The sequence below is a fragment of the Eubalaena glacialis genome, chromosome 4, assembly GCF_028564815.1.
Source record: "Eubalaena glacialis isolate mEubGla1 chromosome 4, mEubGla1.1.hap2.+ XY, whole genome shotgun sequence".
Lineage (NCBI taxonomy): Eukaryota > Metazoa > Chordata > Mammalia > Artiodactyla > Balaenidae > Eubalaena > Eubalaena glacialis.
Genome location: NC_083719.1, coordinates 114076179 through 114147036, shown reverse-complemented (window position 1 = coordinate 114147036; position 70858 = coordinate 114076179). Strand labels below are relative to the sequence as shown.

The 70858-nt window shown below is 50.3% G+C and overlaps 1 protein-coding gene across 1 annotated transcript; it reads right to left on the bottom strand.

The window, feature by feature from the left end:
* Positions 1-13696: 13696 nt before the first annotated feature.
* On the bottom strand, positions 13697-45881 carry TGFBI (transforming growth factor beta induced). Its single transcript, XM_061188212.1, has 17 exons — positions 45672-45881; positions 40910-41008; positions 31380-31444; positions 29940-30100; positions 29459-29623; positions 29066-29212; positions 26871-27012; positions 24091-24303; positions 23111-23248; positions 22411-22556; positions 21429-21565; positions 20453-20583; positions 17933-18057; positions 16584-16686; positions 15925-16004; positions 14834-14858; positions 13697-14359 (listed from the first exon to the last, which is right to left on the bottom strand). Exons 1-17 carry the CDS (start codon positions 45803-45805, stop codon positions 14319-14321), a joined length of 2052 nt encoding a protein of 683 aa, XP_061044195.1. The 5' UTR covers positions 45806-45881; the 3' UTR covers positions 13697-14318.
* Between the last annotated feature and the right edge of the window lie 24977 nt (positions 45882-70858).

Below are 70858 nucleotides of genomic sequence, written 5' to 3'. Positions count from 1 at the left end.
AAGGGGTGGGGAACGGGGATGTGGAGAGTAGAGAGATGGCTCTTTAGACAGTGTGTATACAGAAGGGCCCTCTGAAGAGGTGGCATATGAGCTGAGTATTAGAGACGAGCTTGTAGGGTGGGGAGATCTCTGAGAAAGAATGAAGGAGGTAGAAAGGGTATGCTTGAGGAACTAGAGAAGGCAATGTGGTTTTGCAACAAAACAAGGGAAGAGGAGAGTGGCACGAGGTACTATGAGACAGGCACGAAGGCACCAGAGCAGCCAGCAAGATGAAGTCTGGGCGGGATTCTAAGAATGAGAGGAGGTCTATCAGAGTTCTGAGCGGGAATGATATCATCTGCTTTAGGGTTTACAAAGATGGGGGATTTCTTACTGTCCAGGGACATTTGCCCACCAGGGGGAGCACCTGGAACGCAGCCGCTGAGTCCTCCCCTTTCTGCTGGCCAGTTCTCATTCCTCAACCTGGCTCAAGGCACCACAGCCAGGGCTGGCTCAGATTAGGGGCTGGGAATGGATAGAAGTGAACGTTGGCAATTGCTTTGGTAAATGCTTACCGAACCTACCACGTGCCTGGCCTGAATGAAGCGCATTATTACAGTGTATCTTCCCAGGCCTCCATCCGGTAAATACTATTAGTAGGCCATTTTTGGATGGCAACACGGCAATTACAATTTTAAATGTGTATGTTAGCCCAGCAATTCCACTTCTGGGAATTTATCCTCAAGAAGTATTTGCCTCTGTTCGTGAAGAGGCTTGGGCAAACATGTTCACTGGAACAGTATTTGTAAACTGGTGAAGAAAATAGAAACAACTTCAATGTCCAGTCCTGCAAGGAGAATGGCAAAATAAATCATAGTTCATGTACTCTTGGGGAACTATTATAAATAATGAGAGATCTCCAGATGCTGTTGTGGGAACATCTCCCAGACACACAGTGAAGTTTCCCACAAAGCTGGTGCAGTACAGTCCTATCATAGAAAGCAAAACAGAGCCATAACCCAAACAAAGCTATGTGTTTTTATTTACTACTATATGTAAATTTACAGAAAGAGGACTAGAAGGAGGCACAACAAACTTTTTAAAAATAGCCGTCACCTCTGGGGAGGGGTGTGGATTGGTAGCCGGGAATATGTCAAGTATGGCTTTTATTGCCTGTAATGGTTTTAATTTTTCATGTGGTTTTTGTTTCATACAGCATGAATATAAAAAACAGTGCAGGGACTTCCCTGGTAGCACAGTGGTTAAGAATCCGCCTGCCAATGCAGGGGACATGGGTTCGAGCCCTGGTCCGGGAAGATCCCACATGCCGCGGAGCAACTAAGCCCGTGAGCCACAACTACTGAGCCTGTGCTCTAGAGGCCGCGAGCCACAACTACTGAGCCCACGTGCCACAACTACTGAAGCCCACGCGCCTAGACCCCATGCTCTGCCACAAGAGAAGCCACTGCAGTGAGAAGCCCGCACACCACAACAAAGACCCAATGCAGCCCAAAATAAATAAATTTATAAAAAAACTAAAACAAAAGCAAAAAAACAAAACAAAACAGAGCAAAGTGTGAGTTTGAAGTCACATAGCTAGGAAGTAGGGGGAGCTGGGGTTCAACTCAGGCTGGTGGCAGCACAGTTTCTTACATAATGGGTTTCTACTGTCCTCACTCACTCATTCACTCACCACATGTTTACTGAGTGTCTGCTGTGGACCTGGCACTGTGCTAGGTACAGGGAAACAGTAAAGAGCAAAATGATAGATCTGTCTAGTGGAGCTTACTAATTATTTGAAATATTTTAAAAGACAGATTCTACAGATAACTCTTCCCCTTTCCTGAGAGTCCAAACTTTGGTTCTGTTCTTGAATAATTCTGTCACTTTTTGTAATTTCTAATGTTTCAGTTATTTAACTCTGAGTCTCAGTTTATTCATGTGCAAAATGGGCCATCATTAACAACCTCACCGAGTTTTTCTGGCCATTAAATGAGGAAAATGCTTAAGCCAGAGCTTGGTACCTGGTGTGTGCTCAATAAACTGAGACATTGTTATCCTTGAGGTCTCAGCCCCTGTGTTAGCAATTTATGGTAAGGTCTCCATCTAGCTTCCGAATCCTCCAAAAGAAAAGAAGTGGAGACACAGGGGTGGGGTGGGGGAGAGGAGGAACGGGTCATGCTACTTTATCCTAGACATGGATTTTCTCCTGCGCTATGGGTCTTTAAACTCTTGGGCCTGTGGGCCCCATCTTGGCTTTCTCCTGGACTTCAAAACCCTGATTAATTCACTCACCTTCCATGCAAAAAGCACTTGCTGACCACAAATTCTGTGTCCCCAGGGCCCAGCTCAAGGCCTGACACGGAGCTAAAACAACCTGGCCTCAGCCCTTGGCAAGCTCAGAGACTGCTCATGGGTTATTTTATGGAAGGCCTTCAGCTCCCCCCATCTGCTCAGGGACACCCTGAGGGGCTTCTAGGAGGAAGGAGCTTCTCGGCAGCCTGCCCTGACCCAGGCCCACGATCTGCTCACCCACCCCCTCCGTTCTCCCGCCAGGGATTCCCGTCCCTTTGCGTGGTGGCAATAGCAGGGCGGGCGAGGGGGGCTGAGAGGTCTCGCGACACCTGGGACAAGCTCTCAGGCACGTAGCTGGGGGTAGGGAAGGACAGGGTGACGCAAACAACTCGCGGGTGTGGCGCAGATGCAGCCCGGCCCCTCCCCGTCACTCCTTAAGCCTTTAGAGGTTAGGATCACTACTAGCTATCCCGGTCGGCTTTAGCTGAAGTGGTTACTCCGTTCCATCGGACTTTCTGATTCCTATATTGGGGTTTGAGACCCGTGGATGCTTTCTCACCCTTTTGTCTACTGAATTAAAATACTGAATTAAAAATCCTTTGATGGCTGGATGGAGTGCATGGAACGGGTCACTCTTGGGTTCCGAGTCAGTCTGGTCCTAGATGACCGACTGACCAACATCTACTGCAAGGTCGGATAGGTGCCGGCAAAAAAAAAAAAAAAAAAAAAAAATGCACGCGACTAGAGATTTACAGTCAAGGTCAGAGCCCCCGGACCTTGAGGCTGTGGTGTGGATTATGGATATCCTACATATACAAGTACAAACAGAACGCCTCTGCAACTTTAATACAATCACTGCCATTTATCTTATCCTTGCCGACTTTTTTTCTGTGTGTGCTGCGGTCAGTGAACCACATAGTGAGACCTCCCGTTCCTTACACCTCAGCTGGCTCTCCCTTGCAACTAACGCGGTTGTACTCCCGTGGAGCGATGCCCGTGGAACGATCGGCTGCGCATCTCCCTCCCAATTAAAAGATCTCTGCCCTTATCTTTCCTCCACCTGGTTTCCGTCATGATCTCCAGACATTGTACGTGACTTGGTTTAATGTGGGGTTAAGCCGCACTCAGGTAGGACCTTCGACCTTCGTAGTATCTGCCCCATCTAGCACTTTGCAGGGCAGATTGAGCGCACAAACGCGCACGAATATTTTTGAGATGAAATGCCTGGAAGTGGAGTTGCTTTCTTCAGGGCTTTAGATGGGTGCTACCTTCCGGAAAGGCCGGTTGGTTCTTGGGGAAGGAAATCCCAGCGACCCCGGGGAGGAGGAGACGGCGCGCTGGGGGAAGGGGGCCAGGGGCGCGGAGAGGGTCTCCTGGAGGCACTCTCAGGCTACATTTCCGACTCTCCTCTCGGCTCTGAAGGATGGGGACCGCGCACCAGCCGACCCTGCCTTCCACCCGCCTTGGATCACGCCACCATGTACCCCGCTTTCAAGTCTTCGCAGGGGCCGTTGACCCCACCTCCTCGCCTCACACTGCTCAGCCCGCAGGCTCGGTTCAGGCCTGGGGCTCCGAGCACCTCCCTTCAGCCTGTGGGCGACCCAGGCAGAGAGAATCCCTGGAACCGCGCGCCCTCGGGTGATGGGTGACCAAGACTCGTGTGGTCCCCTGATGCGCCTCAAGCTGGTGGGTACGAAGAAAGCCGAGGCTCGTGCACCCCTTCTTCTCCCCACCCGATCGGCAGCAGGATCCTGAAAGAGGGCTGGGAGCAGCGGACAGCCCGAAAGCAAACACCCCTAATCTGGGGGAAAATAGTCGTGGCGCAGAAAGAGGAGCTTCCCTCCCTCCTCCCATTCACCCACCCACCAACCGCAGGGCCTTGAACCTTGCAAGGGAGAGAAACTGAGTGAGAGGGGAACTGTTGCGCTAGGTCCGGCTTGGAAGCTGAGCTATTAGCAGTGACGGGGGAGGGATTAAACTGGACCTTATTCAATCCTTATTTTCTAATTTTACCTGAAGAACACAAATTACTTAACTAAAACAAAACAAACCAGCAAACCCTTACTGCTATGCTTCAGAGGACTCACCCCCAACAGTCATCACGAGAGGATCTTGTTAAAACTTCACATTCCTGGGCTGCACCTCAGACAGCTGAATCAGGATCATTCAGTGGTGCTCTGGAGTCTGCATTTTTAAAGAACTCTAGGAGAATTATTTCATACCTCCTCCCCAACTGATGGCCCTGTCTTATATCTCATAAAATAAGTTCACGTACACCCAGGAGAATTTCCTCGCTTTCCTGCCACCAGAGCCATGTCTCCCTGTTTCCTAGCATAGTTCTTGGCATGCAACAGGCATCCGATATATATCTATTGAAAGAATGAATGTTCAGAGGGATAATCCCACCCCCTCCTCTCAGGGAGGTGTTAACTTTCCCTATTTCCTCAGGCCAGGGTAATCCCTTTGCTTTCCAGAAGTGGATGTTCAGGCTCCAAAAGACTGATGCATTAAATTGAGAAAACAAACAAACTCTGTATTGCCTCTCCCTGCCAGGTGTTGGTGAACCACTACATAGACATCTTGAGAGAGGGCTGAGCCAGATCTCATTAAAATCATAAAGTCAATGGCTTTCCTTTAAGAATGTTGTTTTCTGCATATTTGCATGATGATACCAACACGGCTGGAAACTGGGGTATTCATGCTGGGTTCCAGATGAGGCTGGCAGGACCTTAGTCTGCTTCCTGCTCTACCTGACCTGACCCGCTGGGGAAACAAAGCTTTGCCTTTGGAGCCCAAAGCAGAGAAGACTGAGACAACCAGACACCACTTCTCTGCCGGCCCTGAGCTGCTGTCCCAGCAGATGTGGCCATTTCTCTAACAGTGGTTCTCAAACTCTGTCCTGCATCAAAATCACCTGGGAGGCTTGTTCAAATTGCTGGCTGCATCCCCTGAGTTTCTAATCCAATAGGTCTGAGGTGGAGCCCCCCAGATTTTCATTTCTGACCAGTTCACAGGTGTTGCTGCTGTGACTACACTTCCCAGGACTACGATTTTAGAAACTTTCGTCTATGGCAGTTCTTCCAAATCTGATGGGACATTTGCCACTCAAAGTGTAACCCCCGGTTCAGTAGCATTAGTGTCACCTGGAAACTTATTTGAAATGCAGAATCTGAGCTTCCATCTCAGAACAATTAAGTCAGAGTCTTCATTTTAACAAGTCTGAGAAGAACTGACCTGGGGTGTGTGTTAAATATGCTAATTCCTGGTCTTCTCCAGGACCAGCTGAAACAGAATCTCACAGGGTAGGGTGTGGAAATCTGCATCTGTAACAAGGTCCCTAGGGGGTTCTTAGGCAGGGCAGTGGTAGAGAACCATTGCTCTGCACATTAAAATCACCAGGGGAGGTCTTGAAACTACTGAGGCCCCGATTCCCTTAAAACCAACTAAAATCAGAATCTCTGACAATGAGGTCTAGCCTTTGGGATTTTAAAAAGTCCCTCAGGATTCTAACAGGCAGCAGGATTGAGAACCACTGGTCTTGGGTCCCTGCTGGCTGTATGGGTTCCCCTTGGCTACCCAAAGCAGTCGTTAGAAGAGCTTGGAGTCAGAGTTGGGTCGGAATCCAAGGGAATGTGTCCTAGCATTCAGATTATTATGGTTGCCATGGGGGGGGGGGGCGTGTTGGAGGAGCTCCAGGGCCCTTTGTGATCCAACTTCCCTCTTACCAGCCAGCTCTGCAGCCACCCTTGGCTGCTGTAGGATAGAAACTTGCCGACCGTTAAGAGTGTTAAAATGCAAAGGTGGGCACTTGTTCCGAGAAGCCCCCGTGAACACGCACAGGCCCAGCTGATGGGAATCATCATTTGACAGTCAAGTGTAGTTCCACCGTGTGTGGGTGCCCTTGGGGTGACAGCTAGCCCAACAAGGGGTATGCCCAAGAACATGTGAGGAGGGGGTGTGGCCAACCCAAGGTAGTTCTATACCCCCAGCTCTCAGCAGGTCTCTTGTGGGTCTGGGACAGTTTTAGAGGCAGGGGATCACCCCACTTCCAGAGGAAGGGCCGTGACCTGCCCAGTGGGGCTTCACAGAGCCTGCTCCTGAAGCCCAGCCCCAGAGACCCCCATCTTGGTCCAGGACACAAGCTTTTCACGGAGCGAGGGCAATTCAGAGGCCCCCACAGATGCTGAGTAAAGAAAATGAAACTAAACTCAGGCTTATCACCAAACATGATTTTTCTAATGTTGAACATACTGTTAGAAAGTTGATCAAAGTTTTTCTTTTTAATCGTTCACGCGTTTAAATGCCTATGTTAGTTTCCATTGCCCTGTAACAAGTTACTGCAAACTTAGTGGCTTAAGACACCACCAACTATTTCGCGGTTCTATGAGAATTCCGGGTGGACTTGCCTGGATTCTCTGCTCAGGGTCCCATGGGCTGAAATGACAGTGTCGGTGGGCTCTTACCTGGAGGCTCTGGAGAAGAACTAGGTTCTATGCTCATTTAGGTGGCGGCTGCTGAAGGTCTGAGGGCCCCATTTCCCTGGTGGCTGTCAGTGGGGCTGCTCCCTGCTCCTAGGAGCCGCCTGTGTGCCTTCTCACTTGGTCCCCTCCATCCTCAAAGCAGTAACTCCGCACGGAGTACTCCTCACACTGCAAACCTCTGACTGCCTCTTCTGCCACCAGCTGGAGAAAGTCTGCTTTTAAATAAGGGGCATGTGATTACATTGGACCCACCTGATAATCTCCCTTTGGCCATCAAGGGAGTGAGGAGGTCACGTAGGCCGTCTTATAATTTGGCCTACCACAATGCCTGTTTTATTTTGAGACTTATTAGTAATTTATTTGGGCACAATAAAGGAGGATTACAATATGTGATGTATGCTCACATTTTCCTCAAAGACAAAATCTGGAAGAATCTGTGCCAATAAGTTGACAAAGACTATCACTGGTTGTTAGAGTTATAGGTCATCTTTACTTTTTCTTTCTGCTTCTCTATATTTTCTGAACCTTTTGCAAGGAGAAAGTGTTAATTTTACAAAAGGGAAAAATTTATCTTCAAAAGCAAAGAAATCTGACTCTATTAGATGTTAAAAGATACGAAATTAACACAAATTTAAGTGGTGTGATACAGGTACAAGCACAGATATGTGGATCAAAGGAACAGAAAAATGTGGTCGAGACATAAGCTGATACCAATAATCAAATGTATCTCCAAGAAGGCAAAACAAAATGTTGGGGAAGGAAGGAACTGTTGGCTTCCTGGGGATGAGATAAAAATTTGGAGGTGAAATTCCCATCTTAGAGTAAATCAAATTCAAATTGGATTGAAAAGTTAACAAGAAAATGATAGACACATTAGGAAATAAAACTAAACGTACAACTAAGATCTAAAGCTAAACATAAGGTTAGAAAGATGAAAAAGGGCTTTTGTTTCTAATCATCCACTGGTGTAAATTCCATAATCTCCAAAAAAGGTTGATAAATACCTTCAAAGATCTATTTTCTGTAGGGGGTATTCCTCCTAGTTGAATGTCTCAAGTATGTAAACTATAAACCACAAATAAAGGTGTTTCCACATTACTCAGGTACCCAGGGGTTCCCACCAGTGTGGATTCTCCCATGTTGCAAACTGTTTAGGTTCCCACACTCCTGACACTTGCAGGGTTTCTCACCAGTGTGCGTTTGCAGGTTTGCCCAGGTGGGCTGCTCTGTGAATGCTCTCTGAAGGCCTTTCCACATCACACTGGGTTACGACCTCTCTTCTCTCTTGCTGTCAAGCTGCCACTGTCCCATTGAGGGACAGCCACGATGCCCTGTTGTAGGCTTATAAACAGGTAGCGCTTTGATGGCCTACTCATTCTATATTTATTGACGACCTACTGTGTATCTAAGCTAGGTGCTGTGGGGCAGAAGACTTGCTTGCCGCACCAAGAAGCGTGCAGTGCTGTGGAATTCAGGCCCGTATGAAAGTGTTTAGAATAGGACTCAAGGGGGAGTGGTCATCAAAACTGTGTTGTAGGTCCCTGTGCATTCCTCTGAGGAAAGGGTCCCCAGTTTTTGTCGGGAGTCCCTGGTTTATGGAAGATTAGGAATCCCTGCTCTAGGCTGGAAGTTACTAGGATCTGAATGAAGGTGTTTCTTCTCCGAGTTGGGCTGGGATTGGAAGCTGCATCTTGGCACTTCAGCGACTGTTCTTCCTTCGTTCTCAGGCATGTTTGGAGGGGCTGCCCCTGCATGACTGAAGAACTGAGGTCACAGGGTGCTTACACATCGGCCCTGTGTTCACTCCCTTCCCCCACCACAGTGGGACTGACCTTCTCCTCCACTAGGGCACTTCCCTCATCCTCACGTCTGGGAGCCCGACTGAGAGCTGTCATCAGGGAAAGGGCCCTGCGTGCAGATGGCTTCCTTGAACTTGAATTATGTATGAGCTGTTGCCAAGAAGCCACAGGGACTCACTGGCCCCCCTGACAGTGGAGAGAGTAGTTTTCCATCTGTTCATTCAAAAACTCATTTCCACCCAAATAAGGATATTTAAAGGATATTTAATTCTCCTCTCTCTCTGCTGCTCCCAAATCTCAGACCTTCTTCCTTGTAACAGAACTGGAGGAAGAGGATCCTGGAAAGGAGGAGTAACTCTCTAAGCATGGAACTTCCTCCCCAAAGTTGTTAGAAGGTCAGGTCACCTGCTTGAGATGAAGTGACTGGTCCTGTGGTGTGATTTTTTTTTCTTTGGCTGCACCGTGCGGTGTGGGATCTCAGTTCCGTGACTAGGGATAGAACCCGTGCGCCCTGCATTGGGAGCGGGGAGTCTCCTGCGGTGGGATTAAGTAGCCATATGTCTGTTCTCTGGACCCAGATGTTCCCCCTGACCTGGGGCCTGGTGACCCGTGGGTGTGCTCTCTCAGGGAGTCTTCTCAGCCAAAGTGGACTGAAGCGGCCTCGGGGACAGGGATGCCCACAAGGCCACCGTCTGCTTTTCTGGAAGAGACCAGAGGAGGGTGCTGGATGCAGGCTTCCTCCAACCTACATCCATGAAAGCCCCCCAGAAGGATACCCCAACTGTCTAGGAAGCCTCCTCTTCCTTTTCAGAGAGCAACAGGGGCCTGAGCCCGCCATGTTGAATGAAGGGACCATTTGTGCTCTGGAAACCAGGCTCTGGGGTGACACCATTTGAATACTTACTGTGTGCCAGGCCCTGTGCTAGGCGCTGGGACCTGGGGGTGGGACAGAGCCCCTCTCTCACAGCAGATCACTCGCTAGCAGGGGAAGCCGAAAAGGAAGTTAAGGAATTACTCCAAATAAGTTATTAGGGCTGTGATAATGGATTCACAGGGAATGGAGGGAGGGGTTTCTGATCCAGGCATAAAGGATGAAGTTGAACAAATAGATTATTTCCAGTTTTTCATTTACCTACAGGCTTATCAGTCCTTGAAAATGGCACCCATTCAAGCGCTCAGACCAGAAAATGCATCCTTCTCACCCCTGTTTCCCTCTCACTCCAGATTCAAGTCCTCTTGCCGAGGTTACTGATGACATTCATGCGGCCAAATCCAATGGGCACACCAGTGATTTAACATGTTTGATGCTCCCTCCTTCTTGAAAGGCTCTCCTCTGGTGACTTCCAGGCCTTCTCACATACCTTCTCAATCCCTTCTGCTGCTTTCTCTCCCTCTGCCAAACCTCTAAATGCTGGAGCAGCCCCAGGCTCTGTCCGAGGCACTGTCCTTTCTCTGTATTCTCTCGCTAGGTGATCTCACCCAGTCAGTGTTTTTGAATAGCACCTACAGTATTTGATGACACCCCAACACCCCATCTCAGGCCTGACCTCTTTCCTGAGCTCTAAAAGCCTTCTTGACATCCCGCTTGTATGTTTAATGACTTCTCCAATGTAAAATATCCAAAGCAGAACCCTTACTTTTCTTCTACTGGCAGCGTCTCCCCCATTCATTTCTGGGTATATACCCAAAAGAATTGAAAGCAGGACTCAGATATTTGTACACCCACATTCATAGCAGCATTATTCACAACAGCCAGAAGGTAGAAGCAACCCAACTGTCCACTGATGAATGAATGAATAAACAAAATGTGGTATATACACAATGGAATATTATTCAGCCTTAAAAATGAAGGAAACTCTGACACATGCTACTATGAGGATAAAGCTTGAAGACATTATGCTAAGTGAAATAAGCTGGTCACAAAAGGAAAAAAGCTGTACGATTCTATTTATATGAAGTACCTAGGGTAGTCAAGTTCATAAAGACAAAAAGTCGAACAGTGGTTACCAGGGGCTGGGGGAAAGGGAGAATGAGGAATTAGTGTCAATGGATATAGTTTCAGTTTTGAAAGATGAAAAGAATCCTGGAGATGGGTTGCACAACAGTGTGAATGTATTTAATGCCATTGGACTGTCCACTTAAAAATGGTTAAAATGGTAAACTCCATGCTATGTATATTTTACCACAATAAAAAAATCTGATCATGGCACAGCTCTCCCACCTCTCTCTCCCAGCTAAAGCCCACTGTGACTCCTCACTGTCAGAAAGATAATGTCTAAAATCCTTACCACAGCCCACAAGGCCAGGCATGGTCTGATCCCAGATATCTATCTCAGCAGAGGAATTTTCTCTCCTCTCCTCACTCTGGCCGCACAAATCTCTCCAGCACGTGCCTTGGAGACTTTATGCACTTCATGTTCTTTCAGCCCACATTCTCTTCCCCAGCCCCTCACTCTTCAGGTCTCAGTGTCAACTCTACCGCCCCTGTCACGCAAGGAGCTCTGTGATGGCAGGGACCGTGCAGCTGCCTGGGGTACAGATGGTTCTGTGGAACCCGCCCGCAGCAGGCCAGAGCTGGAAGTTTCCTGTGGGGCAACCAGACCTCAGCTGCTGTCTTCCTCCCCACCCAGAGTCCTCCCTCAACCCAGGAGTAGGTGTGGAGTGCAAAGTATCTGTGCCTGAGGCTCTGTCTTGGGCCGCTCAGGCCATTGGAGGTGTGTGTGTGTGTGTGTGTGTGTGTGTGTGTGTGTGTGTGTGTGTGTGTGTGTGTGTGTGTGTGTGTGTGTGTAGGGGGTTGTCCCAGACTCCCACGGCCACTCTGCTTATTCTCTGAACTGGTTCAATCTGGGATTTGAACAAAGGATCCCGTGGAGCGGGTGTGTTCCCTTCCTCGCCAGGCAGGGACGGCCAGGGAGGTGGCCCCATTTGACTTTTCAGGACAGGGCACTGTGCCCAACCCTCATTCCGTGGCCTTCTTTCCTGGCTTTAGAAAGATTTCTGAGCACAATATTCCGGGCAGCTCCTCTCAGACCATGACATTGAATTATGGTTTCAAGCACAGAGGTATTTTCCTCTGCATGAGAAATCCCTCTCCTCTCCCTTCTTTGCTGACATTCATGTGTCTGGGGTGTCCATGGCTGGTGCTGACCCCACTCCTGGCTCCCCAGCAGCACGTAAACAAGTTACGGTCTAGGCTGTGCAAGCAGAGTTCAGGCCTGCCGGGGCTTCTCAGGAGACCACCCTGGCACCCATGTCCTGCTCGCCTGGGGCTGCCGGGGCTCCTCCTCAATGGACACTGGGGCGGGTGGGACACAAGGGGTGGTTAAGAGTGTAGGGTTTGTGTGCCAGCCTCTTCCTATTCTGAGACCTGGCAAACTACCTTACCTCTTTAACCTTCCACTTCCACAGCAGTAAAATAGAGATTCTATGAGTACTTACCCATTTCACAGGAGGACTGATGTAAGAGAGAGAAAAGATAACGCATTTAGGAGCACAGCCCAACACAGCGGCCCCGGCGCCATCTCTGAGCTGGCCTCTGCGTGGGAAACGCACGCCCCAGCCTGGAAGGCCCTGGGGCCCCAGTGCTGAGGGTCTCTGCGGTCCTCTTAGCCGAGGCCTGGGAGCCCAAGAGTGACAGCAGGGTGCGAAGGGAACCCAGCAGAGCCCCTTTCCCTTCTCCTTCGCCTTCCTTTACCTGGCTGGCGCTCCGCAGGCAGTGCTCAGAGAGGCCTGGGCAACCTCCTGGCTTGGGCCACTCTCTGGCCTTCTGATGCAACATAGGGCAGCACACACCTCCCTCCAGCGATCACCCCTCCCTGGAAACATCCAGGGGCCGACCCCTTGGCCCTGGGCGTCCATCCTCAGATGGCAGCACCTAACGCTTAGCCTGAGTCTCCAGGAAAAACAGAGGTGGGGATGTTTAGGACCCCAAAAGGGAACTCAATCCTCTTTGGCTGGGAGGGGGAGGCAGGGCCATGACTGTGCGTGGTTCTCAGTCACAAGGAGGACTCTCCAGCTGAAAGAATGGATGGAGACTCCCGTATTGGGGAGGCTGGGGCAGGGACAGGGCTGGGGTCACAGGGACAGATGGAGGGGCTTTGGCATTTTTAAGGAAATGTGTGGTGATTTTTGTTTTCAGTGAAAGGATCTTTAGAAGTTATACTGATCACCCCTTTGGGTTCTGACGGCATCCTGTAGCGTCCAGGCGTGTGCAATTTTGGGTGCTCGAAGACCAGCACCCCCAGCAGGAGCAGGGCATCACAGGCAGCCCGAGCCTGTACGAGCCCCTGGGGGCGGGTGAGCCGGGCAGAGTGGCGGGAAAGTGGCGGCAGCGTGCGGAAGGCTAAACCTCACCTCTTGGGATGTCTCCCGAGCCCCCCGCAGCCTGACCTCCACCCCTCCAGGTCAGCTCCTTCAACTCCTCTTACCTCCTCCCACGTCCAGGAGCTCCTGGGTGTCCCTTCCTCCGCCCCCCACTTGCTCAGATTCCTTCCTGTCTGTCACAGAACCACAGTGCCGTCCTTCAGAGTCCACGTGGCTGGGCAGGCGGCACTGCCGTTAGCTGACGAATGAGTCTCTTCCCCATGAGAACAGGGCCATGTGTGCTCCCCAAGGCCTAACACTCACATCTGAGGAATGGATGGATGAACGATTGTATTGGATGCCGTGTTAACGGCTGTCTTTCCCCAGACTGGAAGCCACACCAGGGAGGGGCCGTGTCTGGTGCGCCACTGCTCTATTCCCGGCAGCACCATCTTTGGATAGTTGGTCCCCTAAGTGAAATGAGTTCTCAGGCAGCCTTGGCAGTGATGTGGGGGAAGGCGGGGCGTCCCAGTCTCCAGGAAAGTGGGCTGCCTGTGGGAAAGACACTAAAAAAAGGCTCTCAGCTGCACTGATCCTGAGCAGCTCCAGACAGCGTGATAAGAAAAAGGATACTTAATGCTGTGCCGAGTGCTTTACAAGAATCATGTCCCTTCATCCTCGCGATGGACCTATGAAGCTGATGCTATGGTCATCCCTACAGACCATCCCTCAGGGCTTGTCGCCTAGCTGCTCCTGGTGGAATTTCCGTGGAAGGCACATCACAGCCCCAAGAAACAGAAACCCAACCCTGTAAATACCCAAGCCAGCACACAGTTCGCATCCAAAGCGGCACACATTTCTTTGGTTTTATTATTACAGACACACCATGTCTCTACCACAACCGGGGAATCCTGAGCTCTGCGTGCCCTACCTACCCTCTCTTTTCTACCTGGACAGGTCACACAGAAGGGTCCAAGCCACATGCAGGTGCAAGAAATGTTTGACAGAGCAGTTCAACTCATAGCTTATAAGGATGCCATTTCTATTTCTCCAAATGTGAAAGAGCTTTACGAAAACAGTGCCACGACACCCCCATGATGCTGGATTGCTTGATTCATGTTTTGTGAGCTTCAGAAACTTTGGCTCCCTTTTCCAGAGTAAGTAGCATAGGCAGGAAGTTCCACATTTGGGACAGGTCCTTCCTGGAAGTGAATGTCAGGCAGTGACATCCAGGTCTCTGCATGCAATGGGCTAACAGTCACGTTTAGGGGGAAAAAATTAAAAGTCTCTCTCTCTCCCTCCTCCCCCCACCCTCCCAAGGCGCAGATCTCATTACGGTGTACATTATGGCCCAGGTACATTGAAGTGTGATATTTGGTTTCAAAAACATTCAGTCTCTTTGGCAAACTGAGAGAAATTGGTGGGGAGCTGCTGAAACGCATTCCTCCTGCGGTCCTTCGCACTAATGCTTCATCCTCTCTAATAACCGCTGATAGACAGGGGCTGAAAGAGAGATATTTGAAAGGTGAAAAAGGTGCAGGCTTCCCATGTCTGTCTAGGATACTGTCAGAATCACGAGCACGAGGGCCAAGCAGCCTTCTTCTACCATCCTCTCCTGCACAGAGCAGATGCTTTTTGGTTTGTGAAACTTCATATCTCACTCAATGATGTTCTGAACTGGGATTTTCTACGTCTACCAGCTTGGGACCACGACCTCATCATGCGTTCCTGCCAAGCCCCTGTGCAATATTCCCAGATTCTCAAACCTAAAAACTCATATCAACCCTAAAAAGGTTGGCACTCTTATTATCTCCATCTTAGGGAGAAGGAAACTAGGTGTTCTGTGTCTGACCCCAAAGGCCATGTTTTATTGCACCATGACGTTCTTATCTATAGACAGCAGATGGCAGGTTTGGGCCTGCTTGGGGGTAAGACCCAAACAAGTCTACAAGGACTTCAAACCCAGACCAGACTTACCTAGTTTCACAGAGCTCTGGGTAGCCTGAAAGAAAACACAAGGTGTTAAGTTTTCTAGTGGATGTAATACCTACACCTGCTCATGGCAGTGGCTTTGCCCATTGCCATCCTTACTCAGAAAAAAATGGTGGGGATGAGGATGAGGAAGGGGAATGTGGAACTGCTGGGCCCCGGGGAGCCACTCAGTCAGTCGTGACAGCCCCAAGTGATGATGTGCTAGCCCCAACCAAGGAGACTCTGAGGCGGACATTCCTGGGATGCCCCAAAGTCAGGCTTCCCCCCAGACTATCACCTGGAGCTTGCGGAGCTGGGACCGCACAGGGGGTGGCTCAGGAATAGGAACTCTGGGCCAAGAACCCTCCTCAAGGGGCGCGAAGGAGAGCCCTATGTCCAAAAGTAAAGGGACGTATTCCAGCTCCATACCTCTGGGTTAAAGACTACCTCCTGCAGGCTTTTCTGTGGAAATGCAAACCTTCTGTAACATGACCCGTATTCCCAAGGGGCTCCACCTGACCTGAAGGGAGCCTGAGTGGGACCCCTGGGCCCTGGGCAAGCTGGGGAACAGGAGGAGAAGCACAGAAAGTCCGAGAGGTTCTGAGAGGGAGGTGGGGCTGAGGCAAGGAAGGGAGGTTCCCCACACACAGAGGGCCCTGGATCCAGCACCCACACCTCTGCCCAGCAGGGCCCCAGCACTGGCCACGGCAGGCTGCGTCACGGAAAACAGAAGAGTGACTCGGAGCCCAGGCTCAGGGCAGGCCAGTCTGCTGTAAGGAAAATTCAAGATGGGCCGCCCTTCTCGGTCAGCTGGATTCCAGAGCTGTGTCCGTTCTTACGGCCTCCCCACGCACTGAGGCTCAGAGGCCTCGCTTGGAAGGCCTCGGCTGTCGCCCACAAAGGAAGCAGGGCCTGCCTGGGTTCTTTTATCCAAACTCCACACAGGCCGGGGCTAAGGATGCCCCCATGGGAGTGGAGAGAAATTACGGGAGAGCCCTGGGAGGACAGCCAAGGAAGACAGGAGAGTCCCCTCCATGAGCCCAAGCACAGGACCCAAGGCTGTTCAGGGCAGGGGCCAGCGTAGGCAGGCGTCTTACCCTGGAGAACGCGGACGCCTGTTTGAAGATTTCAAGCGCAGAGTCTGCGAGTTCGTCCCCCCGTTCCTGAGGTCTGTTGGCTGCAGATAAAAGGAAAGGCAGCTTCAATGAGAGAGAAATGATTAGCGTGTCCTTCATAATCACCAGGACTGAGGGGGCACTGTTGGGTTTTCTGGCTCACATTCTCAGATGAAGTTTTCCGTTATCACTTTCCATAACTCGTGGTGGAATTCGGCCCGTGGGGAGAGAGCTCAAAGAAAGGTGAATGCACAGGTTGAGGAGAGAGGCTAGGCTCCAGCTTCGCTGGAGGTAAAGCGAGCTCACCCAGGGCGGGATGCTGCAGGAGGGGTGCTTTGACCTATGTTCCCAGCGTTCACATGTAACAAACAACTGGGCTCTGTTCGAACAGGGCTAGGATAGCCAGGCAATGCAGCAAAGAGAAATCTGTCCTTGAGTGGCTGGGTGTAGCGCATTTGAACCAAGAGTTCCTAAGTTACTTTTCAACCAGACCCAGCAATGCCGTCCAGAGATGCTCAGTCCACACGTCCCACATCATTCTCATCTTTGCTTACAGCAGGGTTTCTATCGAGCACCAACGGCTGTGTGTCGAGAAGGGCCAGCAGCAGGATGAGCGGGGGCGTGGTCCTTTAGGGCCTTACCCGGAGGCTGCAGGACACTGGAGATGACGTGGACCACGCCATTGGTGGCCATGATGTCAACTTCAGTAACAGGTTCCTTATTGACATTCACCACGTTGTTTTTCTGGGAGAAAAAGAGACAACAATTGTTGAACACCAAGCACGTTTACCTTATCTATTCTTAAACCTAGCAAATGTTTACTGAGCACTTCTGGATGCCAGATCCTGTGCTAAGTGCTGGGGATATTCTGGTGACTGGAACAAGACCCCTGTCAGCTACAGACCTTCGGTCTGGTAGACTCAATTTAATCCTTGCGTGGACCCAGCATGTTGCAATTTACAAAGTGCTCTTTTGTGTGATTCCCTTATCCTCACAGCAGTGCGTGGTGAGGAGGTTGATGTCATGGCCTCCTTTAAGCTGAGCAGGTGGGACAGCTGGGAACAGAAGCCAGGTGTCCGGCTCTGGGTGAAGGGCTCTTTCCACTTTTCCTCCATGCCTGGCTTCAGAGTTTCTCACAGGGTAAATCTGTCTCAGGCTTTCCTGAACGACCCAAGGGGTAAGGGGGAACTGGAGCCTGAGACCGACAGGACCCTGACACCCCAAACTAGGAGCTGGGAGATTCTCAGGTGACCTGCAGAAGTCAAAAAAGTCATGCCATCCCTGCCTGCCTTCCTGTGCTCCCGGGAGAAGCTGAAGAGCACAGGGATGGCTGGAGGCCAGGAGAGAGGCGCAGGGAGCAGAGCTGAGCCAGCCACGTGCTGCAAGGGTGGTCCCTCCACGGGGTGTCAGTGGCCTTGGCTGGTACAGCCAGGGAGCCCACAGGCAGCTTCGCAGAGCTGGGCTGCCTATCTGTTCCCTCTCTTCAAGGTAGGGACCCTCGGAGGCAGCTCCAAAGTGGAATGTGCAGAGTAAGGGAAGGTTCACAGAACAAGCGTCAGAAGAAAAAGCCTCCTGGGCTGGGCTGGTTCGTCGTACAGCTGAGTGAACCCCTGGACTTGGGGGGGATAGAGTGGGAAGGGGATTGGGAATTGATCTTTCAAGACTTGTAAGTAACTATCATTTCCTTAAGGAAACAGAGATTTAACAGCTTCTCCCAGATGCTAATCAGATGCTTTATTCCCCTGCAGATCTGGAAGTTCTTATTCCGGTCTAACCACAATCTCCCTTGATTTCCCTGAAGACTCTTTTTCTTTTCCTTTCCTTTTTTCTTTTCTTTCCTTTTTTCTTCTCTTTTCTTTCAAAATGCACTCAGAGATTCAAGATGCTTCTTAAACACGGAGTGTGTGTCTAATGCCATCCTAGGGACGAGATGTGCCCTAAACCCCATTGGTAGGGCACAGCCAGCCTTTTAATTGTTAAACATACTCACCGAGCTGACTTCCAACTTGTCGCCTTGGAGAGACTTCAGCCGCACCAGGGCCCCGATGCCTCCGCTAACCAGGATTTCATCGCCAACGTGGTATTTCAGGATGTTGGCAAGCTCCTTGGCGTTGCCTGCAGGTTTGTGGGAAAAGAAAGCAGAGTTAATCCTAAGGCTCGTAACTGGTGTGGTCAGGGAGGGCCCAAAGGAGAAGATGTAAGCAGTCACCCCCGAGATGGAGAACCCCCTGCCCAGGTAATAAGCACTTATTGAGCACCTACTGTGTGCTCAGCCCTCCGACCCACCATGTGCATAATGGTCAGGGGGACAAGGCATATGACCATGGCCATGACTCTACCTGTGCACTGGATGGGCTGCTGGGTTAAGTACACGCTTCCGTGATGCTGAGAAGGGAGTTAATCTATACTCCTCTGTGAGTATGACTCATGTTTCCATGACTAAATATTTGCTTGGAAAGCCAGGGGCCTTTCCAGCACTGGCATCTGAGACATTTCATCATCAGCATGGCTCCCAATAGTTATAACACAGTAGTGAAATATTTACACATTCTGCCCTCAAATGCATACTTTGAGACAGCTGTTTCCTAAGGGAGAACTTAAAAGAGCCGACAGCTGCGGTCTGGAGGAGCTATGGAGCCGATGAGGTCAGGGCCGAAGGGGGGATCCCTCCACAGCGTCCCTCCTCGTCACGTCTCAGCATTCCTTCCAGCCCACGTCAGCTCCTCCACCCACTGGGGAAAGCAGCCAATTGCTCATCAAGGTGCACAGGCAGTCCCCAAATTAAGTGTGGGAGGCAATCTTAAGGCTGCCAGCTGCCCTCTCCTCTGCATCGAGGCTGCCCCTGGTACTCATGTTACCAGCCAAATGGCTGGGTATCCCTAGGGCTTATGGACGGCTATTTCCAGCAACTTGAAACTGAGAACAGAGGAAGCTTTAAAGTATTTTGGGGAGTTCACTTGGTTATGGACGAATCCACATGAGTGCCACGGGATGGAGCCACCAGGTACAAAGGGATTTCCAAACATCCACAACTTGGAGCTGGCAAGAGTTTCCCTTCCACCAAAATACGGCCTGGAGGTGCTGAGCCAAGCCAGCCCCCAGGATGGGAGGGGTCTCCTTCTTCTGAGATCTCTAACATCTGGATCAACCTCTAACACGGGGGATGGGGACGGGCTCCATGCCCCAGGCGTGCTGGGGTCTAATCCTGCCCGCAGGCCTGAGGGAGGGCGTGTTGGGGGAGCTTTGCCCAAGCCCTCCCTCAGCTCCCGCACAGCTGAAAATGAAAGGCAAGCCAAGCAGGCTTGGGACACCTGGGGAATATTCCGTTCCTCCTGAACAGAGAGAGAATGGAAAGTTTATGTCCAGAATAAATGTCTCCCCTCTCCTCAGGAACATATGTCAGCACCACAGACACAGGCATTCATTTAGCAATAAAGAAAATTAAACAGGACACAAATACAGTTCACAGCTGCCCGAGCTTTTTGTTCTGTACTCCAGAGCGGGAAGGGAGGTGTAGACGATTTGGGTCCCGAGGCTTAGCCAAGATCCTTCCTCCTCCTCCTCCTCCTCAGACTCACCTTTCTGCACTGGGTGGATGTATCGTTCACAGGCATGCATCAGAGTAAACACCGCAGGCCCATCCTACCTCCGCACCGTCATCGCCATTATCCCATTATCGATGGCGGACGTGTGCCCAGCATTGTGGGCAATGCTCATTTAATCCTTATTAACACTCTGAGCAAGGTGCTCTTATCACCCCCATTTTACTAATGGGAAAACCGAGGCCCAGACAGGTTAAGCAACCTGCAAGAGGTCACTCAGCTGGTAAATGCCAGAGCCAGGGTTTGGTCTGCTTTCAGGTAATCTGGGAGCCCAAGCTCTTCACCACTAGATTGTCTCTCAAACATACTCAACCTAATTGCTCAGGGCCTTGATGAGCTTCTCAGTAAAGCTTTCATCCCGAGGTACATGTGACGCAGGTAAATGGCTTCATGAGCAGGTTCTCACAGGTCCTCAGGGGAAGGCATGCCTTGTTGACTGGGCTGGTTGTCATCTACCCTCAATTCCTTTCTACTTTCTCTGCCTTGTTCACTGCCCGGGGAAGCTGACCACCGTGAAGTACATCATCCGGGCTCCCTCACCCTCCTGCGATCAGCTGCCGGGAGGCCACTGAAGGAGGCCAAGGCACCTAGTGGCCTCCTTGCCATGGTTCTGACAGCAGCTGCATGTGGCTCTAGCCACTGTGCTATGCCCCTCCTCCTAGGGTCTCCCTGGACCGGCCCTCCCCCCACCATCCCCTGCCCCCAGCACCCCCAGGCCTGGAGTGGTAAACACTGGGTACCATCACCCTTTGCTGGTTCCTTAACCCTGCCCACACCTCTGCAAATAGTCTTGTCATTAAATTCCTTTCAGTCAAATCCTTCATAATGTGCCAACTGTTTCCTGCTGAAACCCTGACCGATACAGTTACTTTAGAGAAGTTGAAAAATGTACTTAGGTTGGTCTTTACCCAAGAGTTTGTTCAGTTCTCCTGGTGGCAAGGCTTGGAAGGCTTCATTGGTAGGGGCGAAGACCGTGTAGACCCCTTCCCGGTTGAGGGCCTCGGTCAGCCCCGCAGACTGGATGGCGGCTACCAGCATGCTGTGGATACATACACGGAAAAGGTCACCTCCCTCTGTGTGTGTGAGGGGGGGGTTGTCATTTGCCCAAATACCGCACCACTGTGGATAGGTGGAGCCCAGAGCACTGGCATTCATACCCCTTGCTGGTTTTCGTACAGACAGGGAACGATTCCGGTCTGCATCTTCTCTCCATAAATGCTAAGCTCAGTTAAAAGCCAGAAGTCAGTGGCCAGAGGTGGAAGGAGGAAGGGAGAGGTCAGTGCCATGGCTGACCCAGAGACTGACTGAGCCCCAGGGCCCGAGGGATGTGATTCCAGGGGGTGGGAGGTGGGGGCAGAGGGTGGGTGGTCTCCTAGGCTCTTGTGCAGACGGCTGAATTCAGTGACAGGAAATGCTCGATGTCACAGCACCCAGTGGTGAGTGAGCAAATCAGAAATGGAGAGAGCAAGGCAAGAAAACAAAGTGACATCAGTAGCCTGAGAAGGAAGGAAACTTCAGGGGCAATAAGCAGACACTACACAGAGTGAGACTCATCACGCGTGCAAAGCCAGGCGTTCTCAGCTTCCCTGGGACTTTAAAAGGAGAGCAGGATGTTTCCCTTGCCCTTCAGGAATACAAGTGCAGCCCCCTCCCTGTTCCCAAGGGTGTGAGGATTACACTCCCAGAAGCCACCCTTCTTCTCAACCTAAGTTTTCAAGGTGCCCCTCGTCCTTTCCGAATCCCCGGCTTGGGAGATCACACGGGCGCACGGCCAGTGTTCACTGGAGCCCCGAGGAAGTGGGGAGCTCGACAGACAGCTGAGGCCACCATCCTGCCCCAGCATGGCCACTTGCAGAAGCACCACCCCGGGATGAGGCCGGTTACCTGAAGCGACTGTCCCCCTTCAGCACGTCCATGACGGTGCCCACTGGGGGGGTCAGCACCCGGTCCATGGTGAACAGGGTCCCGTATCTGCCCCTCTTGTCGTGGGCGGCGATGCAGCTGTTCTCAATGCACAGGCTCTGCACAAAAGAGGGGCAGAGAGAGGCCACGTTACCCCCCAACCCAAAGCAGGGGTCTCCTGATTTGTTCAGGGCATGTGCTGATGGCTTCACCCGCAGAGATCAGTGAATATATACGGGGCTGCAGCATTAAGACTAGGATTAAAGGATGTGTTTCCTCCAGGAAAAAATAAATAAAAATGGCGTTCCTTAAGGAAAGAAGAGCTCTAGAGGCCCCATTATATGTACAGAGAGGGCCCATAATGAGATTATCACGTGATACGAGAGGGCCATTGACAATGATCAAATAAAGAGATCGAGTCTCTTCATTTATTTATTTAACAAATGACAACCGTCTTTAGCCAAATGGTGCTGGCTGGTCCCGAGCAAGGGCTATGTTGTGTTGTACTTCCTATTTGATATCCCAGGGTAACTGTTGGGTTTGAAGAGAGAGAAGAAACAGGAGAAGAGGGAAGAGAAGCTTCTGGACCGAGGAGGGCTGCGTGTCAGTTCAGGCAAGGCTTCTCTTCACGGAAGCTAAGAAGGATCCAAAACCTGCATCCCTCCTCCCTTCGTTCATCACTCTGGGTTCAGGGTGGATGGCTGCTTACCCAGCCAGGCCAGACAGGTGTTCAGTTTATTCCCAAAGGCCTCCAGAAAAGGAGGTTTGACTCTTTTGGCAAGACCCCCATTTCGATCCTTTGATATCAGATATTCTTTCTAAAACTCCTTCCTTCCTTATTAGAAACCAGTTCTCAGGCAAGCTCCTGCTTATTGAACACTTTTTTTTTTTTTTAACACTAATATAGCTTGCATTTCTTGGAGCTGAGACAAAGAAAGAGCATGATTTAGGACCCAGAACTTACATTACGGTAAACAAAAACTCTCAGTTTTTTGCCGCCCAGAGTTTCTAGGATCTGTCCGTGGTACAGATACTTGGAGGCCAGCTGATCTTTAATCATGTGGTTCAGAAGCAAATTCTTCGTCCGGGCATCAATTGGAGGGGTTCCATCTGCAAGAGAAGGCATGGTCAGGTCCAGACAATGCAGCAGAAAGCCCGTCCCTCCTTCCATTTGGAAATAGAAATTGAGAAATCAAGCAAGGCTGCCAATATTCCTTAACATCTGGCATCTTCTGAGAATTAAAAAAAAAAAAATGTCTAGATAATCAAGGGTGTTTGGAATTTTGCCCTAAGAGGGAGGGGACACAACTTGGCCCTTCTCTGCCTTCCCCATGGCCATGGCTCAGCTGTATCCTCACTCTGACCTCCTGACTATCACATTGGCAATTGACCCTGCAAATAAGACAAGGGAGTGCTTTGCTCTCCCAACAGATGCACACTCTTGAATTCTGAGGACAAGACTGCCATGTGCATCCTCTGCTCTACCAAACGAAATAGCAGAGCCTCTTCACTTTCTCGTGAAGTCACATCTGCTTTTGGCTGAGCTGGGTGGAAGCACGAATGGTCCATGGGGAGCTGTAAATTGGGGAGGGTGCTGTGGAGGTGACAGCGGTGGGGCAGCTGCCCCCAGAGACAAACGCACAGGGATGCCTTCCCCATGATACCTTTGAAGACAGAATTCATGGGGGCCAGGAGAGTCAATCGCTCAGTTCCAGAGAGATGAGTGCCGAGGCCAGCTTGTCTGAAAAGGTCAACAGCTGTGGAAACATCGGACTCTGCAGCCAACTCAAATAGCGTCTTGGCTATAAGAAAGGAGAAAGTGGGTTCAAAAGTTAAAAGTACTGTTTTCATGTATCATTCGTCCATCCCAGAGCATGACATACATCAGCAGGAATGTCATCTCCTGAGTCAACAACCCCTCTAAACACTGCTGGGGCACAGCGGGTTTGTGTCATCAGGGGAATGGTCACCCAGAAAACCACACCGGTTGGGGAAGTGAGGTGAGGCTCAGTTGGGCAGAGGGCCTCTGTCCCAGCCCTTGGTCAGGGTCCTGCCCAATGCTGGGGAGGAAGAAAGCATTTGTCTGTGTCATGGTTTCTGAAGAGTTGATAATGCCAGTGACCACACCCACAGGAAGTTTTCTTCTGGGTTTGTTTTTTCCTGTGAAATTCCATCACTCATTAGCAGTAGAACTCCCTGGCAATCCAGGATGGGGCAAGGATGCTGAATGGGACCCAAGCCGAAGTCCATTCAGTCATTTTTCCCTGGGTCAGTGACCCTGGGATCCTTGGGCATGATGGAGAAAGCAAATGCTCTGAAGTCAGCAAATGGCCCTCTGTGCCCAACCAGCGCAGGCAGATCTTCTGAAAGGCTTCCGTGATTGAGTCGCTCCCTCCCCAGACACCTCCAATGGCTCTCCCCTGCCCACAGGGTAATGCCCGGACTCTCAAGCCTGCAGCTCAAGACTCTTCATAATCTGGCTGCAACCTGCCAGGTGCCCAGGCTGTCTCTCCTGGGAGGCTGTGAGCTGGGTGCAGACAGGGAAGCGGCTCCCAAGATCCCCGAGTTCCCCCAGCCGCGCCACCATGGACGGCACAGGGGACAGCAGACCTGGCAGGCCCAAGGCCCCCGAGGCCTGGATCACCTGAGTCTGGAATGAGCAGCTCGTCGATGAAGTGGATCACACCGTTGGTGGCCAGGACGTCTTTGTTGGAGATGATGGGCTTCCCGTTGATGGTGAGCGTGTCCCCGCTGCAGCCCACCTCCAGCGTGGTACCCTCCAGGGTCTCCAAGGACAGCCCCGCCACGATGGCTTCGGCACACATGGCCGACTTCAGGATGTGGTTGTTTAGCAGGTCTGGGGGCCAAACAGGACACAGGTCAAGTCAGTGCCAGCCGGGCTGACCTGAGGCGCCAGTTCGCCGCCTGCCCCGGCTAGGAGGATTCCATTCTCTCCGAGGCTAACGATCAGACGAGCCCGGGGTACCACGTGGCCTGGATCCTCCTCCTCCTCTCCTCCTAGCCTCTAAAACTAGTTGGGCTCTGTGCAGTCTACCTGAGTTTGAATCCCAGCTCGGCCACTTAGCAGCTGTGGGACCCCGGGCGAGTCACTGAGCCTCTTTGAGTCTCAACTTCCTCACCGGTCAAGTGGAGATAAGCACAGCATTCATCTCCTAGGGCTGATGTAAGGATGACATGAAACTCTGAAGGTAAGCACCCAGCACAGCGGCTGACGACAGAGTAAATGCCCAACAAATGCTAGTGATTAGCTTCTTAGTACCTGAACTTCAGGGTGAATTCTCTTATTTGTATCTGAACTTCCCAGATAGGGGAAAAACTCAAATGAGTTTACCTTGGGATTTTTTTTATCTACTGACCTTTATGAAAATGTAAAGTGTGGTAGGAAAAGACGAAAACTGTAGCAAATGAAAGCTCTGAATTATTTCTACATTTTATTTGTTTTTGTTCACTTTACCCCAAGGGTCTCCTTAGTTGCCAGGGCCTGTTAGAGGCTGGGGACGGTGAGCAGTTAAGACACGGTCTCTGCAGCCCCATTCACCCCGCCCGTAAATCATAAACACGATCGTTCAATTACTTGCCCAAGTGCTGCTTTAGGGACAGGGCAGGGGCTGGGGGTGCTGAGGCTGCAGGAGCAGTGGAGGGGACGTGCCCCAGCCCCAGCCAGGCAGAGCCGTTCCATGACTGTCGCTCACCAAGGTCCCCGGGGCCCTTTGTCTTGCGTGCTCACCACAGAGGCGAGTTCCAATGTGTCCTGAGTGTGGGAACCAAAACCGCACTGTCACAGACAGGAGGAAGCTCTGAGGCCCCGCAGAAGTGCTGAGGGCCTTGAAGGCCAGTGCTGACCCGCTTCAGCCGGTGGGGAAGACAGAGGACGGCAAGACCGCTGTGGGAATGAGGCCTTGGGGATTTAGTTTCTCAGGGAAGGAAGCTGAAGGCCGGGGGTGGGGAGGTGGGCGACCTGCCCGGGCCGCTCGGAGGGTGAGCCAGGCCAGGGCTGGAAGCCAGTCTGCGAACGGGCACTTCTCGTCCATCTGCCGACCCGCTAGCAACCAGGAGACTGTCAGGTGGACCGTGGCCGCTCGCCCTCCAGCCTGCAGTAGCAGCCCCGCACAGAGGGCCCTCACTTTGAGCAAACAGCTTAAAGTGGGAAAAGGCAGATGTGCAAAAGGGATAAACTTGGGGTGCTTTTTTCACTTTATAATAAGGTGTTCTGATAGCTACAAAGATAAAAATGTGCTCCGTACAAAACATGTTTTAGGGGGAAAATAGCTCTAAATAAAAAGCTAAAATGCTGCGATGCACCCAAGTCTCATCTCCTCGGAAGCTTTCAGGATCCTCAGGCTGCGGATGCCCATCCCTGCCCTCATCCTTGTGACCTTGGGAGTATCTCTGAGTGCTACGCTCAGCACATCAGATCCCCAGTGACCTGTTTTTAAGCCTGTTACACCAACTAGGTTTAAACTTCCTTGACTGTACCATGTTCACTTTTGCGGCCTGGGTTCCTGGCACCACACTATCTGGACATAATAGATCCCCATCTGTGCTTTCAGAAATGTGCCCTTTCCCATCCCTGCATAGCTGCAAGGAGAACGTTTTACATTTATGGGGTGTCTGAAATGCATTAGGCATTTCAAAGGTGGGTTTAAATAGATTCAAAAGAAATGAAGTCATCACTGGATTATATTTGGGAGGAGTAAGTGTGATTGGAGGGTTGGAGTGCACAGGGGACCTGGGGCCGACTCCCCTTTGAAGGGGACCCAGGGACCCGCAGGCAGCATCTCAGTGGTCCTGGAGTTGGGGGGCTGGGGTGGCAGAGCCTGGCCTCCCCTCCTAATCTCCCTCACATGCCCTCACGTGGTCCTTCCCTCTCCTCCAGCAATAATTAATACTCCTCCTAACTTATCAGCTCACTGAGAAGGTGAGGAAGGACTCAGCAATGAAGAGTCAAGAGTTGACTGTTCCGGGTTTTTAACTGTAATTTTGGATTATCCCTGAGGCCCCTGGCCAGACACAGGAAAAGTTCAAGGGTCAACATGATGATTTCATTTCGAGGATGCCAGCACCTGCCACCCCCTCCCCACACCTCCAAGCTACTGCCCACTCCCGCAGCCTCACTCTAGCTTTGATCATTTGGGCCTTTAACTCTTCCAGACTCTGGCTACAGCTTGCTTTGGACCTCCAGCTCCACCTCCCTCCTCAGCCCAGCTGTGTCCCTAGAAAAAGGCTGCTGGATTCCTCACCCGCCCCTCTGACCAGGGTTCTGCTGTGGCCTCTGCAGAGACACAGCCAGCTGGGAGCAATGGGACAGGATGGCAGGCAGCGTGTCTGTCTTGGACGAGAGCAGGCCTTGGGCTTAGTCTGGCCACTCCAATGAGGCGGCAGCAGAAGTCCAGGGGTGCTCACCTCTCAGGGCCTCTGGGTCCCCCAGGATCCGGTTCAAGGTCTCAGCGGGGATTTTCTCGAAGGCCTCATTGGTTGGGGCCAAGAGCGTGTACTGGCCGTCCCCTTCGAGCAGGGTGTTGAGCCCCGATGCAGCCACGGCAGCCTGTGGGGAGGGGAGAAGACGGAGCGTTCCCTGAAGGCTCTGGGCACACATGGTCTCGCCAGTGCCCCTCTGGAGGGCTCCAGACTTCTGTAGAAGCCCTGGATGAAAAGATAGGCTGAACCAAGGCTCACTTCTTCCCACGGCCTCCAGGAGCCTTGCCAGCCTGAGCGCCGCCCACTCTGACCACCTCTTAGCTGCTGCCCTGCCTTCCTCCTTTCCACCCCTGGGCTGTTGTCCTGCTGTTCCCTCTGCCCTTCCCCCCTTCTTTGCTTCTCTGACTCCTATTCCTTCCTTGGGCCTTGACGAAAATGTCATTTCTCTAGGTAGTCAACTTGGCGTTGCCCCCCGTGCCCCGGCCCCCAGATGAAAATGAGTCTATTAGACACACTTGCACAGCTTGCTGTCCTTCTCACGTTGTGCAATTCAATCGTTACTGGTGATAACTATTTGTGTGGGCTCCGTGAGCGTAAGGATGACATGACCCCTTCTCTACAGAGCAGGAAAATGACCTTCTAAAAGCACCCTGCTGCTCCCAGGAGGAGACACACTCCTTGCCGGGTCTGCAAGGCCCCGCAGGATCTGGCCTCACCAGCCTGGCCACGCCCACCTCACCTGTTGGCTGCCTAGTGCTCTTCACTCAGCCCTGCAGGCCTCCTTCTTGCTCATCCTGCTTCTGAGCCTTACTCTCGATCTCCCTTCTGCCAGCTTAGCTCTTGTCCCTGTGTCTTGTAGAACTGGCCATTCCCGATATTCAGGCCTCAGCTGAAAGGTCACCTCTTCCAGACAGACCCTTCCCGGCCCAGCCAGTCCCCACGGGCTCCTCTGCTCACCACTTACTGCCCGACTTCACAGCACTTAGCGTGGTCTGTGACTGCCTTGTCTGTTTCTTGTCTGTGTCCCCCGGAAGAATACCAGTGCCAGCAGGGACAGAACTTTGTCTTGTTCTCCTCTATTCCTCGGGCACATAGAGCACACCTGGGAAGTAGCAGGTGCTTAACGAGTATGTGTTAGCAGCAGGACAGATGGGCGTTAGAAAGAGCCAAAGGGAAGAAGAAAGGAAGGAATATGTGCCAACCCTGAACAGTAAGAGGGGGTTACTCGGTGGGGATCAGCTGCCATTAATCAAAAGATGTGCCACCAACTTTGTGGGAACATCGTCCCCCTGCAGACCCCTGACCTTTGAGCGACCCAGAAGGAAAGCATGGGAAGAGCTTAGAGGGCAGGTTCCCTAGGGCCCTCCAGAGCCACTTCCTGAGGCCACCTGAGCGCCAGCCCAGCCCGGGGATGTTTGTCTCTCTGTGTTGGCGATCTCCAGGGGAACAACCATCCCACGCCCACTTGGTATCCTTTGTGGTCAGGAAGTTCTCCTTGAATCAGGGCAAAAACCCTGACAGGGCAGCCTGTGCTAACTTCCTCTGAGCAGCCGGTGCCAAGAGGAAGGCCCATTTGCCACCCCAGTAGTAAAATAAATGCCTGCAGGGCAGGGGGGCAGGAACAGCGTTCTGGGGCCCCAGAGCAGGCAGAAGCCAGGCCAGAAGTCAAATCCCAGACTCTGTGTCTGTGTCTATACTTGTGTCCTCTCTGACAGTCAGGGCTCCAAGGAAACAGGGGTATGGCTACATCAGGGGTTCCATGGTGGGGACGTGTGGTCCAGAAGATCATGCAGGCTGAAAGGCCATTTATCTAGTCCCACATGAGAGAACCAGCAACTGGGAGGAAGGGCCCTCCCACCTTTGGAACCCACAGTGCATGCCCAGGCAGCCGTCCTGCTGCAGCCACCACCTCTGAGCTTCCCAGGGGAGTCAAGGAAAGGAGAGTACATAGGAGAAGACCAGCAGGGGGAAGTTCCCAGCAGAGAATTATGATGTCTCCTTGGGGTCAAGCTGACAGCCTGATTAGTGGATTCGCCATGTTCATGGGCATTCCAAGGAACTTGCTCCATGTCACCTAAGCGCCCACGAACATGGAGACATCCTCCACCCCTCCCGCAGAAGAAGGCCCTCTTGGGAGGTGGTGTGTCCCCAGCTGGGCCTCCCCCGGGGCAGTCCCTCACCCGAAGGGTCTCAAAGGTGTCCTCGATCTCGATGATCTGCTGGATGTTGTTGGAGATGGTGGAGATGACCTTATCAATGAGGTGCACCACACCGTTGGTCGCATGGTGGTCGGCTTTCAGCAGCCGGGCACAGTTGACAGTCACAATCTGCCCGGAGAAGGAGCGAGCATGAGCAGCTAACACCTCGGAGGCACAGCCTCGAAGGCCCCGGCGGGGGAAACACAGCACAGCACGTGGCCTCCACGAGCGGGGGAGAAGCAGGTGCGGGGGGCAGAGGACTAGGCACAGCTGACCTCACGTGCGGGACACCACCCCAGGGGCCAGCCCCACACGTGGACCGGGCGTGGGCTCAGGGTGGGCACGGGGCGGAGCTGTGGAGGCGGGATTCCCTACCCCATTGGGATAGTGGTGGATTTGGATGTTGGAATTCTGGTACATGGAGGTGAGGGCCATGCCATGTTTCAGCTCGTCCGTCAGGACCCGTCTGTCCACCATGTGGTAGCGGAGGGCGTTGAGCAGCTCGATGTTAACGTTGCTCACCAGCGAGTCCAGCACTTCCTAGGAGGGGGGGTCAGTGCGGCAGTGAGGGGGCTGCAGGCCCCACGTTCGACAGAGGGGTCCCTGCCACCCTGGGAAAGGTGCCCTGGGGACCCCCATTCTGCCGAGGACCCCAACCCGTGAGCACCAAGGTCTGTCTGGCCACTTAAATGGATGGGGCATGGGAAGCCAGCTGGGGAGGCGTATTTTAGCTCAAGTGCCATGGCTTTATCTGAGGGCTTAAGGAAGACATTTCCTGAGACGGTGGGAAATCACTACAGAGTCTCAGTGAGAGCGTCCCCAGTATGGGTCCCTGGGCAGAAGGAGGTCATCTCACAGCTGGCAAGGAAGCCCAGGCCTCGTTGCTGGGGGCGAAGATGGTGAAGCTGCCGGGCCCTTCCATCTCGGGCCTCAGCTTCTCCGTGCGGTCCGTGTACAGCTGAGTGGTGGTAGCACCAACGACTCCCAGGGTCTCGTACAAGTTGGAGAGCGGCAGGGCTGCAGGGACAGAGGACAGAGAGGGGATGGCCTGTGGGATGCCCCCCCAACCAGACCACACCCTTGTCTGAGATGGGATGGCATACCCGCTGGAGAAGGCCAGAGACAGCCTGCTGTCGGGGAGCCCAAAAGGCTGGTCACGTGCTTCTTAGAAGAACTCCACAGGCCAAGTGCCTCCCTACTTGAACTCAACTGATTGGTCATTCTTAATCATTTTTAACTAAAGCAGAGCAAAGCTTTTGTTCATAGACATTTAGATAACACAGGTGGGAACATACACCAGAAACAGATATCCCAGTTACAAGCTAGCCTTACGGATTTATCTAGCTGTTTTTGAAACTGGTTCCCTAATGGCCTCCACCAGAATGAAACAGATCTTGGAAGTACTTTAAGTATTTATAAGTAATAAAATGTTATTTCCTGCAAGTAGCCGGAAGCTCAGGAGGCCCTTCTCCTCACACAGAGAGCTTCGTGTTCCTTTTAAAGGGCCTGAAACTAAGGCCCAGAGGCTGGGTCCCACCTTCCGGGTCATCTCCTTCCCCATCCCACGTTTCCCACCTGTCCTGCCACTTAAGTCAGGAAGGCCGTGGCTCCAGCCCATGCCGACCACACCCCCTTCGTGACCATGGCACCAACCAAATCACCCCCCCTTCCTTTCAAGTCTCAGTCTCACATTCTCAACTAATGAAATAGCGAAGATTTCAAAGTTAAAACAAAAAAAAATCCTCCTCTGTACAGTCCCCAGGGGTGTGTGGGACTAAAGGAAAGGATCTAGTAAATTCACAGGTACCACGTTGTCTGTGGACCCGCATGGCCATCGTGGGACCCTTGGCTGATTCTGGGGAAGCCGGCCTGGCCTGCCGCTCCCGTCCCTACGAGCTCCATTGGGCCGGCTTCCGACAGAGTGAGGGGGGGTTGGCCTGGTGTTCCCAGCCCAGCCGGAGACCAGGCCCACGCCATCCACTCTCCAGCAGGGCTGATGAGAAATGCTGGATGTGTTTAGAATCACTCCCAGCCAGAGACAGCAAGGCCAGGAGCCTGTGCCTGGTGCAGAGGGCACAGGCAGGTCAGGATCAGAGGCTGTTCCCGCAGCGTGTTAAGCAGTCAGCTTGTACAGGAAGGAGCAGCGCAGGAAACCTGCTGTTTCCAGCTTCCACCCTCTGGCCCTGTCATGGAGCCTCATCCCTCGGACCCCCATTCAGACTCTGCTGCCCTTCACGTGGGTGCTCCTCTCTCCCTCCTTCCCTTCCATCCGTGCCAACAGGCAAGGCTTACTCACCTGCTGGACAGCCCTTCTCTCCCGGGACCTTCTCATAGCCGGGACAGCACTCGTAGCTGATGACTCTGTAACGAGACACACACGTGTATTAGGCAGGACTTCCCTCCCCCTCCCGTGTCATCAGCCCTCGCTCCGGGAAGGGACACGATGGGGCATATAGCCTGCTCTCGGAGGAGACCACATGCTCAGTCATCTTTGTGCCTTTCATTGGCAAGAAGCTTGTCACGCCTCTTCAGCTTTGTACAAGGTGCCCAGCAGTTGCCATCACCTATAGCAATGCAACCGGGATACAGTCAGAGGATGGCGGCAGCATATCCGCGGTGGCATTAGAAAACATCCTCACCAAAAATTTATCTCCAACATAATTCATGGGGAACCCAGTGGGCAGCATTCCCGAGAGGCAGCAGGGAGGAGGAGAAGGAGCCCTGGACCTTTCTGGCTCTGAGTCTGCCACTAACTAAACCAGACCACGCTAGCCAGTCCCGTCTCCTCTCTGGGCCTCAGTTTCCTCATCTGTAAGATGTATGCATGTATTGTGCAATGGTCATTGGATTAAACAGCTCATGGTCTTCTGGTTCTCTGACTTAATAACCAGGAAGGGTAGTGTATTGTATATATGATCAAGTTTTTCTCAATCTTCACGATCACACTTTAAAATAAAAACAGAGCTCTCTTATCAAGACGCTTGTTCTTCTGTTTCTTTAAATTAAAAACAAATTTTTCATCAATGAAAACATTATATAGTTTCAAAATCTACAAAGGATTCTATAGTAAAATGCTCCCCATCCACCCTCATCCCTCAACCATCTCGTTGTCCTTCCAGGAGGCGACTGATATTGCCAGTTTGAGAGATTCTTTGTATTTGGATGAACAAGACTGGCAGTTTATGGTTTTAAACTTTGAAGTCATATGGCAGGAAAACTTAAAGCCTCCTCTTCTAACTCAGACTGGTCCACTGTGGAATACTCACCACCTTCTGGAGGTCTGAAACGCAAAGCTTCAGCTAACCCAGCATCTTGGTGAAACCCAGAAGACTGAGAATTTCCAAGAACATCACAAGGAAGGAAGTGTTCTAAGAAAGACTTGCTTCATATCAAATCCCCCTGTCCAGTCGAATGCCACCCCTGCACCAGCGGCGTGAGCACAGCCCCTCCTCGGAAGCCCTGGAACCAGAAGCCAACAGCCCTGTCCTGCCCCTTCCTTTCTTTCACATGGATGTGCCCTTCAGGACAGGAGAGAACTCAGCCTTGAATTGCAGCGGGTTTACCACAGAGCCGCTCACCGAGGCCACTCACAGGATGTTTAATGACATCACCAGGAGAGAAGCAGGCAGATCAGACAGAAGTCTGGGCTTTGGAAGGGGGGAGGGTGCTCTCAGTGAGCCCAGGACATTCTGCTCTTACTAATTCCACTGGAGTTGTCTCAGGGAAGCCCGGGTGAGTCATGCGAAGATGAAGCCTGGTTCATCTGTTTTCCAGGCTTCATCTTCCGTTAACTAATCTTTCAGAGACAGATTAGTTAGGATGCTCAGGCTGCTAGGGAGCTATGGGTGTCACTGTGCCAGAAATGAGCCCCCAGGACATTTCTGAGGAGTGACACCATGGACATTCTTCTCTGCCCTGCTCTCTCCATCCTCCTGACTTCCTCTTCCCCCTTTTCTCCCAGCCTTCCTCCCATCCCTTTCCTGTCTAACCTTTCAGCCCTATTTAAAAGGGTTAAACAGGCTGGTGGTCTCAGGACTGATCTTGACTAACCCATGGTTTTCTCTTTGGAAACTAGTCATCTTCTGCAGCAAACGTGAGATCTGACTGACCCACAACCTTTCAAAGGCAACATGATGTAACTCAACAGTATTAGAATCAGGAGACTAGGCTTGTCATCCATCAGTAACTAGCAGGGTGGCCTTGAAAGTCCATTTCTCTCTCTGGGTCTCAGCTTCCTGATCTTTTGTAAAATAAGGTGAAGTTAAACTAGATGATCTCTAAGGTTACTTCCAATTTCACACTCACAATTCCAGCCAATGGGATTATTTCTAGGGGGTAGAGAAGCAGTTTTTCAAAGTAGGATAGTGTCTGCCAGCTTCTCGTAGCTAAACCTAGGGAGGGCCGCAAGCCTTGAGCCCATAGGACCGGGAACACGCATGAGTGGAATCTCAGGCTTCCTCTGATAAATGCCAGGGCTCTGTGGCTGGGGTTGAGGAAGTGGGATTCGGTGAAGTCCCCCAAAGCTTAGCTTCTTTCTAAAAGTGCCTGGGTGACCTTCCCTGGAGTTGGAGCAGCACAGCTGGAGGAGGTGTCTTCTCCTCAAAGCCTTCATCATCTCTGGGGTCCCCCAGGCACATGGTGCTGACACGCCATGCCTTGGAGCCCCCAGCCAAAGACTTTTCTGGCCAAAGACCCTTCTCCCAGGGTGTCAGCGTCTGAGTTCCATCCTACAAAGCCACAAGAGAGCTCAATAGCTCAGGGGGCCTCACCAGGATTTCCTTGAGGACAACAGAAAGTCAGCCCCCCAAGTGTGAACTTACTGGTTCCTGTGGCCACGTGTGTGTGGAGGTGGGGAGAGATGGGGAGAATGACAGGAGAAATGGAGGCTGCCGGGCAGGGGAGCAGGGACAGACGTAAGCAGGGACGTCTCCGCGTGGAGAAGGAAATGCAGGATGGAATCAGAAAGCTGAAAGGGCTCTGGGGGCAAAGGGGTTTCTTAGGATCACAGCTGGGGAGGGGCAGATCTAGGACTCTCCCCACATTTCATCAAGTCCAGACCCTTTTCCATTGCTCTTGACAGTGCACATATTTGGGGGAAAGTGGACTGATTTGGAAAGTCTAACATCAAAAGGACGCAGGTGGTCTCTCCGATGTGATCAGAGCTAACCCCTGTCAGTACTCACTGCCCCTTCTCTCCAGGTGGGCTTTCTGTACCTGTGTCCCACAGAGGCTGGACGTGGGGGACACACCACCCCCTGCAGGGGCTCAGCCCCCTAGCTAAAGGCTTTTTCCTGGTTAGCTGAGTGTGGCTCCCTGCCAGGAAGCCTTCTCCTAATCCTCTCGCCCTGCTGGCCTCTCCCTCCTCTTCCCTCGTGCTACCCATATTCTGGCATCCCCGGCACTCTCTAGGTGCATGGGGTGACCCACGCCTCTCACCCTCAGCCTGGTAGCCTTATGGGTTGAAACGTTTCCACAGCTGGCTGTTACCCTGCTCAACTGTCCCAACAATACCAGGTCTTTTCAGAACCAGTCTGCCTGGCCCTGGAGAAGCAGAGGGCAGCTGTAAATTGCAGACCAAGAAGACAGCCCATTGAGGTGATCCTGACCAAACCCTTCAGGACTCACACGCCCTTTTCTCAGCCCCGTGTGCCACCTTCCTTGGGCTCTGGCCCTGGGGAGAACACACATGCTGTGGGGAGACGGGCCCCTGGGGCAATCACAGAGTCGTGGTTCTGATGGAGAGGTTCATCTCTCCAGGATGAACGCAGGAAAGGATGGAAACCACAGGGAGCCCCGATCCGTGCCTCCCTGGTTCCCTGGCTTCCCTGCACAGAGAGAACCAATCTGCTGGTCTCCAAATCGAATCTTATCAGCAAAAGCTGCTCTGATTAAAGGCTCCTGGTTTCTCCTTGGCCTGACACAGTCCAATAAGCAAAAACCTCAGAAAAAGTATATCCTCTAGGGTAATGAGACACTAATTTTCTTATTCCAACTTCCCAGGTCAGAAGAGCAATTTGAGGAAGAAAGTCAGAGAAGGTGCCTGACTTAGAAGGGCGTTTGAAAGAGGCAGGGGTGGGGTGCAAAAGGTAGTGTCAATCCAAGGCCTAAAGAATTGAAATAGAGTCTCAAAGCTCTCCTCCATTCCCCTCCAAAGTTTTACTCATGACTGGATAAAGAGAGAAGCATTGGTTTTTCTCTCCCCAAAATAATTTTTCAAGGAGGTAATATAATAAGTTAAAACAATCACTCTCTCCCAAGCACTCTTCATGATTTTGGCCGCTGTGACAGCTGTAAACACCTAGGGATTAACCTGACTCTGAAGTAGTGCGGTAAGGAATGGAGCCTGAGAGCCAGCTTCCTGTGACCGAAGGTAAACCATCCAGCGTGTCATGATTTCCAAGGGAATCACTGAACAAACACAGACTGATGTTGTCTAGACATGCGCCTGCCTGGATGGGTTCATTTTCTGCACTCAGCTGAGCTCTCTTAAGCTTCCCAGGAGAAAATGAAAATCTTGAGTCCCCTGGTAAAAAAGGGCTTGTTTTAACCTACTGTCTACCACTAAAGACTCCACCACTATCCCATTCACCAGGGTCCAGCTTGGCGAGTGATGAGACGGAACCTTGGGAAAATACACTTACATTTTTTGGTGACGTCTGTTTGCACATGGTTTGTGAGGATATTTGGGTGGGAGGGGGGGCTCCTGGATGCTGGCTGTGTCTCCTCAGTTCCCATGCTCTCCATCTGACTAGGGAGGGAGCCCCCTTGCAACAGGGGTTCTCAATGACCACCAGGCTGCGGGTAAGCAAAGGTTGGTGGCTCTGGGCCAAAGGGCCTCTGTTGACCCCGAGGAGGCCTTCTCCCTGGGACCTAGAGTCACAGGTTTTAGGGCTGAAGAGAAAGATCTGGGGCAGTTGACCCAGGCGCTCCAGGGCTGCTCACTTGGGCTCCCCCCCATGTCACCAAAACTAGCTGCTGGGCTTGGTTCTCCCCCGGGGGCAGCATGTAGAATAACTGGACCTCTCCCACTCACCAGCGGATGACTTTGAGCAGGTTGCTTAGGCTTTCTGAGCCTCAGTCTTCCCCTCTGTAAATGGGTTAATGATCACACTGATCTTAAGGGATGATTGTGAGAACTGAACAAGCTAACCTATGAAAAGCACTTACCAGCTACTTGATATTTACTAAGCACTCAGTTGTGGAGCTTCTTCCTAAAAAATTCCAGGTATAAACTTTAAATTGAAGTTAGGTTAATAACTTCATTGAAAGCCATGTCCTGCAGGAGACCACTGATCAAATCACATGTAATAAATAAATTCCCCATAACACAGCTATAAAAGTTAATAGATAGGGCCCATTGTGGTTAGAACAGATCATCACAAATTTAGTGACTTAAAACCACAAAATTTATTATCTTACAATTCTGGATGTTAGAGTCAGAAGTTGGCCTTACGAGGCTAAAACCAAAGGCTGTATTCCTTCCAGAGGTTCTAGGGGAGAACCTACTCCTTGTCTTCTCCAGCTTCTAGAGGCTGCCTGCATTTCTTGGCTTGTGGTCACATCACTCCAATTTCAGTTTTCATTGTCATATCTCCTTCTCTGACTCTGACCCTCCTGCTTTCCTCTTACAAGGACCCTTATGATTATATTAGACTCATCAGATAATTCAGGATAATCGTTCCCCCCCCACCCCTGCCAAGATCCTTAACTTAATCATATCCGCAAAGTCTCTTTCCCTTTGTAAGGTAACATATTCACAGGTTCAGGGGTGAGGATGTAGACAGTTTTAGGGGGTCATTATTCTGCCTACCATAGGGTCTTACCCCAAATGGTACATGGGTTCATGTAAATACTCAACAGAACAAGATTCCCTGTCAGCTAAGCTGCCTCCTAGGAGTCTACAGAATGGAATAGAACCTTCAGGAAGCACTGCACAACAGAGGTGTTTGGCATATGTCAAATCTGAGTTATTTCAGAGCAGGTTAGCCACGTGGTCCCAGGGGGCTGCACAGGGAATATGAAACAGGGAGGGAGGTGCTGGTGTGGGTCTGAGGATAGCTTGGCATCCCTAGATGGCTTCTCACCATCCTCTTCTTTTTCCTCTTGGGACCGAGGCTATGGGATACGGGAGAGGGAGGAAAGGAAGGCTCTTCCTCAGCTTCACTGCAGATGTCCCTGGGTGCCCTGCCCAAATGAGATCTACAGGAAATAGCTTTGCCAAATGATGGAAAATCTTGACCATACACCAGCTGGCTTCGGTAGAAGTGAAATGTCTAAACTTGAAGGCAGTGCTGAAGAAGTATTAATATTTCAGCCCTTGGGCAAAGCAATGCTTGCTACTAGAGAAGGGGGAATGTCCTGCCAGCTCATCTTGGCTACTGTGCTTGTGAAATGCGTTGCTTGTGAAACAACGTCAAGCCTTTTGGAATGGACAGCTGCCACCCCTACCTGCTAGCTCTTGCGCTGGCCCTCCCTGTGCCACACTGAGGATGCCTGAGCTCCTGCTGTGATTCATTACATCCCCATGATGTCAGCTCTGACTTGGCTGTTAAATGGGCCTCCCTCTTGCCGGGGCTTCTACAAAGAAGGCCTGTCAGAGGCAGCCAGGCTTCCTGAGCACAGTTTCCTGCACCATTGCTTCAGCTGCTGTATGTAAAAGTGTTATGGTTACTGATCAGACCGAGGACTGAAATGACCCTCTTTGCTTGATTAGCTGTTGTATCACACTGGTGTTCTTTGGGACCTGAAATTAAATGAATTTCTAAGTAATAAAATTCACTCAAGTCACTAAATAGGGGCCCACTGGTAACTACTTCCTGTAATAAAATCCATGCATCAGGCTTGACAAACAGCACCAAGACTCTTTTTGGAAATACAGAAAAGCTATCGTCTAAAGATGATGGATGCAGTGGCCTGATGGGAGTGCTGAGTGCTGAATGTGGCCATTCTCCTCCCTCCCTCCGTGGAGGTGGAGTTGGAGCCTCACTGCAGCAGACATTTGGCTCCAGGCTCCTGGGTCTCTGTGTGACCTGACCCGGCAAAGCCTTCATCCCTTGGTCCTGTACTTAGTGCCAATTATCTGTTTTCAAGTTCAAATTCTCCTGTGGGTCCTGGGCCCCCTGGTGACCTGTGCTACCCCCTTCCCCGTGACACTTTGCTCCCATGCACCCCAGTGCACATCTCTGCTCCAGCCTCTTCCCTGGAGTCATGCTGGGAGGATCCCCACTGCCCAGGCGGACCCCACGCTGAGAAGGCCCTCTTCGCTCCAACCACAACCATGCTTGCCGTTTCCCAGTCTGGTCATCTCCCAAATAAATGCACCAAGTGACCCATTGTCACCAGGATGACATCAACTCCAGCCAGCACAACCCTCTCCTCTCCTGACCAGCTATGGCACTGAATTCCTGGTGCCCAGATGGCAGCTCCTTCATGGGTCTTAATCCCGGGCAAAAGCAAACTACAAGGCTGCTCCTTCTCAGCTCTCTCGGGGACAATGGAGATGAATCCAACCACTTCCCCTTTCCTTGCCTGAGTTCTCTGGATTTCCCCCCGGTCAGCTTCACCTTCCTGACGCTGCACACAATGTTCCAGGAAGGGACCTTCTTATCCTGGATCGTGAAGTTTTTTTTTTATCAACTCATGATTTTCTGTCCCCATTTCCTCTTTTTTAAGCTGCCCAAAGCAACAGCACATCGCAGAGTTGTAGGTGCAGGTCATCCCCTCTGGCTTTGTAAGACCAGCTCAATGGCTGGGACTGGGCCCTGGGCTCTGCTTGGCCCTGCTCCACACCTCCATTTCCCCACCCACACCTACCTGTCTATTCCTTCCCCCAGTGCCTGGGCTCCCCCTGTGCTCACTGGTGCTGCACCATCACATCTTAATGACTCCTTATCAAGAACATTTGGCCAACATACAGCTGTGCCGCCTGCACCCGTCCTGGCACATCAGTGGAGAAGGGTGCAGGTACCAAGAGCCAATAAGCCAAGGCGACTCATCACCCACAGCAGCGTCAACCTGGGAACTGCTGGGGAATATTCCCAAGCTACTGTTAACTAGTCAGACAAATGCTTCAACATGGGCCACCCTGAAATACCATGGCCAATGCCACCCTGTTGCCAGCTTGACATCATAAGTGGGTCCCATTTTTAGGGAAACCAGAAAGAACAAAAAGGTGGCATCTTGAAACCCAGGGCTCTGAGATGCTTGAAACCCAGGGCTCTGAGATGCTTGATACCAAGGCTCTGGTCATCTTCCAAGAAGCAATTATGTGAGGCCTGGCTCTGTGTTTAATTAAGTAATTAATTGTTTATTTTAGTAGATAATATACACACATGGGAAAACTCAAAGAGTACTGAAGGTATTCTTTTTTTTTTTTTTTTTTAACTTGGGTTCCAGGTAAGGACATGTGTATATTATTTGCATAATCTCTTTTTGTCCACAGCAGCAAGAATTCTGGCTGGGGGTTTGTTTGCTCCCTAAACCTGGGAGGTGGGTCCTCTTAGCTCACTCAACTCTTTCCTTTGTGGCTGGGCTTGGTCAAGTGGGGAACCAATTGTCATGGCCCTGCCCTTGACAGGCTCCCAGGGAGCTACTGGTCTCTCCCCACCTCTGCCCTGATCTACAATTTCCCTGATCCATACTAGAGTTGATAACTGTGTTAGGACACAGTCAGGGTCACAAGCTGGGATATTTATTTCCATGTACATCTCAAGGAAAGAGCATTTTCCCTTCCTTCAGTTAGAGGAGACATCTGCTCAAAAGCAAGTCATGAGCAATACATTTAAAAATCCCTAACATGGGAAAGGCTTCAAGATCATGGCTTAGCATCTCTTAATCCTCTCATTACACAGATAAGAAGAAGGTCAGGCCCTCACAAGTGGCTCAAGGAGTTCTGCACGGCACATCTTCCTGTCCGTAGGAGAGAGCCAGCTTTGAGATCTTTTGATGGTTGGTGCCAAAATAGATTAGGTTTCCCCGGAATTCTGTTAGAACATGCAGGCCACACGGCAGTCGGAGTGAATGCCGCCTCCCTCCGTGCTGATTGTGTTGAGAGAGGCACCAACAAGCCCTCCTGTAACCACAGGGGTCCACACCCCCTGGTGTCTCACTTCTGTTTGTGGGGCTGAGATTTGCAAATAACAGCAGGTGGCATTTACTGAGCACTTACTATGTGCCAGGTACCTAACTTAGCCTCTCCTGTGCATTATTTCATTCAATCCTCATAACAATCACATAAGGTAGTCCTATCGTTATTCCCACTTTACAGATGAGGCAATTGAGGATTCCAAAGGTGAAGCCACCTGCCCAGGTAAGTGGCAGAGCCAGCCCTTGAATCAGGGAGTCTGAGCCTGCGTTCTTAATATGTTATGCTGTCTCATTATGTGCATATTTCTAGGCACTCTAAGTCTTTTGGGGGCATTTACCTTGGATTGCAGAGCAGGAACCGGGTATAAGTTCACCAATGGGCTTTCTTTCCCAGAGTCAGAGGCTGATGGCTTCTCCACTGAATATTTGTGTTTGTATCATTTAGTGAGGATTAGGAAGCACGCACACACACACACACCCACACCATGTTTCATGATTCTTGCAATCCCAAGTCAGCCCTGAAAAATGTATCCAAGTATTGTCAGGAGCCTTAAAAATGAAAAACAAAATTGGCCAGCCTACAAAAAACACCACTCCCAAGCACACAGTCCCCTGACATGTTTGCACACGCATCTTCATGGCTTCAGAAGGCTGGCCCATGCCCAGGGGCACCTGCAGCCTGTGCACATCGAGGGCAGCCTCCCCAGTGGCTGGAGGGCTCGGGTGGTTCCAGATACTCACGTGGATTTGCCGCAGATCTTTCTCTGGTACCACTGCTTGCAGTTGGTGAAGTACTTCTTGTTGGTGCCAATGAGCTTCTGCACAGCGCACACATTGGGGCTGAAAACAAAAGCTGCTGTGTTAGCAAGATGGTCAGCATGTCCACCCACCTCCACATCCTTCCCACCACGTGGGCCCTCCTGGGTCACCAGAACGTTCTAGATATGGAGAAGATACAGTCATTTCGGTCTTGGTTCCAGGGGCTAGCTTGGGGGTACATTCTGGCCCTCATGACCTAGATTTCCAGCATCCCCCTGAAAATATCCCCCCCCCGATTTAAAAATTGTCAAAGTATACCTCATACAGTGACGTAATTTCATTTAAGCATTCTTCTTTGACACAGACACTTGGTAAGTGTAAATACAAACATCTTAAAAATTTTAGACTCCATGTTATAGATGGAGAATATCAGCTAAGTAAAAGTGGTGTGCTTGCTAAGAACAGCAGCCTTGAGAGAGGCCCCCCTGCCTTTCTCTGCACCTCCACTCCACACTGAGCCCAAACACCCACAGGCATTAACCTGGCCTCCCTGTGGGCATTGCTGGTCCTGTGGTCATGAGGTCTGGGCCCCAGCACCTCCCAGGCAGCTCCACACACAGACATCCTCTGCGTCCCTAGGCAGTTGCCTGGCTCCCAAACACGGCCTATCTGAAGTGTCCACCCTGGAAACTAGGGGGCACGGCTGCCTGCTGTCAGGACCTTGGAAGGAGATGCTCGCTCACTGAACTCAGTCATTTATTACTTAGGCCCCGGCTTGCATCCCACTCCCCGCAGAAAGCCCTCTTCCAGTGCCCCAGGTGACACTCTTCTGTCCACCTCTGACCGGTGATACAGCCCTTGTTTGATGCTGGCTACCAAACAGAACCCAAAACTGATCGGGGCGTGTATGTCTTCTCTTCAACTACCCTCCAAAGAACCCTGAGGGCAGGTGTTCCGCCTTGTCCTTTCTTTCATGTTCTAGATGCGGCTGAGCAGCAGGTCAGGTGCAGAGGGGCTTGGAATGACCTGCTCCCAGGACCACCCAGCTCAGAAGCCTCCTGAGCAACCCTGTGCAAACACCCGGGTTCTGCTGAGAAGTCTGCTTTCCCAGAGACGCGCGGTTTTGTTTTTGTGTGCTTTACCCAGTGTACCAAGTTCTGACCCAAACCGTGCTCAGGCCATGTGACGGCAGGACATTTACTGGGAGCCCCCAGGGAAGGAGGCAGCTGTGGCTGTGCGGTGACAAGTGGGAGGCGGTCTTCCTGAGCCAGAGGCAGGCAGTTCACCTGGCTGAATCACAAGCCAGAGCAAAGCAAAGCGAAGAGACTAAGGGCTTTCACAAAACCTCTATGCCCAGAGAACCTCAGGTATCAATTCTAAATATCATTTCCTTTGATACTTTACAAATATAATCGATTGCCATCATTTGAGATGCATGGTATTTTTCCGGAAGACACTGATACTGCAGTGAGGGCAGCACCTGCCGTCCCCATCATATGGCTATGGGAACTTGGTCAATTCTCAAATACTCAGACTCAGGTTATTGGGTGGGAGGGCACACTGACCCTTTACCTCTCTGCCCTGCCTCTTCTACCACCTGGATGTCACCTCTTGTCCAGTTTGTGGTTCAGCAGGCAAAGGTGAGAGGGCCAAGGAAGCCCAGTAAATATTAGTGAGTTACTGTTAAGAACCTGAGGGTGAGAGAAACTGAGGCTAGAGAGGAAACCGCAGGCCAGCAGGGAGAACAGCCCTTATCCCCTTGCTCCTGGCTGGGTCTGACCAAATGCCCACAGCCTCCAGAGGATTTTTACAGAAGCCAACTTGTTTCTCAGTTTGCTGCTCGGCATTCATAGGTTACAGCAGTCCCCAGATAACCCTGAGAGAGTCCCCGCTGGCCACACTCCAGCCATAGGTGCTGTTTATTGCTGTACAATTTCAGAAGTTCTTCTATCTGACCAAGCAGGAAACAATTACTGTTGATGAATTCCCTGCAACTTTCCGTAGGCGTTTGGCAAAATCTTCAGAGTCTCTTGTGGATGTGGCTCCAACATTCCTCTGCGGAGTGAGTTTCCACTGCTGCTGCCCTTTGAGACAGGAGCGGAGGCTGGGGGCCTCTGTGACGCACTCCCTCTCACATCGGGGTGGGAGGGGTGGGCTGTGTACACAGGAAATTTATGCAGAATTTTAATGAAAATGAGTACCCCATTTCTGGGACTTCTGCCTCAAGCACAACAGCTCTGCTATTCAACTTGGATTTGAAAATCAAGTGCTTCAGAAAATTCAGTCCAGTTTTGGTTGTTGATATTTGGAAGTGTGACTGCATTTTTATTTCTCTTTCAGTACTGTTTTTTTCCTTCCCTATAGCAACACAGATAACAGCCTGGAGTCAAGAGACCACGTCATAGTCACTACTTTCCCAGCATCTTTCTGTGTTTGGACTAAGTCACTCCACCTCACTAAGCCACAGTTTCTCCATCTGTAAAATGGGAACGCACACTACAGAGCTCACTGTGTTGTGGTGAAGATGAAAGCAAAAGTGGTGACGGTGATAAAGGGTGAGCAGGGCCCGCTTATTATTTCTTCCTTCACGTCGTGTGAAGCACACATACAACATTTTCTTTAAAAAAGAGCTTACCTTTCCCTTCCCACCAGATCTCACTTTAAAAGATGGCCAGAGTTTGAACAAGGTTATCCATTTTGCACAGGGTGCCACCCCCAAGGGCAAAGTCAGGCAGCCCTGTGAGGTTTTCAGGGACAGTTGGATCAGAGTAAACGCGACTGTGTCTGCAACTGTTTGTCACAGTTCACCTGCCTGTGTGTCCACGCTTTATCGGGGGAGGGTGCACAGCAGGGACTTAGACCATCCTGTCCATCACAGCTCACTGTAGGCCTTTTCAACTGCACTGCAAGCGGCTACTCAAGAGGATTAGCCTGCAGGGGTGGGGGGAGGGAGGGAGGGAGGAAATTGATCTAATGTCTGAACTTTATAATAAAGAGCATTTGCATTAAAAAAAAGAAAAAAGAAAACCTATTTTCCAGCTGGTCTGTGGCTTTTCTGGGCTTTGAGAGGAAGGAGGCTTGCCGCAGAGGTGGCTCCTGCTGGAACCCTGTCAACACCATTGGGGAAGCTTCACTGTGGAGCACACAGAGCCACCATTCCGGGTAACAGTGCCGCAGGGCATGCTATTGGGGCTTTTTCTTGACTTAGTGCCTAAGAAGATACAGCGGGAACAGAAACCTCCCAGGAGGACTGCAGCACCCAAACAGGACATGCTCCATTGGTAAGAAAGGCAGAGGGACAATGGTGAGCTGGGCAGAGACAATGAAAATGCCAGGTGCTCACATTTTGACTTTATGCCTTGTCTCCCCCTCGTCTTTCTGCCCTGTCCCCTCACCCTACTGTACCCGGCCCAAGTCAAAGGTGCATCTTTCACTTCCCGAAAGACCCCGGGACATCCCCTGTGCTCTCTTCTCTCTTGCAGGGTGCTGAGGCTGCAGCATGGCCTGGATGGCTTTCACTCTGCAGAGGGGTCAGACTCACTCCCATCAGTCCCCTCCCCACAGCCCTGGGCACCTGAAAGGCCAAGGCAGGCCACAAGGCCACACACAGGCAGAGGCAACAAGGATGACTGCTCCCAAGGAGGGGGCGCTTCGAAGGGCAGGGAGCCAAGGCTTTGTAAAGCCCTATGAAGACAACTCTGATCACTTCCAACGGTGAGTTTTGATCTGAGTACAGATCTGCCCGGTCACATGGTGGTCTGGGCACCACCTGGGAGCAAATGCCAGACCCAATGGCATTTGGGCTGTGACACGACTATCCACATACAGTTCTACCTAGTTGTGAAAAAGGAGTCAGTGCACCCAGGTAGGCTGGAAGCTCCAGCAAAGCCTGGCTATGTGTGAAGCGGGAGGGCCTAGTTTGGGATGTAGAAACACTGCCCACCTCTGCCTGCGTCTGGGCCGGGGTCTTTACCAGGTCAGACCTTTTGCCTGGGTTTGCCCCCTAAAACCAACACATCTTCAGTGTCTCAAAGGAATATCTGCAATGATAACGTCCCAAATTTACAAACCCAGCCAGTGTTTTAAGAGCGATTCCTATCCCAGCTCCAGTACATACTGAAGGTCCGTGGGGAAGTGGTGTGTCCTCTCCAGACTGCTTCCCCATCTGTACAATGTGTGCGAGGCTCGGCACACTCTCCTGCTCTCCATCCGCCCAGGGAGCAGATGCCGCACTGCCCTCCCGGTGCCTGGAGAGCACTGTCTGCTGCCAGGTCGGGGGTGTAGGCCTGGACAGGTGAACAGGAGCCTGGGGGCCTTGGATGCTGCCAGCTTGTGTGGCCCCAGCAACACGTCTGAAGGTGCTGGACAAGGACCTGGCTGGACTGGACTCTGTGCCCTGCTGGGTGGGCTCCCTCTCTGCCCTGGCCACCTTCCCACAGTGATTCGGGGCAGAGAGCTGCCAAGCGCTCTCCGCTGGGAGAAGCTCAAAGCCCGGGATCCCTCTCACGCTCTTGGCCCGAGTTGGGGTGACGGGTCAGCTCTCCCATCCGCTTCCTCTACACAGTGCCTCCTGCTGACTTTCCTCCATCGTCCCCGCCTCCCTCCCTCCACCTCCTGCAGGGCTGGTCCCTCCGAGCGTCCCACACAGCCTGCTTTAGGCTCGGGCTTTGTCTCCGGCGCCCCCAGCCCGCTCCGACGGCCCCGACGCCCAGTCCCTCCGCCCTCCATGGGGGCGCCCGCTTACCCGTGCTGCCGACCCCGGAGGCGGCTGTGCTGCAGCACCAGCTGGTAGGGAGACTTGGCGGGGCTCGCCGGCGTGGCGCCGGGGCCCAGGGCCAGTGCCAGGGCGAGGGGCAGTAGCCGCCCGAGGAGCGCCATGGAGCGAGAGGCCGCGCGGAGCAGGCAGGCGAGCCGTGTGGGAGTGCGAGGGCCGTCGCCGCCGGCAGGTTAAGTAAGCGGAGCGCAGGGAGCCGCCCGAGGGGCGGGGAGCGGGCGGAGGGCGGGCTGCGGACGCCCCGCGCCCCGCCCACTCCCCCTCCGCGGCCCAAGATCGTTTACAACCAGCCCCTCTCTCCCGTGCTCCCCAGCGTCCACCAACGGGCCGACGGGGCCTCACTCCTTCACTCCCTCCTCGAGGTCTGCAGGGTCCTGAGCCCAAACATGCCTCACCGGCCTCAGGCCATGCTGATTCCCACAATATTCTACCCATCACACTTGCCTCCGCATTCCACGCGCACCCCTCTCCTCCCCCAGCTTGCTAACTGTAAGATGGATAGGGAGTAAATCTTATGATTGACAGAAGACAATACATATATATATATATATATATATATGTGTGTGTGTGTGTATAAATGTATATGTGTATATATATGTATATATATGTCAGGTTTTGTTAGACTCCAAGCTACTCTTGGAAACCGTGGAGAAGGGTGGGGTCCGCCACCTTGGTACACACTCATTGTCTCTTTTAATAAACATCTGTATAGCACTATGTGTGAGAAAGATGCTGCAAAAAGATAGCAAAGACAAGATTTTTGCCCTGGAGGAGCTCAGAGCAAGTAAACAACTAGTCACCTGGGAGGGAGATAAGTATTCACTCAAGCACCTATTAATCGCCCACCAATTACCTGGCACTGCTAGCCTGGGGAGACAAAGATGGATGAGTGAGTGAGATCCAGGCTCTTTCTGAAAAAGTTCACAGTCCAGAGACCCGCGGGCCAGAAAACAAGCTGCTATGGGGAGGGGCAGCTGGGGCCTTGGGAGCCTGGAGGAAGCACCGGCCTGACAGGAGGTGACACCTGCTCTAGGCTGGAAGGGTGAGAAGGAGTTAGCCAGGCAAAGTGAGGGCATTCTGGGCCCTCAGAGTGTCCGGTTGGCTGAAGCACGGGGAGGCAGGGTCAAGGAGAGAGAGAAGGGAAGGCATGTCACCCAGACCCAAGCTAAGAGTCCTGCAGGTGATGGAGAAGCAGGCCAGGGGCAGGAGCAGGCTAGGAGAGGACAACATAAAATAAGCAAGACTGGAGGCAGGAAGGTCAGGTGACCAGGAGGGGACCAAGAGCTTGCTCCGTGGAAGTGGAGGTGGGCGTGAAGAAGGGTGGCACACCAGGGGGTGTCTAAGAGGTAACAGACTCGGCAGAACTTGGAGGCTGTACCCAGAGAGTTGGGGGGGGGAGGAGGAGGAGCCAGGGATATCTAAGGTGCTATTGGCAGGGGCATCTTGTTGCATGGTAGCACCATTCTTAGAATGAGGGATATGGAGGGAGGTGCAGATTTGCCAGGAGAGGGTCAGTGGTTTTGGACATACTGACTTTAAGTGCTTGTGGTTCATCCAGCTGTCCTGTGGGCAGTTGTATGTAAAGATCTGGGGCTCCATCGAGGATTCTGGGACGGAGATCCCAACATGGGAGTCCTCCTTAGCTGTAGGCAGCTGAAGGCATGGGAGCGGATGGATTCTCTGGTTGGGCGTATGGAGCAAGAGGTGGGTGATGACAGATGACGGAGAGGAGGCATGGCAGAGAGCAGCCAGCAAGGAGGTGAAGGAGCGCTGGCAGAGAGCAGGAGGAAATGGAGAGCCCCAGAAGGAGGGGGCTGTGAGCAGCGAGTACCGCTGCACACAGATCTGAAGCTTATCTGCTTTGTGGGAAACAGACAGGCGCTGGGGACTTGGCTGTGGGAGCAGGAGGGCGAAGCCAGATGATGGTGGTTTGATGAAGTGATGGCGCAGAAGAGGGTGTGGACGATTCTTCCAAGAAGATTATCTGAGAAAGGAAGGGGAGAGTCAGTGTGGAAGACAGGGGACACAGTCTACAAAGGCTTGGACATGCTAGGACATTGCTGGAAAGGAGGGAGGAAGGAGGAGCCCAGTGTAATGGGAGAGGGGGAGGGGGATCATCCGAGTGAGGGGAAGGGAAGCAAGGAGAGGCTGAAGCAGAGCAGTTGGGGGCTGGAGGAGGGGCAGAGCGCAGAGGGAGTAAAAGCTATTGAGGGCCTGAGCTGGGAGTGTGGTGGAGGCAGAGGAGAGGGTGGGTCAGGTTTCAGGGAGATTTCAGAGGTAGCATTGACTAGACTGGGAAACCCGAGGGCATGGAGGGGAGGGGGGCGGGGAGTCAGGGACAACCTCAAGGTCTCTAGCTGGGATGGTCAGATGCAGGACGGGGCACACTGCGCTGGTGAAGGTGCACACTGGGTTGCCCGTGGGGAGCGAGGTGTGACTCCAGGCGCGTTCATATCATGCCTGACAAGACACCCACATTTCCGGGTGGAGATGAGCAGGAGGGAGCTGCCTTTGAAGGTCTGAAGTTCAGGGGAGGTGTGAGCACTGAAGATGCAGATTGGAATCATCACACTAGCAGGTGGTGGCTAAAGCCCTGGACTCGGGCAGTCTCCCTCGGGCGCACGTGTTGGAGAAGAAGAGGAGGAGATGGCAGGCCCTGGGGAGCACCCAGCTGGAGAGATTGAGGGGAAACAGAGCAGGAACCCTGACAGAACCGGGGCCCAGGGAGACCCTCAGAGGCCACAGGAGAGGAGGATTTCAGAGAGCCACCATCACTGCCGGGTGGGGCAGAGGATCCAAGCTGGACCCTATCACTGAGCGGTTCCTAGACTACGGTTGGCGCTCAGGAAACCAAAGACCACAAGACTATGGAATGTTTTCTGGAACATTCTAACCCCAGCTTGTATCTTCCTCATTGAAGACTAGGGGATGTTCTGGGGTGGTTTTGACCTTGGGGAGAGCCAGGTCCTTCCCTGATTCCCTTGCTCATTCCTCTCCTCCCATCTCCCCTGGAGGGAGGGTTGGGACAGTCCCTCCCCTGGCTACCTGTGGGGGGCTGCTCCCCGGGCTGGGACCTCTGCCACTTCGGGGGAGATGATCCCTTTGCCTGTCTCTGTTCAGATGGGGCTCATTCTGCCGGCTGGTGAGGACTGTCAAACACATACTTCAGTCTGGAATGAGTGGACTTTCCTGAAAACAACTTTCTGAGGGAGGAGGATGCCTCTCCAGTGGCTTTAAGTTCAGCATTCAGGCGCCTGGGATTTAGCTCCACTTTATCTATGAGTCTTTTTCCTCATTGTGGGGTTTATCATTTTCTTTTTTTTCTGGAGCCTCAAGAAGAAAAGCCAGGGGATAGGAAGAACTGTTTTGATGATTTCCACATCAAAAATCCTATCTGCTGACTGTGTTCTCAGACAGTGATCATGCAAAGAAAGAGGTGTCTTTGGCAATGACTACTCAGTGAGTCAAGGTGGACGGCTGCTAAGATCATGAGCTGGAAAGCTGGGCTGAGGTTTAAGAACACAGCAGCCTCCATGGATTGTCTAGCCTAAGCTGCTGTAAAATAACTCCTTTATAAAATTGAGGTGGTCCCGACCAGAAGGGTAGGGTAAGGAATGAAAGGAAGTTTCTGGGAAGGATACATGCTGAGAAGTGAGGAAGTAGCCTTTTGGCAACTTTGCTTGATGGTTTAGGTTTAAAGCTTGGGTGCCCAAGCCGGGATCCATCAGGTAGATTGCCAGCCTTGCCTGAGTGATGGCATTGGTAAAACAAAGCTGCTGAGTGCAGGCTCTGGAGGCAGGGAACCTAGGTTCAAATCCCAGTCCTACTACTTACAAGCTGTGTGGTCTTGGGCAAGTTGTTCAACCCCTCTGAGCCTCAGTTGCTACTTTTCCCATAGAGTTGATAACAAAACCTACCTCACAGGACTCTAGGGTAGATTACATGATATAATTCATGTAAACTGGCCAACAGATACGAGCCACTTACCTCTCCCAGTAATTGCACTATATAATAGAGATCACTGAAAAGATATGATAGGTTAGCACCTACAGAAGTGTAATCATCTGAAAATAATCATTTAATTGATTGAAAACAAAACATTTCTCTGTTTCAACAGGACTGCTTGGCATAGGACACTGGGAAGTGCTCAAAGAGATTCAAGCTTGGGCTTGATGTCTCCCCTGGGGATGGAGCATTGGCTGCATCACAGTTTTAGGGAAGATGCCCCGTGTGTGTAAGAGCCTGGGAGCTGTGCCTTCCCCAGCCCAGCTCTCCCTCTAGCAAGATTTATAGGCTCCAGGACAAGTCAGGTAATCTCGTTGTAAAACTTCCCTGATCTGTAAAACTAACATTCGATGACTTGAGTTTTTCCATGAGCTCAGGAAAGAGATTACAGTAAAACTTCATTTACTGTTTAGATGTAAAAAAAAAATTCCACCTCTGTGTCCCACCACTCGCCTCCCTCCAAAACCAGAAAATGCAGAACCCTGTGAGTGTAAACACGTTCTTCCACCACAGATTGCTGCTTTGTGGGAGGGGTGTTTTTCCACAGGAAAAGATGTTGCTGGGGAAAGGAACAGGGGTCCTCCATCCCAGATGTCCTGCCACCAACTGGGGCTAGCCCCGCTCACTTTCATTTGGGAAAGATTTCCCTTTTCTTTCCATGTTAGACCAACTAAAGAGAAAGAGAGGCTTGTTTGGAATAATAATTACTAGACTTTTTCAGACACTTTATAAAAATGACTACTTTCTCATTTTGTGGCTCTTACGAGATCACCAAAAACAGTTTAGTTTTTGAAAATAACCCTGTCGTGCTTGACAACAGGGCTTCAACATCAAGATGAGTGAGAGTTCCAACAAGCTCTCCACAAAGGAAACACAGAAAGAAACTGGCTCTGGGTCTGTCGGCAGGAGAGCTGGCATTTGCCGCTTGACCAACTTCATGCCTCCCTTTTGCCATCCTCCCTGGGTGATGTTCTGGGTGATGTCAGGCATCAGTGAAGATAGATGACACGGTCAAAATGATTCCCAGAGGACACTCAGCCTTTCTAACCTGCCACCATGTAGTGAATGAGAGAGCTCTTACAATTCAGTTCCCTATTACTTGCCAGGGAGAAAGAAGGGTGGGTTTTGGCATGAGATATCCAATTTTTAAGAGTACTTGAATCAAATTTGGGGGAAATTCTCCATTCCTTGTACAATACACAGCACTTAGAATGGTACTTTACACACTGCAATTGTTCCATCCACCCAACAAACAAATGCAAGCAACATCCCCACTTACTAAAATTAAGGGGTGATTATAGTGCCATTTAGGGGATTCAGATTTGGTTTTTCAAGGATTTTCCATAACCTTGCCACTCAAAATGTGATCTGCAAACAGCAGCAGCAGCAGCAGCCTGGAACGTATTAGTAATGCAGAATCTTAGATACTGCCCTCTGTCCCCCCCGCACTGAATCAGACTCTGCATTTTAAATAAGATTACCAGGTCATCTGTGTGTACCTCAAAGTTTGAGAAGCACAGGCCTACAGGTTTCTGTTAAATAGCTAAAGCTCAGATGAGTTTAAAATAGGATTCAATTTACGTAAAACTTTTCAAGAAACATAGCCATTGGCAAAAAAAAAAAACACCTGAAAATTTGTACCAAGGACCACATTGGAAATCTTTGCTCTCACGGAAGCCCAGCTCACGCTGTGAATGACAGTCAAGATGCCTGGGTGACTGGCAAGTGGCTTTTTCTCTAGGTCCAGCTGTTGGGTATTTGGTGGCTTCTACTCACTGAACCGGGAAAGGAAATTGTGTTCAGTCCAGGTCATCTTCAATTCGTCTCCCCTTTCAAAGCCTGCAAAGGGGGCGTGGGTGGTCTACAGGTTTGTAACAGCAAGAACTTAAAATAAACCTGCAGTTTCAGGCTCTACAACTGATGGAGACAGAACAGCTGTCACAGCCCTAAAATGGCATTAGGTACCCAGTGTTTACCTTCCTAAATGACTCGTTATTTTCACAACTTCTCTGAACACTGGCTTTCTTAATCAGGGCTTGCCAAATGCTACTTGTTGGCTAGAACCCAACTTTATTTTCCAGGGAAACTGATTTTTCACAAGAGAGTTGCATTGATTTGGCTCAGATAAAATATCTTACAAGAGAAGAATCCAGAGGCACTTTTGAGGTTGCTTCAATTGCCTGACCTCAAATACTTTTATGGAGTGATGCCCACTGTAGGGAACGTACCAGACGATTGTTGACTTGAGAAGCAAAGCTTACTCATGCCTTTCCTCTGCTCCCCTCAAGTTTTCCTGCATGGAGGGCAAAGGCCTCAGAGAAACAACACCTTCCCAAGTCCACTAATCCTCATACCACTCTGTCCAGCTCCTCTCCGTTTCTGTATTCTTGCATGGCACTGCCCAAGGGTGGAAAGCCTGCTTCCAGTTTTGCCTCGCCCCCCGCCCTTCACCCCCCCACATGCGATCGGTCACCAAGACCCTACAAGTGTTCTTTCCAAATCGCTCCTAGATGTTTCTGTTGCCCCATCGACCACTCAAATACCCCAGATCCCCAAGGCCTCACCTCTCACCACCAGCAGCCCACACCCCTCCTCTGACCCGCAGCCATCCATCTATCCCACCACTGCCGGTCTTATCTTCCCCAAACACCACTTTCACCAAAGCACTGCTTTCCTAGGACACTGCCAATGGCTTTTATTGTTTATGAGAGAAAATCCAGACTTCTCTGCCTATTTTCTTTTTTTTTTTTAAATGAACATCTTTTTTCACCACTGATTTAAAAAGAAATACATGCACATTGAACAAAGCTTGGAACACACTGAAAAGGCTACATTAGAGCATAAAAGTTATCCACCCTACACCAAATTTGGTTCCTACACCAAAACACATCCAAGGTGTTGCCCTCCCTCTGTTGCACCTGGCCTCTAAGTCCTTCGTAGAATTCCTCTTTGTCATCCATCTCGCCTGCTCTCCCATGTGTCCCAGGGTCAGCTCTGGCTCCTGCAGGGCACGTGCTTCCTCCACCCTCCCCACACACAGTTCACATAGCCCTCTTCCGCTTCCTCTGTGCAGAGCCCTGGGCTACCTCTTTGCTTCCACTTACCTGTATAATACTCTCCCTTTAAACACAGCTTTGTTACTGAGAAGCTGTGTGTCCTCAGGCAAATTCCTTAACCTTTCTGGGCTACTGTTCTTTCAGCTGGTCTCCCTTCCATGACTTTCCCACTTCATGGAGATTCTCCTTTGCCACGTCCACCAGCTCTAGCCTTTAGCCCTTGGGTCTGCCATCACAGTTGGCCCACGTATTTATATCTGTGCTTCTTTTATAACCTCATCATAACTCAGCAAGGAACCCAGTTAACATTTACAGATTCATTAATTGACTGACTGTGTTTTGAAAGGTCTAGCCTAAATCCCTGCTGGTGCAATTCACACCTCTTCCAGTGGATTCTAGACAGAGACTGGCACTGCTTTAGCTGGGTGCTCCACCCCACACCCTGGGCTAGACTGACTTGTGTGGCCTTCCGGGTCAGGCAGAGACTCTGATGGGCCTTAAGGAACATTGGCCCTGGCTCGTCTCCCCACCTTCCCTAGCCGGGTGTTCAGTTCCCTAGCAGGAAGGCGTCAGCGTCTCCAGGGCCGGTGCTCCCCAATTCACGGAAGGTTCCCCCATGTTAGCTGAAAAGAAAGGCTCCACTTCCTCAGCTGCAGAGCTGTGCCAGCATCAGAGAGCAGAAAGGGGAAGCTGCTGGCTCTGTAGCAGCCATTCTGAGAGCCACATTAAAAGTGCTCAAGAGGGCTTCCCTGGTGGCGTAGTGGTTAAGAATCCGCCTGCCAATGCAGGGGACACGGGTTTCGAGCCCCGGTCCGGGAAGATCCCACATGCCATGGAGCAACCAAGCCCGTGCACCATAACTACTGAGCCTGCACTCTAGAGCCTGCGTGCCACAACTACTGAGCCCACGTGCCTAGAGCCCGTGCTCCACAACAAGAGAAGACACCTCAATGAGAAGCCCGCACACCACAACGAAGAGTAGCCCCTGCTCTCTGCAACTAGAGAAAGCCCGCGCGCAGCAACGAAGACCCAACGCAGCCAAAAATAAATAAATAAATTTATTTAAAAAAAAAAAAGTGCCCAAGATATTGCTTCTGACCTGACACCACCCTGCCTCCACCAAAAAGCTCTGGACATTCGAATCCAGGGTATAGAAGGCAATCTGTGTAGGCTGGGGAGCTCGTGAGATGAGAGCCACAAAATTTAGCCTGTTGGTTTTAACACTGTGGAGCAAACTCATTCTCCTTTACCCTGGAACGAAAGGGCAAAATTAAACCCATGCGCGTGCCCCATGATACCCACCCCAACTTCTCTGCACCCTCCACTCCCCCTCACCCAGCAGGCAGGCTCTGGGCCCCTCCAACAGGACAGGCCCAAGGGCACACCTGTCAGCATCAGCTAGTGCAACACCCCTTCCCCAGCCTCTTCCAGCATTTTCCTCCTCATTCTTTCGTTCAGAGGCCTTCTGATATTTCACTGGACATGAATGGGGTAAATGCTGCAATAAGAGGAGGCACTTAAAGGGACTTGGATGGCTGCTTCTAAGGACAGCCAAAGCAGGGAGGTCTCTGCCTCTGAGGTTGCCCCAGGTGAGGCTGTGTCTAGGAAAGGCTGTGAGCCTGAGAATGATGCAGGGAAGCAATCAGGGAGGAGAGCGGATGTGTGCCTGCACGCGCACACACAGAGTCAGAGCCTAGTAAAGGAGAGCTATAGCTTACCAACGGCAGGTGCTATTCTAAGTACTTTCCATGCATTAAGTCATTCCATCCTTAAAGTCATCCTGTGGGTTGGGTATTGTTATTTTTCCTGTTTTACGGATGAGGAAGGCAAGGCCAGGAGAGGTGAAGCAACTTGCCAGAGTAGTGAGGAAGCCAGAAAGCAGAAGAGTCAGGGTTTGAATGGAAACAGCCCAGCTCCCAGCGCCTGCCCTACCTGTATCACTGCTCTACGCCCCTCTCCAGGTAGTGTAGCTGCACATTTTTGGAGAGCCCTGGAACTTTCTCTCCCTCGCACAGCAAGGGAGAGCAAAACCCTGCAAGTCCCCAGGAGCCACTCTGGAGAATGAGGCAGGCTTGGTGAGGAAAGCAGCCGGCACAGTCACTGCCCCCCTACCCTAGACAGGCAGGGGAACTGAGCTGTTGGAACCGCAATTTATTTTCACCAGGAAATCAGTATTCCTTGAACGGATCAGCTAGACTTATTTAGCAATCCTTAACAACCTTGCCATGGCCACTCCCAGCCTGCAAACAGAGTGCTCTGTATCCACTGCTCAGTGAATCCGTGGGGGCCAGTACCTCCCAGGCACAAGGGCCGGGGGTCGGACGATGAGCCCAGGGGCTACTGATGCTCCAGCAGCCCTGACTTTCGGCTCCTCCAAATCATCCAGTTGCAGGATCCCCCTCTGATGAAGACTCTAGAATTTGAGTTAAACAAATAAAAATGCTCCTCAGCTAGCCTGGGCAAGAGGGGAATTGTTTCCTTGAATGTGTGGGAAGCACAGCCCTGTCTTTTCCCCGGGGTTTGGGTAGATACCTGAGGGAGTCTGCAGCACTGATCCCGGGGTTCCCTGTGGCCTGGGACCTCCCGAAGGGAACGTCCACCGAGCCACACCCCATTCAGGTATCCTCTGGGCTCCAGGGGCCAATTTACAGTCTCAGCTCACTTGGGATTCTTCAACATACTGCAGCAGGAGCTGGCAAGGTCCCACCATTCCTCCTTAACTATCCAGGAGCCTCTTACAGCCTTCTGTGCTTCCACAGTGACCTCTGTCTGACTCTTTGGTTGGCAAGATGGGTCACTTTCTTTCCTAATGTATTTCACATTGGTGATGGACTAATCTTTACCTGGCGGTCATTGTTTCTCTGAAAGCACCATGAAAGGACGTAAAATAAGTGAAAGGTAATTTTCTCCTGGTAATTGGCACGACCCCACCTGTGACAACACCTTGGCAAAGCACATTTAAAAAAACTTTCCTTTTATTCCTTTTTAAATTACTGATCAAATATTAAGTATCTGTGCCCAAGATTTCTTCAAACGAATGGCATGGGCGCTTTAATTAACATTTAATACAACAAAATCCCAGGACGATGAAAGAATTAAAATGACCCCCAGGGTCTGTAGAAAAGATTTGCCTACATTAACTGGCACATTTCTGAAGTTACAGTTGAACGAGAGTTTGAGTTAGTCCTGCTGGTCTACATCATTTAGAAAAATACTGCCGACAACGTATGGACAACCAAATTTCTCCAGAGAGTGGTTCTGGACAGATTCTAATACAAACACTCCCTAAGCTCATGCTATAAGCCCAGCATGGATGAGTCAGTCATTCTCTAAACATGAGGCACTGAGTCTGGTTGGGGAGCCAGGCGCACACACGATGAAGTAAGTGTCGAATACATGACTTGATATGAAAGGAACTCCAAAGGGAAGTACCCAACAACTCCGTTGCTGCAGGCGGTGGGGGGGGGGGGGAGGGTGGGGAAGAAGAGGGAGGATGGGGGCGTAGCGGAGGGTGGGAGGGGTGACGGGGGACTGGGATTCTTCCCAGAAAAGGTGATTCATCATCTGGTTGAAACAGAGGCCAAGTCAGCAAGGTAGACTGCAACTCATCAAACCAGAAACCGGAGACAGGGTTAGTACCAGAGACATACTTGCTGGTCTGCGTTTCTGGTTCTCGTTAGGGCTTTACAGTTTCCGAGACAGAAGAGCCTGAAAGAACTGCTTTTCTGTGCGTCCACTCTTAATGGCCAAGGAAAACGCCATCTTCCCAAGATCATCCAGGGTTTTTTTCCTCCATTGTTTAGAAATCTACTAAATATCCTAAGGCTTAATTTTTGGTGTCTCTCAAAAATAGACCCAGGTCTTCTATGTGAGCACTTTCCACGCCAAAAGCAATAAGCACTGGAGCGGGCCCCTAAGCCTTTTGGGCTCTATTTCATCTGCAGGGCACCATCAGCAGCTAATGACATGTTGTGCTGCTGGCGTGCAAACATGTTCAGGCTCCTTCCAAGCCTTCTACTTGCTTACATTTTAAAGGGGGCGGGGTAGGCCAAGAAGTGTACCGCTCTATGTGTGTCTGTATGATGTGCAAACAGCTGACTGTGTGGGTCCAAATCCACGAAGTGCAAATCCTATGGAGCCCTTGAGACAGATGGGGCCGAGTTGTGCTGAGTCGGGGAGGGGTATGAGGCTCAAGGCAGAGCTTATAAAGGCTTGGCTTGATGGTTAAAGTCCAACACAATACGCAACTTCAAAAACATATTTATTTAGATACAAAGTTCATCCAAGACCCCATAACAAGACCTTGGTCTGTTTTCAAAGAGTATTGTGACAGTCATGGCCTCTTTTTTAACATTGGTTCCTATAATTTACACCGGGGACCTGAGTTGATCATTCCAAACCAGTAAATTAACAAATGGAGGAGCAGAAAGGAAGACTGCAGGGTCATAACTGTTTCCAGATGTGGGGTCTGGCACAGTGTCAGCCTGGTGACAGTAACCGACAAAAGTCCCTCCTCTCCAGCTAACAGCAGGCGGCTACTGGTCCCGGCAAAATGGCCTCTCTGTGTTTTCATTTCAGAGGACTTGCTCGGGTGGAAGCACGGCCCTTGCTGAGTGTTTAGTGGGCACAGGCCATGGAGTTGATTCCAGTCAAATGCAAGAACCTCAGTGCAAGGCATCTCCTGAAAGAATCGTATCCTTATAACAGTAGCCCTAAATGATGGAGAAAGATGGGGGCTGAATTGGAGGCAAACATCACATCACTAGGGAAGTGGTACATGTGTAGTCGTTAGCCCAGGACCTGTCCTTACCATTGATGAAATGTCTCCTCTACAGTTCCCGAGAGAAGAGGTGAGAAGGCAGGCTTGCTTTTGACTTCAGGGCACTTACAACCTGAGGCCGGGCACACACCCATGAAACAAAGCCAGGAGTGACTGGGGTCAGATGAGATTTGTCAGGAAAGACATCCTATAGAACATGCCCATGAAAGGACTCATAAAGGACAGCTGGGCCTGCTTTCAGTAGCAAAAAGAGGTGCTCTTAGGAAATGACAGGTTCTGGCATAGACCAAGTGGCCAGTCTCCGCACATGGGGAACTTCACCCTGGACCTCAGACCGTGGTCAAGGTACCAGTCAGGTTCCAAGAGGCCCAAGGCCGTGAGGCCAGGCCAACGGAGCCCAGGCTTCTCACATTCTGCTTCCGTCCTCCTCCGTCTTTTGGGAAAGCCTCCTTCTTCTGTTGATTTTTATTTGTCAACCTGCTCATCCAACCACAGGGAAAATCAACTCTGAATATTTAAAGCTGGAAGCATATAAACTGGTTTGACATACATGTGGCCTTGTCCCGCAGACAGATAGGGAGTAAGCTGGCCTGTGCGGTCATTGACCAGCTTGGAGCCAACCATAAGGATGAATTTCATTGCTTTCTAGACCACAAGCAGCACTTAGTTGTGGATTTCCAGGAAAGTACCGTGCCGAAACATCACAGACAATTCCCGCTTTTGTGCCTCAAAAGATATATCTGATCTCAGTTGGTTTTGATTTGTCAGGGACCAGAGCTTGTTCCCCTGAGTCATCTGCAGGAGTAAACTGTGTGCACTTGAACAGAAAGCCCCGAAGGGTGTGAGGGAGAAGGGGGAGGATGTGGCTCACCAGGGCCACTGTGGGGCAGCAAGCAAGGCTGAATCTGTCTGCTGGTGATGGGACCTGATGGGCCAGTGACAGAGCCAGAGTGTAAATGAATGATCCTACTCTCCCGTCCCTGCTGCTGTCTCTCTGCCCTTCCTTGGTCTCGGACATGAAAGGCAGGCTGACACAAGCCACACATTTCATCCATCCTTCAGGCCCCTGGCCTCAGCCCCAGGGCCATTGGGGTGCACACCCCTTGAAGATGAAACGCTCCTCCATAATCCCGATTTTGGAATAATGCATGAAAAGATATTTCAGAGCACGGCTTCCCAGGGATTCATGTCTTAGGGGCCAGCAGATGGGGTTCTGTTAGCCCTTTCCCTGGCTAGACTGGGTTCCATGCACTGCTGCCCAGAGCCAGGGAGGTATGAGAAGAGCTCCAGAGAAGCTCTAGGAGGCCTCCTTTTCTAGTAAGTTCAACACCCAGTGAGCATTTACTAAAGTGTCAGTAGTGGGTTTTGCATAGTGGAGCAAATATGGGGATAAACATAAAAGATGTAGAAGATCCTTTGTGTTTTCCAGAGCATACCATCATCTGGGAGGGCCAACAAAAGGGAAGAAAAACACTGGGAAACCTTCATCTCCATGGCCAAATTTACTGTTTTCTGTTCTCAGAGCCAAGCATGCTCTTTCTTACCTCCAGGCCCTTGAACCCACTGGTCAGAGGCAAGCCTGCTGCTTGACTTCCACTTGCCCATTTGATTTTAGTTTAGACAACGCTTCCTCCAGGAAGCCTTCCCTTCCTTCATGCCCTTTCTCTGGGCCTGCACTGGCCTCTTTTCTTTCTTTTTTTTTTTTTACTACTGTGGCATCTGTTAGTGTTGTAACTGTCTGGTGACATCTAGACCGTGAGTTTGGAGAGGGCGGGGGAAATGCCTGCCTCATTCACTACCTTATTCCCGGCATTCATTCATTGATGCATTAACTCATTTACGGCATACCTAGAGTGAGACAGTCAAATGATCAAAGACGAGAAAAGTCATCTGTCATTAGGCTTCACTACTCAGGGAAGGCCCGTTGGAGGAGGTGCATTGGGAGGTCTTCTTCAAGAAAGTTTGAGAAGGGAAGACAAGAGAGGCACGGAACCTCACTGCATCACACTCCACCCTCCATTAGAGGTCTGGGCTTCCATGGGAATAAAATCTGGGACCCATTAATAAGGGGGAAGGGCATTCACATTCAAGGAGCTCGTCCACATGCCAAGACGGTTTTCCGTTATTAACATCTGCCACTCACCCAGAGCTGGCTGCAGGCCAGGCTACTTCTGGGGCTCCCTCATTTGATCTTTCAACAACCCTGCTGAGTGGAGCTGGTTGGCCCCGTTTTTACAGAGGAGGCACTGAACCTCAGAAAGGGTGGGATTGGGCCAAGACCGCAGAGTCATGGAGCCAAATTTTAAACTTGATATATAAATTTTTTCTATCATACGTTTAAGTAACTGCCAAAGATGCAGAATACTGTATTTTGAGTACGTGTGGGGCAGTGGGAGAGAGGAGGCAGCATGGGTGAATCAGTATTGAGGCGGGCTCGCTCAGGCAGATCTGCTGTAGAAGAGCGTACGCGTGGAAGCTGAGAAAACTGATTCTGCTAAAAACTCTGTTTGTCCACACACCCCCTGCAGGGCTTCCTAGAGCCCCAGGGGTATGTGTGTTTCAGTTTAAAGTCTCCATTTGCCCTTGAAGGTCAGCGACCACTAGTGAACAAGGCTGCCCTCCCTCAGCAGGGGCCCAGCATCCCAGAGCAAACCAGATGAAAGAGGCCAAAGGTTTTCTCACTTTTTCCTCGCAGAAGGGTTAAGTTGCAGGCAGGTGCTCTGCTGGCGTGGCATGGCCAAGTCCTACAGACCTTTGCCACTCAAAGACTGTGATTCAGCCCCACCCTACTGAACCAGACTCTGCCACAAACCAGAGGTTCTTAATGTTGGCAGCATCTTAGAATCACTGCTCAGGGAGAGCTTTTCACAAATCCTGTTGCCCGGGGCCACACCTCAGACCATTTAAACCAGAGCTCCGGTCCTGTGGTCCCCGCGGCAGTTTCTCAGCTCCCAGGGTGATCCCGTGTGCAGCCAATGCTGAGAGCCACTGTCGCGGACGCATCGGCACGCCTTCAGCACCCCCTTCACAGCTGCACACTCCCCTCCTCCCCCCGGGGCTACTCTGGCAGCCCCCAGCCCCTTCCCTAAGCCAGATCCTCCCAACCTGGCCCTACATACTCTTCCCAACCTTGGCTCCAAAGGCTCCCCCACTTTCCAATCAAACTGGAGGACTTGCTCTTCCCCAAGCACCCCTCAAAGTTTCCCACACGCTCACCCCCTTCGATCTACCTTCTGTACTATTTCTCACCCCAATCCTGCCCATCTTTTGAGGCACATCTGAAATATGCCTCCTCCACATCTGAAATACGATCCCCTCCGCCTGGTGGTGACCTCCCCATCACGTTTTATCTGACTTTCTCATGGCCCTTCCTGTTTTCTACTTTGGACTCACACTGGGCATCTTCTTTCCCCTTTCCAAGCCGCCCCCTGAGGCTGAAGCCTTCAAGGGCAGACTGGGGTCCCACGTATCCTTGTTTATCCTGGCTCTCGGCTTGGCACACGAGAGCTACTCATACACAACTGCGTCCCCTGCCCTGTTCCTTCCCCGGGCAGAGGGCAGGCCCAGGACAACTCCAGAGCCTGGAAAATTCAGGCAGGGCCTGAGAGCCCCTGTAGCGCTGCAGACCATCTCCACCACCGCTGGTGATTATCTGGCTTGCCAATTTGTTCCATTAAATTAAAGCTCTTAAAATTACTACTCTAAGGGGAGTGGGCAAAACCCACATTAGGCAAGTTGCGTTGGTCTCTGCAACATAAAAGTTGCTTAGCAATAAAAAGTTTTCTGTCATTTGTAGCAATGTTAATGCAGAACTTCAAATGTGGGCCCCCTCCCTTCTAAATAATAGCCTTACTCTTTGGCGGGACAAGATAGGTTCACTACCACAGCCAGCAGAAACCTGACCACCAAACTTCAAAGGAAACATTCTCCATCTCTCCCTCCAGCTTACTCTGGCAGCCTGGGCCTGGCCTCGGTTCAAGCCCCTAATAAATGCTCTTTTGATGCAGAAACTTGCATTAGCATTTGGGCTTGGACTGCTCTCCTGTTTTCCCTTCATGAGAATCATTTAGTAATTTGCTCTTATAAAATTCAGGCAGGGAACCAGATATTCAATGTCTAGAAACAGGATGCAGGGAGGACTCCACCTCACATCACTGTCGTCCCTGTGCTTCTGAGCAGGGCTGACCATGCACTTTCCTCCCCAGGGAATCTGGGATCCAAGCTGCTGCTCCTTTAGTGTTGGTGGCCTTCTTCCCTTCATCTCCTGCCCGTTGCTAGGCACCCACTTTTTTTTTTTTTTTGAGCTATACTTGACATATGACAATGTATAAGCTTTAGGTGTACAACATGATTTGATATATATTGTGAAATGATCACAATAAGTCTAGTTAACACCCATCACCACTCATAGTTACAATTTTTTTTCTTGAGATAAGAACTTTCGGATCTACTCTCTCAGCAACTTTCAAATATACAATATAGTATTGTTAACTATAGTCGCCATGCTGTACATTAGATCTCCAGGACTTATTTATTTTACAACTGGAAGTTTGTACCTTTTGATCCCTTTTACCTCTACCTCTACTCCCCTGTTTGGCAACCACCAATCTATTCTGTTTCTAGGAATTGGTTTTTTTTTTTAAAGATTCTACATATAAGCAAGATCATACAGTATTTGTCTTTCTCTGTCTTATTTCACTTAGCATAATGCCCTTGAGGTCCATGCACATTTTCACAAATGGCAGGATTTCCTTCTTTTTTATGGTTGAATAATAATCCATTTTATTATATAAATGTACATACCACATCTTCTTTATCCATTCATCTACCACTGGACACTTAGGTTGTTTCCATATCTTGGCTACTGTAAATAATGCTGCAGTGAACATGGGGGTGCATATGTATTTTTGTGTTAGTGCTTTGGTCCCCACTCTTCCTATGTCTCTGCCAGCCCATTTTTTAGACAGGGTCCTGAAACGTATCAGTGTGGGTCACATTCAAAGTTCACTTTGTCTCTGAGATGCAAATCTGTACTGACAAGGTTGCAGCTGTACGGTAGGATTTACTAAAGAGCCAGCAATCTTTCACATTCTTATCTTCTTAGCACCAAACCAGAGGTCTCAAGAGATATTTTAGAAAGTGTTGGTTCCTTAGTGCATATTACTGAAGAGGAAGACTTTTGACAGAGACTGAAATGAGTCAGTCTCTCCCTGCGTCTCACCTAGACATGTGGTATTAAGGCAGCACCCCCCAGGGCCCCAGGCTAGAGCCGTGCAAATTGGGATTCCATGTTTAAAAGATTCTCTTCAGTGTTAGGCTTGGAATGGGTTGCAGAAGCTGCTGGGAGGTGTCCTGAGGAGATCTTTAGGAACATACAGCTGTCTACTACCCTTGGCTGAGGACAATCACAGAGAGCAGAGTGGTGGGGAAAGGGACCTTTGAAAGCTGCTTCTAGCCAGGGACTCTGTGACATGTGCTGCTGGCCTCATCCAGAGCCAGGTGACGCTGCTGTTCTTCTCCAACTTTTGCTTAAGTGCCTGTATCTCAACAAGGGTTTTCAGCACACTGTATAACTTCCACTCTACACAGAAACTTCAGCCCAGAGGGGGAAAAAACTGAGCTTTTTTTCTCTGGGCCAAACACTGAGAAACTTTTGTTTGCATGTGCCTGTTACATTCAGCTCTTCACGGATAACAGAATCACCAAAGATCTAAATTCTGAACTCCCCCGTTTCCAAAAAATTTTTAAGAAAATGCCACCTCAAAGTTCACTAGGCACTTAGAGATTTATATTTTGAGTTCAAGGTTTCTGATGAGAACTGCAATTTTGCTATTTATCCGGAAAAGCATGAATTAGACCCTTATAGTAAGAAGAGGAAATGGCTTACCAAATAGCAGCGTTAATTCTCGAGATTCTGTTTAATTACACAATACTCCACTTCCTCTCTTCTTCAACTAATGTGAACAAGCAGTTGTCTGAAATATTAAATACACAAAACCACAGCAAACGCTAAATGATAAATCCTAAAATTATATACGTGTGCTCTTTATGGGCAAAGAAAAGCATACGGCATTATAGGAAGAGAAGACAAAATAAGGGAGAGACTCCTCACCTTCCCCGAGCTCCGTGGAGATTCTAGAAAACCATTTTCCAAGTTCATTTCTGATTTTCAAAACCAAAGGATGATAACAATAGTTAGCTTTTAAATCTTTGGCTACAACCACCCATAGTAAATTTCTCCTTTATTAACCTAGAGAGAATAATTATCAAATAAAAGATCCTCTGTTATTTCTCAGCCATGATTTGTTTCAAATGCGTCTATTCAGTTCCACATTCCATGTTTTACACATGTGAATACTTAGACATTGGATATGTTTCCTGTTAGCTGTCACTGTGCACTGCTTTTCAATTTAAAAAAAGAGATTTAAAAGATTATCAAATAAAAAACAACTTCAAAGCTTAAAACAGGGGCTTCCCTGGTGGCACAGTGGTTAAGAATCCACCTGCCAATGCAGGGGACACAGGTTCGAGCCCTGGTCTGGGAAGATCCCACGTGCCACAGAGCAACTAAGCCCGTGTGCCACAACTACTGAGCCTGCGCTCTAGAGCCCGTGAGCCACAACTACTGAGCCTGCGTGCCACAACTACTGAGCCTGCGTGCCACAACTACTGAGCCTGCGCTCTAGAGCCTGTGAGCCACAACTACTGAGCCCCTGTGCTGCAACTAATGAAGCCCACGCGTCTAGAGCCCGTGCTCCGCAACAAGAGAAGCCACCACAACGAGAAGCCCACTCACCTCAACGAAGAGTAGCCCCTGCACCGCAGGTAGAGAAAGCCTGTGCGGAGCAACAAAGACCCAACACAGCCAAAAAATAATAATAATAATAAAATAAAATAAATTAAAAAAAAAAAAGCTTAAAACAAATCCTCTTATTGTATTCCCAACTACTTTATATCTCTTATCACAAGGTAAGATTAAACAATCCTTTTGGCTGTTTTCCCAAACACCCAGACATATTTTATGCGAAGTGTGAGTCATGGCAGCATTGCTTTCAATGTTCGGGACAGTCTCCTTGGAGTGAAGAATAAATGACAGTCTGAAGTTATTGGTGATGATGGATTGGGAACTAGACATTTACCCAAGTGACGAAAAACGAAATAGGAAAATGTTGCCTGCTAATTTTAAATCAAAAGAACTAACTGTTTTATATGAGTTGTGTCAACTAAGAAGTATGGGATGGTGGCAGAGCCTGGAAAGAACAGAAGTTGGAGAGGAGCACTCTTATGAATGAAAGAATTTAAACTCTAGAGCAAAATGTGGACTGGTAAGAGTTTTAGGGAAAAAAAAATTTAGTGTCTTTCCTCCATCCAATGTTGTTTTCTGTGTGGTAAAGTTTTATGATGGCAAGTTCAATAAACAGTGAAGTCAGTTATTTCCTAAAATGTCTATTTTGATCCTAACGTTATTTAACCTATGTGTGATGAGGCAAAGATGATTAATGTATTTGTATCTCTTAGAACCTTTGCCCTTTGACAGCTCCATCTGAGAAGAGCTTCATTTCTGCCCCACCACTTATCGGAACTTCTGTGTTTTTGAATCAAAATATCAGAGCAAGGAAAAAAGAACCACAGAAGCAGGAGGAAAAGGAGAAAACTAGGAAGTCTTCATTGATCTGACTCAGCATGTCCAAAGAAATATAATATGAGCTATATTTATACATATGTAATAAACATATATAAACATGAAATTAAAATTTTTCTAGTAGCCATATCCAAAAATCAAAAAGAGACAGGCATAATTAATTTCAAATATATAATTTATAAAGCAATATTTTAAAAATATTATCATTTCAACATGTACTCAATATACAAAATTATTAATCAGATATTTTACATATCTTTTTTTTTATAACAAGTCTTCAAAATCCTGTGTGTATACTACACTTAAAGTACATCTCAATTCATAGTAGTTTCATTTCAAGTGCTTACTAGCCACACGTGGTTAGCGGCTGCCATATTGGACAGTACAAATCAAGACAATAAATTATTGGGAGGGGGGAGTAGAAATGAAGAAAAAAAGCCCTGCAGGCTGTGGGTTTAGGACTTTATTGCCAGGGAAATGTAGAGAACAGCTTTGGAGCATACACTGAGACCTCTTTTAAATTCTTAAAAGAGTAAAAATAAAATATTTGAGTTATTTTGAAATTAATTTGGGTAGATGGACTGTGTTTCTTCAAACTGGACCACCTGGTCCTGGCTTTACAAGGGTTAAATCTCCAATCATGGGTGGAGGAGAGGTAAATGAAAATGTAGGGTAGAAAGATGTTGGAGGGTGTGGGCAGAGGTGAGCTATATTATTACCTAGATCTGCACAAGCAATGCCTGTCCCGTGTCTGGCGTGGGTCACAACCAACCCAGGAGGGCACAAAGTCAGCACATCAAGCAGATGCAAGAGAGGATATCAACTGTCATGACCCAGTAGTGCTATAGAGTAATGGTCTTGAAACCCTTGGAGGAGACAGGCATGGCCACGTGGCACAGACCCTGACAGGTGGCATAGTTTGGAGTGGTCACCCTGGGTGCAGAAGCAGGAAACAGGATGAAGGATGCCTGCCATCAACCTGCTGCCTGCAGGTGCTGTAGACTAAAAATGCGCCACAATCAGAATGCAAACAGGAGAGACTGACACTCAGGCCTTCAAATGCAGCTGGAGCCCAAGGATCAGGATAGCCCAGAGCTCTGAACTCATTCTATGTCAGACAGGAGTAAAAGTCATACTGAATCGGCATGTTAGCACCATTCTGGTGGCCCAATCCCGTGAGACTCTATGAAAGAAATACCGTACTGCCCTGTGAGAGTGATCTATTTCCCAAACCATTTCCTGGAACTGGGGCCCCGTCCATAGGGCCCTCAGGATAATGCCATGAATGGGAGTCCTGGAGTTCCTCGGAACATTTGGTCTCCCCCACAGAGGTGAAAGGGTCAAAGAGCAGCCTGAACAGAAGGAATGAGGACCAGAGCTCATAGAGAAGGAACCGAGTGTTCCAGCTGGCCCCTGGAATGAGAGGGGACTTAGGAAATTTCAAGCAAGTTACTCCAAAGCATGGGGCTCGGGACAGAGACCCCACTTTGTGGGACTAAGGGCATTTGGGAGGAAGCTCTTCTGGAATATGAGAGAATAAAGCCAATACAAAGAGAGAAACAGAATGGGGAAACCAAGTGACAGAGACAGTCCTGCTGACCCAGAGCTGTGGAGGCCAGTTCAACCCCTGAAGTCAGTTTTGGCAGCCAACACATTCTCTTTCTGACTTCAGCAAGTTTGCAAGGTGTCTCTGTCACTTTCAACTCAAAGAGCCCTGGACAATGCAGAGTGTTCAATGCTTTCAAGACTAAAGTTGTGGATTCCATCCTCACGAGGGCCATTCCCTTCCTCCCAGTCCCAGGGCCAGGGACATCCCTCTCCTCTACAGGTCCAAACATGCACCAGAGGGGCTGAGCAAACAAGGCTGTAGCAAAAGAGCAGTAAGAATCACCTCCCTCCCTGGAAAACAGCATAAAAGTATGAAGGATCATCCCCTTAGAAGGATGAGACCCTGGATTTATGATGAGGTCTTCTCAAAATGCCTCCATAAACAGATGTGTTCCACCCTTCTCCACCCAGCTCAAAGCACCCTTGTGCATTTAGAGTAATCTCTGTGTTCTGGCCCCAGCCTGCCTGCTGCTTCAGTCTCACGCCATCCACTCCCCACTCCCACTCTGTGCTCTTCAGCCATTCTGGACTTTTTCCTGTTTCTTTAACAAGCCACATTAGTTCTGCCTCAGGGCCTTGGCACTAGCTGTCTCCTCCTCTGGAATGCTCTTTCTTCTCTCTGACTTCTTTTTGTCCTCAGATCTTACGTGAAAGGAGACAGGTCTTCCTTGACCCCAATTTTTCTTTATCATCCTATTTTCATTCCTTTAACAACTGCTGCTATTTGTTCTGTTGGTTGTTTATTATCTGTTTCCCCATTATATTTAAACTCTTTGTGGGTGGGAATCTTATTTGCCTTATTCACTACTCCATCCATAGTATCTAAAAGAATATCTGGTACATAGTAGGTGCTCAACAAATACTTATCAATTACATAAACTAAACGCACACAGGCTGTTCTGGTTGACAGATACAGCTTGTCTTCTGGGGAATGTCATTCTCCCAGCTCCTTAGTTAAGTCTAGAGCCGACTTATTTATCTGGCTTAACAAGTCACTGCTGAGCATGCCCTCTGCAGTGGCTCCTTCGGAGGTGATAACTGGATGTGGTTCTTAACCTCCGGGAATTAAGGAGTCCTTAACCTCCAGGACTGATGGGAGAGACAAACACGCAGACAAATACAAGACAATGTGGTAAATGCTGTGCTCCAGCTGGGGAAACAACGAGGAGAGCACGATCTTTCTGCTGCACAAGACATTCAGGCAGTGAAGTCGGGGAAAGCCACAGAGGAAGAGCCTTTGGGATGTGTACATTTTCCCCTCTTGCAACATCTCACAGATATGAACTGTAAAAGAAATTCTCCCCACCGTCTCTCTCCCTAAAGTATGGAAAGATATATATGGCACTAAGTATCCACAGTTTGTCCTGAAAGAAGGGAAAGCTGGAACACCATGCACTTGAAAGAGCTTGTGATTATCAATTCTGTTTGCATGTCAAGCACCAATTAGATTATTTATGCCTCTCAAGTGGATTTTGCATTAACCTGAATATCTGGTTTTGGCAGTGTTTTATAATCTTCTAGATTCACTAATTGCCCCTCCTATCCTGGCTTGGGGTAAGGAGATGTCACAGGAGGTAGAGGGGCCTTGTGCCTATGAAATGATCAGGAGGAGAGCCAGCCAGCGGTGTCCCCACGGGGAGGACAGAGCCCAGGAGTCCCTAAGGTCCCAGGTCTCCATCGTCTTGCCCCAAGGGGGTTCACCCCCAAGACCAGCCTCATCAGAGAGCAGGGTGCCACCCTGCTCCTCACCATGGGTGCTGACTCACCTCCGCCCGTTAGACACTCATGGAGAATACGGAATTCCGAATACAAGACAAAAATCCACCTGGAGCACAGGAGGCTCCAGGCCCGGTCCTGAGGTCTTTGCACACCCTAATGTCTCAGAAGTTACTCACTTTTGCCTTAGACCCCTTGTCTAAACTTGTTCTAACAAAATGATCAAGGCTCATTGTCAAAATGAAGCATCATCCAACTCCTTATGGTTAAATTATGAATCAGTCATGAAAGGACTTTTCATTAAAAAAAAAAAAAAGGGCCTGAAACCCATTTTCTGCTACACTAAACACATACATACAAACAAGCTGGATAAGTCAAATAGACAAGACCTTTCCAAACTGCAAACTCATATAATCTATGCACCCTCTAAAAAAAAAAAAAAAAATCTAACAACAAAGAGATGAGATGGAGTTACTGGAGCTGGGCACCCTTGGTGGGACACAGGGCACTTCCAGGCTCTGAGGCTGGACACTGGGAGGCATCTGTGGTTTCTGTTTCTTTGGCCCCTAGAGGAGGTGGATCAACCCAAGGTCAGCAGATCCCTCCTTTCTACAGTATTCCCACTAAATCGCAGCAGTCGAAAAAGATGATGAATGTTGGAGCTGGAGGCATTTTGGAAACTCTCTAGACCAATTCCTTCATTTGTAAACAAGGCAAGAGAGCTCCAGAAGGGAGCTCTGCCTCGTCCGAGGTCACACAGCAAGTCCAAGCTGGAGTCAGGAACAAGAAGCCAGAGTTCCTGACTCCCAGCCACAGGGCTCCCAGTGCACCCGTCGTAATACATTGGTGTTGTGAGTTACGGTCCGTGTGTATCTGTCCTAGCGCCCTAATGAGACTCTAATCTCCACTGGTTACTTACAGTACTTTATTCTTTTGGATCCCTGATAGTCCCTCAATTTGAAGCTTCCTTAGAACTTTCGTTTTAAAACAACGCTTTGTTAATAGCCTCCTACTGAGTCGCTCCCAACTTCTCATGAAAATAACTAACACAACATTAAAAAGAGTAAGAATCTCATTCTGCGACTTGGGATCAATATTCAACCCAACACCAGGCAAGAAATTGGATAAAAAGATGCCATTTTAGGACCACCCATTCTGTGGGATAGGGAGCCAGCCCCTAAAACCAGGACCACAAGGGCTAGCAGTCCAAAACGCCGGGACGTTGTCCAGAGGGCTCTCTTCCTTCAGTGGCACCCTCTCCTCATGTCCTGGGGACAATGGATGCAGAAGAACTGGGCTCCACAATAGCCCAGGAGGGGAGCCTTCACAGGCATGGCACTATAGCCCCAGCCTACAGATGGCAGAGCCTGGAGGCAGGTGTGCCGGGGCACAGTTCTTTCTACCTACTTTATCTTTATAATGTGTCAGAGAGCTAGCTAAACAGTGATGTAGGAGAAAGAGGATTTCAGCTAACAGATGTTCAGTAAATAAAAACCTGCTGGTCGCCAGGAACAAGGCCAGAAAATTGCGCTACAATCTATGACTCAACTACTGAGCGGGGCTTTTAGCAGAAACCCCTGATGACAGAGGCAGCAACAAGCATGAGGCCCCACAATCTCTCTACTGGAAACTAATGGATCTAGAAAGAGCTTCCAACTGTTGGAGGATGAGTAGAAGGGGAAAAACAACAACAACTAGAAAGTAATCACGGAACATCTGAAAAAAAGCACCCAGGTTTGCAATTAAAAAGTTTTAAATGCAATACCAGAAAGAAACCAAAAAACAAAAACCCTGCATTAGGTCCATAAGAAGCTGAGCTGATACCACAGAAAAATGCATCAGTAGCACGAGACGAGCATGAGACTCAGAGAACGCAGAAGAGAAGGGCAAAGTGATGACAGTGACAGGAAGGAAAGGACAGGTTTCCTCTCACTCTCCTCATTGTCTATCTTGCCACAACAAAGAGCTATAGAGCTTCCTAAGGAAGAAACTCACATGGTTGGAACAAAAGCAATAATGAAAGATATAACTAAAGAAAACTTTATATTTAGTATGCACATTGAAAGGGCTCATGGTATATTATGAGTAAAAATAAGTTTAAAGGGGGCTGTGCAGGAAAGACCTAACAAAACAGGCCTAAAGCTGCTATCCTTAAACCTCCAGCTGCTTGCTGGGGTCTGGGAACTTGGCTGGTAAATAGCTCCCTATACTGATATAAAACTTAACCTAAATGGTAAGTAAGAGTGGCTCACTGTGCCTGAACTGTTTTTTACAAACACTGCGGTTTAGGCTGAACACCTGCTTTCCCTCTGGGAGTCTGGAATTTTGGTGCATGCTAGGTAGAGTGCCT

Excerpts from the sequence above, each read along its gene's own strand:
- TGFBI (XM_061188212.1), bottom strand. The coding sequence starts at position 45,805 with ATGGCGCTCCTCGGGCGGCTACTGCCCCTCGCCCTGGCACTGGCCCTG. Across the intron at positions 22,557-23,110 it reads CATGAATTCTGTCTTCAAAG|ATGGAACCCCTCCAATTGAT; the intron begins GTATCATGGGGA and ends CTTCTCTTGCAG. Across the intron at positions 20,584-21,428 it reads AAGGGGGACAGTCGCTTCAG|CATGCTGGTAGCCGCCATCC; the intron begins GTAACCGGCCTC and ends ATGTATCCACAG.